A 72089-nucleotide genomic window follows, 5' to 3' on the forward strand; every position below is an offset into this window, starting at 1 on the left:
TTCAGTGAGTGCAGTTTCTGATTTACACTCCTTGCATTAAGCAGCATAACCTTCAGTTTTTCTGTAGTGGATTCTTTTACATTGGAACTTTAGTTGTTCTGACAGTGTCTAAAGAGGCCACTATGGGGGAGGCAAGCACCTTCAGACAGTACAGTGAGGTACTTCACAGTGTTGTAACATTACTAGTTGTTGAGAGACTTGAGTATATGCATGATCTGATGGACCCTGGCACATGATAGGCAGCTGACTGTGACCTTCTCCTTGTCCAGCCTGGCAAGGGGGACATTTGTGTGTCTTACTATGGAATCACTTATGAGCAAGACATTTGGTTTTAAGGTGTTTTTCCTGAGGGGCTTATTGGCTGAGACACTGATGTGTGTATTATTATGTGTAGTGAATTCATTTGGGTCTGCACTGTATACAGTTGGTTTGCACTTGGGAGGTCTCTGATCTTTAGTTAGGTTTCTAGTGAGTGCCTCCATGTATTTAGGTTTATGTGCTGTGAGCTTGTGTGCAAAATGTGAATTGTCTGTGCTGACAACATTCTTGATATCTGTTTTGTTATGTGACAGAACTAATTCCAAAGTCATAGTATAGCTACAGCTCTCCCATGTTGCATTAGTTTGTTTTAGCAGTAACCGGTTGTCAGTATACGTGAGATGATTGCTCTGTTGCTTCAGGATGCCCATGTAAATCAGGCTGCCTGGAGAACTGGTGGGAAACTGTCTGTCCATTATGGAAGGTATATACTGTAGTAAGCAATGCGGAGTGGGCTAGATGGGCCAAGTTTTGGTGTAAGACTAACAAAATGTGTCAATTCTGTGGAGGGCTATGGTTACAAAAATGTGTCAATGTTTCACAATGCATAACTGTGTTGATTGCAGGGCAGCAGTGCAAGCTCTGAGCAGCTACAGTAGACTGAATGCAAACACCCCAAAACACAATGCTGGAATACAAGTGAAGTTAAATTATTTTAAACAAGCAAACAAAGGGAAAGGCCAACAGTGAGCCTTATTCCAGCAATCCCCAACTCAGATGGGTTCTTGGTTGCACAGTTCTGCCACAAGGGTGCAGGGGGGGCTTCTTAATGCAAGAGGACTGGTTTTGGTGCTCCAGTGATACCAAACAGTCTAGATTAAGCAAGCCTGAATCAAGCCTATGCTATAAAATGCAGAACTACTAGAAATCCAACGTGCAGAAAAATCACAATCACAGCAGAAGAACAAACAGTTTAAATAAAGCAAAGAAATCAGTAGAATACTCCAAGAGTGTAGACAACAAACCTTCCTAGTGTGAAATAAATGGTCTGGAACCCAAATGCTTAAACCAGAACTAAGACACTTTCAGAATAACAGACACAATAAGCCTTCAAACATATATTTCCAGCTTAGAATGGTGTAGGCTATCCTCCCCTGCCACAAGAGTCTACACCACAAGCCTTCCTAATGTAAAATAACTGATTTGGAGGCCAAATGCTTAAACCATAACAAAGAGTCTTAGGACAGCAGCCACAATAAGCATTCAACCAGCAATTGCCAAGATCAGAAGGGCAGAGGCTACACTCTCCTCCCACCAGGTGTAGACTACAAACCTCCTCAATGTAAAACAACTGGCCAGATGCTCAAGTGCTTAAACCAAATGGAATAGGCTTAGAATAATAGTTACAATGTAATGCAATACCACAGAGATGTCAGTGATGTCTTTTAATCTAGCCACATACATCCTGTCATGGTTAGTAGGCCCTGTGTTATCATGATAAGAAAGCCCTGTGGTCTGGCCAGCTGCTGCATGTGTCTGGTGAGGTTCCTGCAAAAGAAAATATTATACTGTATTACTGTTCTGATGAGTCTGACTACAGTGCTGTCATACAGTCCTGAAATCTGAATGTGATGGTTTGTCTTATGATGTGAACGATACGCAAGTAATAGAAAACATTAAAGAGAAAGGTTATAAAGTAATGAAACACATTGCAGTTCCTGACTTCACAACCCTTACAAGAGAATACACTAGAAGGTATTGTCATGATGATGCCACAGTATCATTCGGCAAGGCAAATATAACTAGCAGGTTCAATTATCAGTTCAACACCACAAATGCAGATATACTAGGCACTAATGGAGATATGCACCCTGTGCATCAGATACAAAGCTTTTGTATCCCTGAATCAAAAAGAGAAAAAACAGGGATATGAAACAGTTATCATCACTTGCACAGGGTGCTGGGGGGGGGGGGGCAGGAGGCCTATGCTGACACAAAAGGTCGGTGAGTGTGTGTGAGGGACAAAGGGAAGCAGGCAGGCTATGTGGATAACTGTAGGGTTCCTCCATGTGAATGTGGTGTGTGAGTCTGCTTGAACACAGCCAAGCTCAGTGCTTGCTCTATGTCTTGGTATGTTGGACGGGTGTGAGCTGTGCAAGGTAGAGGTGGCAGTTCATCGTTATCACCCCCAACCACGAGAACTGGCTCTACCCAGAGTTGTACTGGCACCTCCACACCCAAGGTCAGATGGAGTGCTGCTACCTGAGCATGACTGATGTCTGCTGGACTTGCACCCTTCACGGGAGTGCCCAGGACCACAACCCAATGGCTTGCCAGATATGGGTATGGACAGCACACTCACTGATGGACCAGCAGAAGTACTGCTACTACAGAAGCATGATTGGGAAAGACCACATTGTTTATCAGCAAATGTTGTGGATGACCTACACCCATGAGGATGCCGTTTCCCTCCCAGCAGACGTACCATCACAAAGACTGCTCATTCCATGACAGACACGACACCCCTTGGTCCATCACAAACTATCCTCATTCTGTGTCATTCATCTGATCCAGGGAATCGGCAACATAGTGACACATACAGTATCATCCCCCTCCACCTGCCCTATATCTGTGGGCTCAGTGGACTGGGTAGATGTAGGCCTACTGGCTGTATCTGGGGAAAAAATAGGGGGTGGCTGGATGTCAACCTCTGTGTTAGATTTAACCTCTGCACTCCCCGACTGAGCCTCAGTTTTGCCACCATCATCATTAGTGTCTGATGAGACAGTGACATCAGGTGGCACAGAGTCCACACTCCTACTGCCATGATCTCCTGTGATAAAAAGGGAGAAACACAGGCATACATTAATACCAGCACTACTATGGTGCAATATATGCTAAATAACTAACAGTGTTACCACTATTAGAAACAGTACAGCAATACACACAACAGGCCTAAAAGGGCACATTATTTTTTATTTATTTATTTATTTATTACATTTGTTAAGTGGGTAGTGTCCGACTGGGTTAAAAGCCTGCTTTCAGCGGAGACCCGGGGAGAAAAGCTCCAGATATTAAAAAAAAATGCAAACATACCAGATATAAAAAAAAATACAAACATACTATGAGTAAACACAAAACAGCTGAAAAATAGAGCTAGCAAGTAGTTGAATACAGCATGATAGAGAAAATGTATTACAGATGATATGGTATTATCTTCAGGGCCCCAGAGGTACAGCAATATCATAGATTCAAATGCAACAGGTTCATAATTACATAGCAACTAATCATTCAAATCATGCAAGCATGGTACAGCATAAAAATTACAAACAGAATCCTGTTGCTTGTGCTTTGCAATTTTGTTTGCTGTGCTGCTGTGATTTAGCTTGCTGTGGATTGTTTTTGTGCTTGTTCATTAAAGCAGTTGTCCGTTTTGCTGAGCTCCGTGTGTGCCTTACTTCAGGTTTACCAGTTTTTATCTTGGCACTCAGACCACTGGTTTGGTTTAAGCTGTAGATAGACTATGTAAGGATTGGACAAACAGTTTCTGAGAAGATACAGAGATTACATGTGGTTACCAGTATGCGGGAGAGCATACAGTTGTAAGCAAAATTTTGTGAGGGCACTGCTCCCTTCCAAGCCATCGGGTTTTGTCTTAGTAAGTGTGATGACTGACATAAGAGGTAGGAATAGGGGAGGGGGCAGTTGAGGGATTTTTTGAATGATATTAACCTGGATTATGGCAGGTGTAAACCCAGTGATTTGCTAGGTGGCATTTTAGGAGTTTTTTGTTTTTTTTTGTGATTGATTGAGGAAGTGTGTTCCATAGCTTGGTAATTTTGCAAGAGTAGAGGGAGTTCCCGTGAAGGTTGCGAGAGCAGGTGATATTTAGCATTAGTTTTTCAGATGTTCTGAGGGGTCTGGGATTACAGTTATGTTGAAATAGGTTAGCCAGTGCAGGTAGATCTTTAGGATGGTGGATGATTTTGTGGACTATGGTAAGTTGGTTGAGGGATTAAAGGTTAGGGAGTTCGAGACAGTTTAGTTGAGAGAGGGCTGTGCAGTGGTGGGTTGTATGAGGATGACTGGTTGCAAATTTTGTAATTCTGTTGTAACAGGCTTCAGGATTATTGAGGCCCTTCTTACACAGATTGGTGAAAATGTCAGAGCCATAGAGGACAGTTGAGAGCAGGTGAGACTGGGCAGTGGCCAACCTGGCGTTGTTGGTTAGAAATGGTTTTGCTCTATGGAGTGCTCCTAATTTGGTATGCACTTTTTTGATAGACAGTGAAATATGTTTATCAAATTTTAGATGAAAGTAGATTGTTACACCTAGAAGTTTAGTTTGGTCAGTTGGAAGTAACTTGGTTCCATTGGAGGAGATGATGGAGTGCGGAGGTTGGCAATGTGTTGATTTCTTATTTGTGAAGACTATTATCTTAGTTTTATTTGGGTTTAAAATAAGTTGATGGTTGGCTAGATGTTTTCTATATCTTGAAAGGAAGACTGCATTTTTGCCTGAAGTTCGTGGGGAGATGAGGCTGAACAGATAAGGGGGAATCATCAGCATATTGTACAATACAGGCATGATTAGTAGCAGAACTGAAGTAATTTGTAAATATACTAAAGAGTAGTGGGCCCAGTATGGAGCCTTGGGCTACACCAACTGAGATGGGTAGAAGGGTGGAAAGACTATTTTCCCATTTCGTAGCTTGCTGACAATTAGTGAGATAGCTATGGAACCAGTTTAGGGAGGTGGGCTGAAGACCAAGGGAAGAAAGTTTGTTTAGTAGTAGCTGATGGGAGATGGTGTCAAAAGCTTTGGACATATCGAGGAAGATAGAGGAGACAAGTTGGCCTTCATTTAGTAGGTGATGTATGGAGTTGGTGAATGATAAAAGGGCAGTGCTGGTACTATGTTTGGATCTGAAGCTGTGCTGGCAGTTGGTTAATAGGTTGTGGGTCAAGAGGTGGTGGAGGAGTTGATTGTGTATACATTTTTCTAGTATTTTTGCAAGGGGTGACAGAATGGCTATGGGGCGATAGTTTGTAAGCTCTTTGGATGTCCCACCCTTATGGAGGGGAATTATATGGGATAGTTTCCAAAGAGTTGGGACATACTGTTCAGAAATGGATCGGTTGATCAGGATTGATATGGGGTAGGCTATAGATGGAGCAGCAGTTTTTAGGAATTCATTTGGAAGTAGGTCAGCAGCGACACAGCAGGGTTGGTTAGGAGAGTTTTAATGTAGTTAGTTTGGATGGGGGAAAAATGAGAGGGGTGGGGATGATTTCTAGTTGTAGAGGGGAGAGTAGGATGTTTGCTGGGATGGTCACCTAGCAGAGAGGTAATAGTATTAATAAAATGAGCATTGAATTATGTAGAAATTGACTCAGAGTTGTCTGAGGAGGTAGGAACAGGTGTTGAGGAGTGGTCAGAATTGAGGAGACAGTTGATGCTTTGCCAGAATTTTTGGGGGTTGGATTGGTAATACTGTTGACAGGACAGGAAGTAGTCTTGTTTGTCTTTCCTGATGTGTTTTTTTGTTAGATTTCTAAGCTGCTGATAGTTAGTGAGACAGATTTATCTCTAGTAGAGTAGTAGGTGGCCCATGCTTCGTCCCTGTGTTTTATTAATAACTTGGTATTTGTGGTTAGCCAGGGTAGGGGGGCTGGATTTTGATCTAACCTTCCTAGTTGGAGCAAGATTATTAAGTATATCAAGGAAGATTTTGTTGAAATATTGTACTGCCATATCTAGTTGGAGGTTTTTAAGTGGAGCCCAGTCACAAAGTTGCAGCAGGTGATTGAATAGTGTAGGGGAGAATTTGTTCTTTTTATGGAAGTATTTGTAGGTTATGTTGCTGTGGGTATGGACTCATTTTCTATGTAAGAAGGTTGGGGTATGGTCACTGAGGGAGTCAGGGAGGCACCCTGCTAAGTAACCAAGATCGGGCTTGTTTGTTAAAATCCAATCTAAGTTTGATTGTTTCTTGGTGTGCTTATCTATGCGGGTTGGGCAGGTTATGGTTTGGGTGAAGTTAAATAGATTCAGAAATTTGGTGGGGGTGTTGGATGAGCAGGAGTGCCAGTCCAGGTTGAAGTCTCCTAGAATGATAGTTTCATGGTTAAAATTTCTAGATGGCCAGGCAAGCAGGCTTTCTATGGTGGGTAGGTTATTACCAGGAGGAAGATAGGTGGCTATGATGATTATTCATTTGTTTGGGTTGATGTCTAGGTGGGCAGTTATGATGTCTGATTTTCACAGGTCAGGAGGGGTGCAATTTAGCTGAACGACCTTAAGGGCCTTATATTTCTAGAAACTGATCTGCAGTACTGAAATAACATGATTTGGCTTACCATCTGCAGGAGGCCTACATTGCTGGATTCCTGATGGTCCTGAAATAAGTTAAGCAATAGGTAAGGCCAACATCATCACATTTACCAGTAACACAAGAGGTACTACATGTACTCCTGTCAAGCAGCATGACATGTTACTTCAACAAGAATGTGGGTGACAACTCAAAACTGAGCTTATCACTATACTAATATTCAATCTGCCCCCCCCAAAAAAAACAGATGTGACACAGAACTTTTATTTCAATTGTTTTACTATACAACAGTAATGAATTGGTCATATAACAAAGCCTACCTGGAAGCTCTTCCTAGGACTGAGAAGGAAGTGGACCCACATCAATGACATATTGTCAGCCACTCTGCTGAGAATTGTCCTGTTGCAGAAGATTCACCAGAAATTCCTCATTGGGGTGAGAGGTGGTTCTCCAGCAGAACAGACCCCCTCTGGTCTTGGGCAACAGCAGCTGCATGCCTCCGTGCAGTGAGCATGTCAATTACCTTGTACTACACCTGCTCATGAGTACAGCTGTGGCCGCCCACAACAATATGTTATGTTAGCAACAATTTGCTGCCATATTCTCTGCCTCTCTGAAATATTGGGATGACCCCTTCCAAGAAGAAAAGTGCCATGTTGACAGTGCGCACCTACTATGACTGAGTTTTCTGCCTCAGTGAAGTGGGGTCCACACCCCAATGAAATTTTCAGGCCTGAAACACAACAGAATAATAATACACATAATTATCACTTAACTACAAAGTAAATGTGACTAAATAAAACAGTTTAGGTAGGCAGTCAGTAATTCCCACTGGAAAAACATAACACATATGACATATGTAAAATACTAACAAAAGGCTAGATGCAAAACAAGGAGAGTAGCAAGGGCAACATATCCTTGTATGTGCCATAGTAGTAACTCAACTTTTCCCCCAAAAGAACAGTCCATTCTAGTTTGCAACATAACAGTAACTTCTCTTTGCTCCCCCACCCACTAAAGAACAGGCACATGAACCATTTTGTTAATAAAATACATTTAAAATGCTAAGATGCATTAAAAGGACCTGTCCCTGAAACATTTCTACATATGTATCACACAACTTACTATTTTCATGTATTGTCAATCATCTGTACTTCTGAAATTCCTTGACAAACATGGCCATGCCATCAGTACACTTCTAACTAATGCATACAGATAACAGTGAAAAAGGCTTTGCTTCACATTATCCATTAATATCTTCCAGCATAGGCATTATGTAGGAAAAAAATGAGAGCATACCTGCTGGAGTTCAATACTCCTCTGTAATGATAGCTTGGGAAATATGCCTGTGGCAGTTCGTCAAAGGTGTGGCTCCCAGAGGGAGGTACAGGCCTATCCTCTGGGGCAGAACTACCTAAAGGGCCAGGTAGTGTAGGGGTGGCAGAGGAGGTTACCAGGTTTCACACCAGATGTGCTGGGCTGCAGTGCTATAGCCATTGGAGTGGGCCAGGTGGATCCTGTTGGACAATCCTACCCCACTGTGCTGTGGGAAAAACACAAAATAATAAAATAAACAAATAAATAAATAAAAAATTAAAAGAGAGAGACAGAGATAGAGAGAGAAAAGGGTTGGGGTGAGAGAGAAAAAAGGGAGAATATTAGAGACTTCATATGTGACATACAAAGCATTGATACAAGTATTTGACTCTAATATATTACCTTTGCTTTTAACAGTATCAACTTCTAACAAATACCTTTGTTTACTGTTAAGACTACACAGCTCCCAAGAGACACACAATATATTACAGATTGCAGTAAGCAATCTTTAATGTGTGCATATATTGCATGTATGGAGGAACTGCTCTCCATCGTTGTATTAAATAACAAGGTGACACAGACATCAGACACTGCAGCCATGGTACAGTGAGATGACAGTGATGACAGTCAACTGGGTGAGGACTTGATTCTCACTGTCATCCAACTTGATGTCCATAGCTTCACAATATCCCCACCATCACCCCAACCATGGTGTTCACCCACATCATGTGTCCTTCACCTTCCCTGTCTCCTGTCTTGTATGTCTCATCTGTCTGCAATTGCTTCCTCACCTGTCCAACTTAACACACCCAGACAGTGCAACAGCCCTTCCCCAACATTCTTCTCTCCCTCTCAAAAAAAAGGCACCTGTTCCAGAAAAAAAATATCGACCCATACATAGCTCTCCATTTCACACACGTGTCTTCATGACACACCTGATTTGGTCCAATTCCCTATACAACAAATTGTATTGTTGTTACCCTCTCTCTGGAGGTGACAACCCACATTCAGACAAATTTATGCATATATGTTCATGTGTTATTGTTGAAAAATAGCTATGGTACATTCCTACATCCTTCCCACACATTCCTGCCTTGCTTTCACTTTTTTCATCCCCTGCTTGCTCCCCATTTCACTACTTTCCTGTCTTCCCTATTTTTTTTATTTAAAGAATTATTGCCTGAACACGCGGCTATGGGAAAACCAGTTCTAAGTACTATATAGTTGGATTGGAAACCAGTACCATCTATCCATATTTTAGACACTCCATACCAACTATCACACTTCAAAATTTGGATTTATACATAAAATTATTTGACATTGCTAACATACACCTGGATTCAAACCAAGTACCATCTGAACAAAAAAAAAAAGTATCATCTTATTAACAGGTGATCCTGCAGACTCAGTTGATTAGCAGGTGTATTTCAGAGACTGACTTAACTGTTGTTGTATAGACCTGCTAGTTAACTGAATCTCTGGTTCCAGGAATTAATGCACTTACTGCAGTCATAACTTCCTTTTTGGGGTAAATGATTTAGCTATAGGTAATACATTAAAGTATTTTGGTAGTAGCATTGCTCATCGATGCTGCACAATATGCAGCATCACACAACATCGCCCACTACTGCTGGACAAAACTAAATGAGTATCGTGCAATAATGCATTATAAAACATTACAGGGGATCATGCAATGCTGCTTCATAGAAACCTAATGAAGAAGGTATAACATTAGTGATATGAGGAGCAAGCACTGGGATGTACAAAGGGAAATCTTTCCTAAACTGTGTCACTTATTATTGAATGTATTAAATACATGTGCTAGTTAACTGACTCTGTGGCAGCAAGTGTTAATGCATTGTTGTTAGAGACAGATGATATTGTGTTCAAATATAGGTGGAAATAATAATTTTACAAGCGTGTATGATACTTTAACTATATCTATTTATATTGCTGCTTTTTACCACTGCTTCATTTTGCTACTCACTGCACACCATTGCACAATAATTCTTTAAGGAAAAGAAATGGGGAAGACAGAAAAGTAGTGAAATGGGGAGCAAGCAGGGGTATGAATAAAGTGAAAGCAAGGCAGGAATGTGCAGGAAGGATGTAGGAAAGAACCATAGTTATCCATTTCTTCAAGAATAAAACATGAACATATACGAACAAATTTGGCTGAATTTGGACTGTGACCTCCAGAGAGAGGGGTGACCACAACACAACAAAATCTGTTGCAAAAAATTGGGAAGGATCATGTGTGTCATGAAGATGTGTGCGAAATGGAGAGCTATGTATGGCACAATTTTTTGTTTTGTGTGTGTGTGAGAGAGAGAGAGAGAGGAATGTTTTGGAATTGCTGTAGGAATGTCTGGGTGAGGTAAGTTGAGCAGGTGTGGAAGCAATCGCAGATAGACAAGACAAACAATACAAGAGACAAGGATGGTGAAGAACACATGAGATGGGTGAATACCATGGATGGGGAGAGGGTGAAAACATTCACATCGAGATTGTTGACAGTGAGAATCTAGTCCTCATCCAGTGGATGGTCATCACTGTCACCTCACTGCTCCTCCGGCTGCAGTGCCTGATGTCTGTGCTTCCTAAAGGTGCTCTGCATGAGGATGGAGAGCAGGTGTTTCATCAGGCATAGGCATGCACCAACAGTGTGGCACACCATCCTACGCACCATCCCTCATAGTTCATCAGGGGTAATAAACTCACCCTCTCCACCACTGCTCCCAGAGGGAGCCACAGACCTATCCTCCAGGACAGAACTACCTGAGGGGCTGGGTAGTGCAGGGGCAGAAGATGGGGTGCTACTAGTTCCTGCACTAGATGTGATGGGTAGCAATGCTGTAGCCAGTGAAGTGGGGGCAAGTGGATCCTGTGGAACAGTTCTACTCCATTGTGCTGTGGGAAAAAGAAAAAATAAAACAAATAAAAAAAGAAAGAGAGAAAAGGGTTGGGGTGAGTGGAAAAAAGAGAGAGAGAATATTAGTAACATTATATGTGGCATAGAAAGCACTGATACAATTATTTGACTCTATTCTGTTACCTTTACTTTTAACACTACAAACTCTGAGCATGTTTCTTCCTTACTTTTAAGACTACACAGTTTACAACAAAGGCACAGTACAGTACAAATTTTAACCACCATTCCTTGATGTGTGCATATATTGCACATATGAGTGTTCTAATTATACTCATTACAGTTTACAGAAGGTCATTGGTGACACTGGTATAGAGGTATGAATTTACATTCCAATAATGATGAAAACCTAACAGTACATTATATTTGGAAAGTGTGGTTTTTGAAACCACAACCTATGACTATGCTAAAATACTGTACTGTTGTTTTGTCCCACAGACTGTTGAATGCATACTTTCCTTTTCAGTTTAGAAATGTATGCTCACTGTTATTTCAGAATATGGCACCATTGCTTTGTGCTACAGACTAAGGCATGCATAGTTTATTTTACAGTTGGGATCATACCGTTCAGCTTCTTAGATCAAGAAATCTGGACAAAGCTAAAAATAATTGGGGGGGGGGGCAAATGCCCAAAAATAGGGACAGTTTTAAATACTGCTGTTGCAAACTTAAAAAGTTGATAGAATAACAGAGTTTGCATTAGCATGAATTTTCTGAAGGTTATAAAATCTGAATCTCAAATGTCTGTCATTATTTTCTGAAGTCAATCCTAAAAGATTTGCCATGATTTGTTAATCGTAGCTCAACATTACTTACTGTAGTAGCGAGATGCAATATATTACTAATTGAATCCATTTAGTTCATATGTGTGGCTGTCTGGGTGCTATCTACAACCTGGGTGGTCCATTCCTCCAGTCTGTGTACTGCTGTGCGTCACACAAACCAGTTGAGCATAGCTAAACATGTTTATATACCAAGTGGTGCATCTTGCAAATACTGACAAGAAAAAAAAAAAGAAGAAAAAATAAATAAATTAAAACACAAAAGGCAGACTGTCAAGAGTTTTGCAGAATATCCAGATATGTGCATCATATTTTTGGCCTGTTCTTGCAAAATGTGTGGTTTATTGTGAAATTACTGAAGACTGCAATCAGTATATAATGACATACATTTCTGTTCCATATTTGATATCCTTCAGAAAATGCATGCTTGCCCTTTGTCCCCTCATTAGTTTAGTATATGACCACATTACTGCCACTAAAACGTTGTGTGGAATGATCCGCATTCAGTATATGAGTTTTACGACCGATAACACCAGGGCGAGCCGCAAAAAAAGAAGGTATGTACTCAGCATATCATTCCATGTTTGTAGTCCATCTCGCCCTTCATTCTTACATATGGGTTCGTAGCCGATCCTCGGCTCCGATTCAGCTGATTACAAAGCTTGAAGTCTCTAAGTAAGCTTGTGGCAAGGTAGGTATCCCACAACGCACTAGTAACAATCCCCAGATCTTGTTTGCTGCTGTCTATAATAGTGAAAGAAAAGCATTTCCATAAGAAAAAACAAAGATGAAAGGTCTCGGCCTCTAAGGAAGATAGACAGTATCTTGTCTCCAGATCCTCCAAGGATACATTGACAGGGGTAGGTGGGTGGGTTCGTAAGAATGAAGGGCGAGATGGACTACAAACATGGAACATTATGGCGAGTACATAGTTTCTTTATGTTCTGTAGTCCTATCTCGCATTCATTCTTACATATGGGACAGCGTCCCTAGCACCTTTTTTCTCGGGTGGTTCACGGGAATATACTCCTAAGAACCATGGAACCAAAGAAGGCTCTACCTCTGAAGGCCAAGTCCAATTTGTAATGAGGAATAAAGGCATGAGGGGTAGCCCAAGTTACTGCTGCACATATACTGTCCATTGGAATTTTGGCTTGAAAAGCGGCAGATGTGGATATAGATCTGGTGGAATGAGCTTTAATTTTAAATGGGAGTTTTTTGCCATTAGAAGAGTAAATAAAAGATATGCAATTTGAAATCCAGTTTGATAACGTTATCTTGGAGACTGGCATTCGTTTTCTCATCTCCAAAAAAGATATAAATAATTGGTCTGATCTCCTAAACTCTTTGGTTCTATGTAGATAGAACCTTAACTGTCTGTGTACACATCAATCAAGTTGATGAAACTTATATTCCGCTTTGTTTGTATGATTTGGAAAAAAGACTGGCAGTTTAATAGTTTGATTAATATTTGACTGTGAACAAATCTTGGGGATGAAGGAAGGGTTAGTGTGAAGGAAAACTCTGTCTCTATGGAATATCAAGTAAGGAGGTTTGACAGAGTACTTGCAGCTCTGATACTCTTCTGGCGGACATAACGGCTACCAGAAAAATGGTCTTCCATGAAAGGAACTTTAAATCACATGTATGTGAAGGTTCAAAAGGCATTGAGGTAAGTTTTGAAAAAACAAAATTTAAATCCCAGGGAGCTGTAGGTTGTTGAAAAGAAGGTCTTAGTAAGGTAGTGCCTTTTAAAAATGATTTACACAATCTGTGAGCCATAAGATTAGGTTCATGTTGCCCCAAATGAAAACTGGAGATAGCTGCTAATTGAACTTTGATTGTAGAGGCAGCTGACCCCTGATGAAAAAGTTTGGTTAGAAATTCTAATACTAAAGGAATGGAGGCTGTGTATGGATCTATGTTCCTAGCCTGTGCCCAAAGAGAAAATCTTTTAAATTTGCTAGCATAGAATTTTCTTGTAGAAGGTTTATGAGATGACGTCAGGATATGTGTAACCGCAGGGGAGAAATCATGAAGCCTGACTAGGGATGGAAGTGGAGTAGCCACAGTCAAGTTGAGAGTGTGGAGACAGGTATGGAATGTGCCTGACATATGTGTCAGGAGGTCTGGTACTGGGTCCAGAGTCCATGAATCATCCAGAAGGTGAGGCCCAAGAAAGGGGAACTAAATCTGATGAGGCCAGTAAGGAGTGATGAGAATCATTCTGCTTCCCAAAGTCTTTGCTTTCTGGATAACTTTCAATATTAACAGAAAGGGAGGAAAAGCATAAAGAAGTCCCGAGGGCCAATTCTGTACAAGTGAGTCTCTCGATTTCTCCCCGGGGAGGATAAGGGTGAAGTAGCTGCTGCATTTGGTTTTCATTGGGATGGCAAACAGATCGCAGCAAGGCTGTCCACATTTGCGGAAAATCTGTTCCGTGACTTTCTGATTCAGAGACCACTCTTGAGGCATCAAGATTGCCCTTCTGAGCTTGTCAGCTATCACGTTTGTTCTCCCCAGGATATGCGTTGCAACTAGAAAGCATTGGGAAGATATCGCCCACTGCCAAACACATAGAGCATCTCGACATTGGGTGTAGGATCTGGTTCCCACTTGCTTGTTTATATACCATACCCCTGACATATTGTCCAATTGGATTGCTATTGTCCCTAGAGGAAGAAAGTCATGAAGTGCTTGCAATGCTAGTAGCACTGCTCTCATCTCTAGAACATTGATATGCAAGTGAGCCTCATGTTCTTGCCATGTGCCTTGGACTGTCCTTCCTAGATAATGCCCCCACCCTATCTGGGAGGCATCCGTGGTCACAGTAGCAATAGGTTGGTGAGGAATGAATGGTCTCCCTATCGTTAGTTCACTGGACTGGATCCACCAATGAAGGTCCTTCTTGCAAGATTCTGTTATTAAAATGGGATGAGACAGAGGCAGTTGCTGAAGAGACCACTGGGAAAAGAGTAGCCATTGTAGAATTTTCATATGTAGTCTGGCTAACAGAACTAGAGTTATAGTAGATGCCATGGTTCCGAGTAGTTTTAGTACTGTCTTCACTTTGACTTTGTGTTGGGGAAGCAGGCTGTATATTTGTTGTCTTAGATTTTGCACTCTGTCTGAAGGAAGGCAAGCCATCATTGTGACTGTGTCTATTTCTGCGCCTATAAAAGTCACATATAGAGAGGGCAACAAGACATACCTTTCCCAATTTATAGTGATGCCTAGCTGAGTACAGACTCGGATGGTTGAATCCCTGGCTTGTAGAAGTAGGTGCCTGGTGGTGGCAGTAAGGAGCCAGTCATCCAGGTACGGAAACACTTGGAATCCAAGACATCTTAAGTGAGCCATTACTACCGCCATGTATTTGGTGAACACCTTGGGGGTTGTGGTGAAACCAAAGGGCAGAGCACGAAATTGGTAATGACTGTCTCCCAGCCAGAAAAGTAAATTACTCCTTGATGCTCTGTCCATTTTTATGTGGTAGTACGCATCTTGGAGGTCTATGGAGCACATCCAATTGTCTTTCCCTAACAGAGGGAGTATAGACTGCAGTGTGACCATTTGGAACTTGGACTTCTTCACTGATTCATTTAACTTGCTGAGATCCAAGATGGGCCTCCAGTCCCCTGTTCATTTTGGCACTAAAAAGAATCTGGACTAAGTTCCGAATCCTATCTGGTCTGCAGGGATGGCTTGGATGACTCTCTTTTGGAGCAATATTTGGACTTCTATAGTTGCTTGATCCCTGTGATTGGGTGGAACATCTGGGATTCTCTTGGTTAGATGAGGTGGAAAAGGGAAGGGTATGAAGTATCATCTGGAAATTATTCTTTGTGCCCACTTGTCTTGTGTGATGTCGTGCCAGGCTTCTGGGTACAAAGAAAAGTGACCCCCGACTGACTCCAGAGAAGTGCAGCTGGCCCTCACTTCAGGAGTGCTGATAGGGATGTCCACAAAAAGAATCACGGTCACTCTGGTTTTGCGAACCCCCCCCCCCACCTCTAGGGTGACGTCTACCACTATTTCCTTCTCCTCTGCCTCTGGAGAAGGAATCACCTTGTGCATCTGGGGAAAATCTCTGAGATTTCTTGAACCACATTTTCCCCCTTTCTGACCTTTAGGGTATGGTCTAGAAGGGACAGAAAAATGTACTCCCACGGCAGAGACAGTCTTCCCTTCCTGCTCGCATCTAGTGAGTGTGTCTTTTACCTTTGGCCCGAACAGAGAGGAAACATCAAAGGGGGCATTGGTAAATGTAGATTTGAAGGGCTCTGCAAAGTTACACAAGCGCATCAAGGAGTGTCTCCTAAGGGAAATTCTTGAACCCGCTGCCCTGCTCGCTCCATCTGCTGCGTAAGATATCAGCCTCATGGAGGAGTTAACAATAGAGTTTAAGGTGGACAACTGAGCAGTAACCTTCTCAGGGACTCTTTCAGTTAAAGTACCTTGGAGACTATCTCCCAGCTCTTTTAGGAGATTTCTTTGAAATGGGTGAGGTAATTCAAAGATCTGAGTGTAAAAGCCACTGAAGAAAAAATATGCTTCCCATATCTGTCCATCGTTTGAGACTCTTTGTTCGGTAGGTGGACAGATGAGGAAGTCTCTGCTAGTTCCTTCTTTGTGGCTGCTGCCACCACCATGGCATCTACAGGCACACCTTTGGTCAGAAACTCTTTTTCCTTAGGAGCTGAAATTAATTTGTTCGGCCTTCTAAGGACTGGTTCCACAGTGTCTGAGTTTCCCACACCTTTCGACTCACCAAATCTAACAGCTCATTGAAAGGTGGCAACACCCAAGAGGCTGACGGTTGAGACCCAAAAGCCTTCAGGTACATTGACTCCTCATCAGAAGGGGTGACAGTGGGCCAGCCGCCTCTGTGTTTCAGGATCTCTAGGATATCTACAAAGGAGATATCATCAGAGGACGACCTAGGGGACCCTTCTGACTCCTCGAGGTCAGAGGTGATGGACTCATCAGGGGAGTCTACGTGCTTCCTCTTGCAAGTTCTCTTCCAAGGATGTTCCTCAGAAGGGTATTCTAGGGAGGTCTCGGAAGACTGGGGGCCACCCAAGGGGGGCTCCTGAGGCTGCGGGTCTCTGCTGTCATGAGAGAGGGATGGTGCTGAGACAGACGTCGGAGCTTGAGGGGGAAGAACATCGGTACCCTTGTGTAGAGCTGAAGATCTAGACAGTACACTCCTCATCATCTCGAAAGCAGATCCCCTCTGCTCTGAGGACATCACCAGTTCTGAAGAAGTGGAAGTAGCTCCCAGCTCCAGAGCAATCAGCTCCGAGACAGATGTAGGATCCAAGCTCAGCCGAGCCGACGCACAGAGAGGTAGGCTCAGAACTGAAGAAGTTTGGGTCCAAGCGTCCCCATTGGGGCTGACTGGTGAGCTTTGGCTCCTAAAAACCAAGGACCATACCGAAGGTGTTGGAGTGGAACACGGCTCCGAGAAAGCCACTTGGGGTGCTGGATCTGATGGTTCCACAGCAAATGGCACCGATAGATCTGGCTCCAAAATACTGGCATGGCTTGGAGGAACAGATGCAGCTAATATGACCTTAGACAGCTCCGGAACTGATTGGGTCGGAGCCAACAACAAATTTGCTCGCGCCGACAACTTCAAAAGTCTAAGCACCACCCTCTTGACATCCTCCTTAGAAAGACTTCTGGAGGATCTGGAAGACAAGATAGGGGATCGAGATCTCTGCAAAATTGGAGATCTAAGTGTCGGGGATACTGGTAGTAAGTCTCTTGACCGGCTCCGAGGTATGGATCCAGTTATCGGCTCCAAAAAACTTGGGGCCAAAACTGGAAGATCTATATCAATAACCTCAACCAGCTCTGAAGGCAGAGGAGCCGAAGAGGTAGAGGGTTTGTCAACTCTGGCAACTTTCTCTGGAGGTCCTGATTTGTGAGTCGGTGTAGGAGACTGTCTTTTCACTGATTTAATCTTCTCTTTTTTTGAAGAGGGAGAACTGGAATGAGAAGAGGAAGAACTTGCTAAATCCTCTTCAAAGGAAGGTTTAAGGAGACCTTTCAAAATCATTTTGTTCTTCCTTTCCTGGAGAACCCTGGAACTAAAAGAATGGCAAAAAGTACATGTCTCCTGTAGATGTATGGCTTCCAAACAATACACACAAATAATATGCCCGTCAGTCAAGGACATTTTTTGTGAACATTTTAGGCATTTCTTAAAACCTGAAGGTTTATAGTCTTTAGTTTTCTTAGACATAACTACAGCAGACTATAATAGTAAACAGACAATAAGAGGAGAGGACAAGGTCCTCTAACCTAAATGGGCCTATCCCTGCTCAAGAAACAACACACAAGGGAGAAAGGCAAAAGAGGACTAGGACTTCTAACTTAAACGGGCCTAGCCCTGCTGAAGAAATAACACACAAGGGAGAATGTAATAGAGGACTAGGTCCTCTAACTTAACCGGGCCTAGCCATGAGCAGAGGGGTAGGCGAGATAGAGAATAAACAAGCAACAGAAAAGGCAAAGGTAGGTCCTAACTAAAAAAATGGACTTATACCTGAGAAGATTAACAATAACTAGCACAACAGAAATGAGGGATACCACTAAGGAAGGCCTGCAGAAGCGGCAGCCAACAATTAGCAACAACACTTTGCAATAAAACTCTAGAAACACACTAACTATTCGCAAGTTAACAACAGTAAGCTATTAATACTAAACTAACTTTACAGTCAAAAAAGAACACTATAAATTTTAGAAGAAAAAAATATTCTAACTTAGTCACAGCCAAGAAAGAGAACACTTCTGAACTCGTAGAGCGGCAAACGAGATCTGGGGATTGTTACTAGTGCATTGTGGGATACCTACCTTGCCACGAGCCAACTTAGAGACTTCGAGCTTTGTAATCGGTCGGGTCAGAGCCGAGGATCGGCTCGAACCCATATGTAAGAATGAAGGCAAGATAGGACTATAGAACATCCTTGCTTACATGCGCTGTATATTATTAATATTCATGGCCAGATGTTGCACGATGCAGCACAATAAGCCGTATCATGTACGTGAATACACTCCATGTAGGCTCTGTGCGGAACCTACATGGAGTTTATTGAATCCCAGGGAATATATTTTTTCTAACAGGGATACACAGAAATTGCTGGACAGTGAAGCAAATAGAGTGGCAGCTGTAAATGATTACACTGAAGGGTTAGGACTGTAGCTACCAGGTATGATAATACTCAATGTCTATGCAACACAGCCGTGATATATTTTACAAAATAAAGACATTACTTTATAAAGTACATACCCTAACATTATGCCTAATGCTGGGATTCAGAAATACAGTGGGCACAATGGTGGGCAGCCTACTGCTGTTTACTTTGTTTGCGTTAAAAGGCTTGGAGCTCATTAACAATTTACAGTGGGGAAGATCAGTGCAAGATGAGGAACTCATTAAGTATCCTTCTCAAAGGTGCAGCAGTGTCTGTGAGAAGAACACATAACAGTGAGTCATGGCTACAGGGTAATATGAGGAATATCAGTGAATTTTGATAGTGCACATGCCTCAAAGATGCTGTGCATGATCATGCCAGCAAAGATGCAGCACAATGTCATGTAGAAGCAATAAATAGTCATTTTACTAGTGTTCTCCTCTATTTTATCCAAATTAAAGGGTAAAAATGGGAATACAGGAAAACAATGAAAAAGACTGAAGCAAGCAGAGGGTAGGACAAAATAAAAATGTAACGAACAAGCAGGATGGAGGTTAGGAAAATGGGGTAAAGTATTTTCTGTGGGTCAGATGCCAATTTATTTAATGTATATACACAAACACACACACACACACACACACACACACACACACACACACACATATATATATATATATATATATATATATATATATATATATATATATATATATATATGAGAAAATAGGTGGAGGAAGTAAGTGAGGGGAAATTACAGGAAGGTAAGAGAGTTGGGGTAGGTAGCAGAAGCATACCAACAAACATAGAAAGCTAATAAGACTGACACAGTTAGGGAGAGGAACACAATGGAGAGACACTCATCAGACAAATGAAAGGTAGACTGTGGTATTTGGGAAGACTAGACAACAATCAAAGGTGAGCATGTACACAATACAAGGGTAACACCATGACAGGGGATAGGAAGGAGATGCACAGCAACATACATGCCAGAAGTGAACCAGTGGGAGCTTAAACATCACCACGGGCTCCCTCACCACTGGGCCCTGGCTCATAAGTAGGAGCCAGTGTAGGGCAGGGACATAAGTCAATGAGCTACTGGATGAGATCCTCAAGATGACTGATGCAGGCATCTGGCCACTAGTCAATCAAACTTCGAAGCAATGTTGGTCAGCTGCCAGTGTGTCACAAAGGTTTAGCCCCCACTACCACTTCTACTGGTGGGAAAAAATGCCCCAACCTCCAGTGTAGGGCTGCATGCTATGCCCCCTGCAGTTGAAATACGAGGTGGTGAGGATACCCTGGTAGGTCGGTCTGTAGACATGGTGGATGGTAGTGCTACATGTGGGGGGCTGTCAGCCCTTACTGGACTGATGGGTACATGTGTGGATGCTGTTGCATATAACTGTAAACTAAAAGAAAAAGAAATATAAAAGAAATGTATATAATACAGTATATAGGGTGAAAGAGGATGGGGAGAGAAAGTACAGGTGCAGGGAAAAATGCAGCTTATACATATGCATCCTCTTATAAAATTACAGGTATTGTACTTGAAATTATAACAAACATGCACTCCAAATTACCAATGATGGCATGATACAGAAGTGAGGGGAAAATCAAACCCACATACATCAGCACATTCAATCGGAAAAGCAGTGCCTTAACATGTTGAGCTATTTCATCAATCCCACAGAAGACTGCATGCAAACACATGGTAATTCCATCAAACATTCAGGCTGCTATCATTAAATTATAGAATGCAGCACAGAACTGGCAGTACAGGATAAAAATGCCACAGCATTCTAAGCCTCAGTTTTATATTGGGAGCCTTCATACCCCTCCTGTAGCTGGCACTGGTGATGGTTAATGTGGAGTATATGGATGAAGATTTTATTTTCCTCCATGGATCACCATTGAACCCTGCAAGATGGATTTCCCTCACCTTCATTACACATACTCATTGTCAAAGAAACACCAGAATAATATGGCTGCCATCTCATATCCACACATATAATCCACTTTATTAACTGTTACATAATGTAGGGTAACTCAGTTGCATGACTTGTGACGGGACTATGAAATATGCATAATATGTTCCAGTATTTCCACACTGGATTGTAAGGTGTGAATCATGGCAGCACTATCTCTGCTTAGAAGTCACAAATACAGAATGCAGTACAGTGACTCCACTTCCATTAGGTAAAATGTGTAATTACATATACCCTGCCCCAAGCCATAGGATGAAGCAAGCATGAGTGATGTTGCTTGGAGGTGCCTAGGCATGCACACAGCATTGTGTAGAAGTTCATAGGTTTATAGGTTGATACTAGGCTATCTGCCCTAGGGCATTTATAAGTCTAGCCAGAGTATGTTTGGCTTTCACCTCCCTTTTAGATTAGTTAATTGTGCCTCTGTATAGTAGATCACAGAAGATAGCCCTTTTAAGGTTAGTTTACTGTGCCTTTGTCTAGCAGGGACATAGAGGAAATCCCAGGGGTAAACTTACGATCTCCCATACACTCGTCAAGATTTCTCTTGAAAAGGGTCAGTGAGGGGCTCTGCCTAACATGGATTGGGATTTTGTTCCAGAGTGAGGGGAGTCTCTGGGATATGAATCTGTCCCTCCAGCATGTCCTATTTATTGCTGTGCTGAGGTTTAAGTCCCTGGAGCGTGTAGTTCTAAGGGATTTGGATTTCCTCAGGTGGAGCATGTCCATTAATTCTGGGTTGGACATGGCTTTGTACGTCAGGCATAGATCGCCTCTGAGTAGGCGGTAAATAACTGAGTAGAGCTGGAGTTTCTTTAGCCGAGCTGCATAGGGCATGTGTTTGAGGCCCTTGATCCTCCTGGTGAGGTACTGTTGGGGTCTCTCCAGTTGCTGCAAGTGTCGGGTAAGGTACATCCCAAATGGGGCATTGTATTCAATTATGGGCCTGATGAGTGATGAGTAGAGGGGCACAATGACCTCTCTTGATCTAGAGGTGAACCCTTTCGTGATAAGGTGGGCTATATAGAAGGCCTTTCTAACCACTTTGGCAACGTGATTGCCAAAGGGGAGATTACTATCTACTTGGGTCCCCAAATCCCTAATTACTTCTTCCGTACTTAATGGATTACCACCTATGTGGCAATTTGTGGGCACTTTGTTTTTCCAGAGGGGATGACTATGCACTTTTTGGCATTTAGCTTGAGGCCATGGCTCTGGCACCAGTTATCCCTCTCTGTGAGACCCTTTTGGAGGATGCTTGTGTCAGCCGGAGAGTCGAGTATGGCTCCCAGTTTGCAGTCATCTGCGAACTTGGTCAGCCATAGTCCTCCAGTGTTAGCCTGTACCTCAGAGAAGTATATACCAAACAAGAGGTCCCAGGACTGAGCCTTGTGGGACGCCACTTGTAATTGGTTTAGTCTGATATGGCACCTGCAATTCTGACCATGTGGGTTCTATCCCTGAGCCAGTTTGCAACCCATCTTGTGACATAGGGGTTGATATTTAAGCTGGTGAGTTTATTTATGATGCCCGAATGGGGTATTGTGTCAAAGGTTTTTGCAAGGTCCAGGTAGGCTGTGTGGACTACCTTCCCTTCATCTATGGCCTTGGTAACTGTTTCAAAGAAGTCAACTAGGTTTAAGAGGCAAGATCTGCCTTTAACAAAGCCGAATTGGATAGGATCCAGTGTCTGGAGGTTCCCAATGTCTTTGTTTATGAGTTCCATGATGATACGCTCCATAGCTTTGCAGACCAGACTAGTCATGCTTATAGGGCGATAGTTTTCGGGGTCCATTGTGGCACCACCTTTGTGGAGCGAGACCACTGTTGCTGTACGCCATTCTTTGGGTACGTATCCTGTAGTAAGGATGAGATTGAACAGTGACTTTATGTGAGGGTTCAGTTCTTCTTGGAGCTCGTGTAAGACGCAGCCTGGGACACCGTCCAGTCCCATTGATGCTGTGATTTTTGCTTTGGAGAGGGCAGCTTTCACCTGTGCATCTGTGATGTCAGGGAGGCTACATTCTGTTGGGATAGACATTTGCTCTTTTGGGAGGGAAGGGGGGAGAAGTTTGCACTGAATCTGTCTGCCAGGATGTTGGCAATGTCTGTGGGTTCAGTGTATTCTTTGTCATTTTGCACTAACTCAGAGCATATCTGGGAGTTGCCACCCAGATTCCTGACATAACTAAAGAAGGCCTTGTGATTATCTTTAGCGTCTTGTGCAATTTTTCTTTTGAAGCTGGCCTTAGATGATTTTATGAGGGAATCGTAGTTTCTTGCAAGTACTGATTAGAGATGCCTTCCTTTTTTGGGATTTTGCTCTATCATGTAGTAGCTTCCTCCTTCTGTTGTATAGCTTATTTATGGCCAGGGTCCACCAGACAGGTCTCCTGCCTTTGGAGGAGTGAGTCTTGGTTTTGGGATAGCACAATCCATGCATTCCTGTAGGTGTCCATAGAATGCGTTTGTAAAGGATTCTGCGGTTTGGGCAGTATTTTCCACTGGCCCGGGGGCTTTGAAGGACTCCACCTCAGTTTTGAGAAGGGTGAAGTTTGCTTTTGAGAAATTTTTCACCGTGGTTTCCTTGGTTGGAGGTGGGGATGGGATATGGATGTCCAGTGAGATTAATTTATGGTCTGATCTTACTAATGAGGGGTTTACCTCTGGTGTGGGACATAGAGTCCCCATGTTGGTGATGACCAGGTCCAATATGTTGTCCCCTCTTGTGGGAGTGGTGACCAGTTGTTCCATAGCATTTGAGTTTATAAATTCTAGGAACCGTTGGGCGAGGGTGTTGGGGCTTGAGTAGTTTTCCCAGTCAATGTTTGGGTAGTTGAAGTCACCCAATATTATGATGTTTGGAGAGACCTTCATATTCTCCAGTGTTCTCAGGAAAGCTGAATGGGGTTCCTGAGTTTGGGAGGGTGGTCTGTAGCAGGCTACAAACTGAAAGGCAGTTTTGCCCACTGTTAGTTGCACATGGATGGTCTCCGATGCTTCGTGCAGTGCCACTAACCTGGAGGTGTGGGTATCTTTGATAAATATGGATACTCTCCCTCCTTTTGTGATTCGGTCCGAGTTTTGGGGCCAAAAAGCATGGTATGAGGTATAACCTGGTAGTGCTGGGGTAGTTTTGGTAGTAAGCTCAATGTGTAAAATAAGCAATTCAGAGAGAATTACCAGAGGCCTCATTTGCAAAATCTCTGCACCTAAATACTCAAACTTGCATAACATAAGTGTAGGGGAATGCAGTGGGCATCATTGCATTATATAAGAGTTCATACAGCAGCAGGGTGAGAATACACTACAGATGATTCTACTACTTGATTATTAGAGATGCTGGATCACAGCTAGCATAAGTGAAGTGCTATGTTTGCAACTTCACTCTTAAAAGTAAAGCTACATTTCTCTATTATCTTAAATAATTACACAATTCATTAGTGGTGACATTAGTTTTATGTGTTTATGAATTGGAAAAAAAGAGTAGTACTAGAGGGCTGTGGCAATCATAATTCTGAAAGACTGTTAATCCTAATGGTAAACACACCCAGCCGCAAGTACTCAGAGCACATGAGCAGACATTCATACCTGCCTTGTAGTTGGGGGTTGTTGCAAACCATTCCCTGACGTAGAGCCCATATCTCACACACATATTTAAGTGTTGTTACTTATAAGAGGAAATACTCCTGTCATTGTGTTGACTACAAATCTTAAGGATTGGGGGGGTGAGGGGGTGGGTGTTGAGTTATAATGCTATGGACCTGCCAATGTATACACTGTCTTGACAGAGAAGTATGGCAACCAGACATCCTTAGCATGATATGTTAACAAGAGGGAACACAGGGAATGTGACAGGGGTTGCCTGAGTCTGTCATTACAAATACTACTATTTACCATGCACACAGAACAATGCCTGAGAAGGATAAGAGGGAGTATACCAGTGACTGCTGAGAAAGCCACATGGACAACTAAGTTCCCATATACAGAAAATGAGGTGCTCCTCTGGTTCCTTTGTCTCTATGGCTGATGTCTCTTTGGACTAGATGCTGTCAACTTTGCCTACTGAGACCATGCCTGGAAAGAGCTTATGTCAGAGAGTAATGCTGTATGTGGCCAGTACCATAGCTATAAAATTATCTGCCACAGGACCACTAAGATTACATGTGTTGTGGAGAAAAAAATCTGTCTATCTGGCATGGGAAGCTAGGTTGGCAAGAGGTGGGCTATTGATCAAGTTGCCTTGATGGAGACACAGGTGCTTCTGGCTACTGTCAAAGGCAGTGATACATTGTTATAGTCCCACAGTGTGGTGCTGGACATTGGAACTGAGCTTCATCTTGCACCAAAATTATCCACTAGAGATTCCCCAGGTACAGAGCAGTAGCCCTGTATCACAGTATACCCAAGATCCCTTACCTGTACACACAGTGACCAACTTAGTAAATCTGCCTGTTTTGGGTTATACAGAAACATCTCACCTGCATGGCCATCTGCATGAGTTAGGTTTTTCAAATTATTTGTTTGCAAACACTAGCAATACTACATCTAACTGTGAGATATTTTTCAGGTGATGGGTTATACTTACACAATGTGGTGTGTTTTGATGTGTTGGCAGGTGATTCTCTAACCAGCACCACCACTGTGGAACTGCCCCCAACCTGATCTTGAACGATCTTCAACCTCCATTGATGATGGTAAGAATGAACTGGTATGGGCAAAGAGTACAGTGCATGCATGTTGGATACAGGGAATGTGACCACTGGAATCGCCTCTACAGAGCACAGGCACAGTCTCTGTGCTTACCGGCACCCATGAAACAAACAGCACACAAAGGGAACAGGTTACTGGGGACAGGACAGTGTGATATCCTGACAGGACAATTGCCAAAGTCTGTCACAAGCTCCATAGGGTAGGAGAACACATTGGGTTGGTGTCATACCTCTCAGCCTCTTAGAGCAAGAAATCTGGACAAAATCATAAATATTAGAGGGACAAAGGCCCAAAAATATGGACAATTTTTAAATATTGCTCTTACAGACTTAGAAAGTTGATAGAATAACATGTTTTGCATAAGGATAATTTTAATACAGTTTGGAAGCTTGATGTGGTTTAGCCTTTTCTAAACAGGCCTTAATATTCATGCCAAATCCACCATTAAAATAAAAATGCGGTTTAACTCACACAAGATTACAACACCATCTTGTACATTTCCAGTTCACACCCATACCGCCTTATGGCAGACCTATTTTAAGGCATGGGTTTTTTAATCAAGTGACTTGTCAGCTAATAATAGACAGTATTAATAAAACGACACTAAGATTGTTAATCTAGGATGTCCTATAGTAAAGGAATTTATCAATTAATTTGTGATTTATTATTCATATTTTGTTAAGTTTGTATTTTCATAGCTACCTGTTATTGAGGAGCATGATGTAAGATGCTATTGTGGGAGGCAGGAAAATTCATGGCCAATGTCCATTTATATCATAAATTATGAAAATAAGCAATATTTCCATATGTACTTAATATTTCAAAAACAAGTGACTTACAAACTGTTCCATGTTATCAGGTAAAACCTTAGTTATTTTTGAAGAAAAACATCTTTGATATTTGCACTGTATGTTGCACATCTTTAGTTATATTTAGTGTTATTTATATTACCAATTATACAATTATGCTTCAGATTTCATATTTCTATAAATATCTCAATAAACATGCAGTCATACAGGAATTTCTTGCTGTCATCTGAAAGCTTATCTCTGGTTAACAAAAATGTTCTAACAATATGTATCTAGGTAGCACAATTTCCAAGCTATGAGAATTTGTGAACATTTAATAAAATATATAATTTGGGGTATCTGTGCATTATAATATAGCATTAATGGAAACACTATGAATGCACTGACTATTATCACTGCAAAGGATATTTCTTTCTGGTAACATTGTAGTTTGTACACTTTTAATAGCTTTCATTGTGAACAAAATATTTACATTTGTTTATCTAATGCTTTTTAAGTTTATTTTTCAGAAAATGCTCTGGAAAGCAAGATGTGTGTAGTCTGCTAGATGTGTGACATTCCATACCACATAGGTGTTAATGAGTTAACACAGCTTACTGGAAAGACCATCAAACTGATCTAAACCTTGCCATTGCTTAGATATAAAATTTCTAATTTATTTATTGTCACTGGAAAATGGCCAACACATAGCCTTGAAATAAACAATACCATTGTTTTGTACTAAGTTATCACTGATGCATTGGGGCTTCCACAAAATAGGGACAAAGCTATAATTCATTTCAAATAAAACCTTATCTGTAACATCAGAAAAAATCTCCAGGGGATATGACATGTTAATAAATAACTGTTTAAAAATAATTTAGTGTAAAAAAACAAGGTCTATATTAGATCACCGAATGCTTAAAAAAGCGAACGGTGATTAATCGACCCTATGTAAGGGAAAGCTTACAATGTCGAACTGTCAAAACAGCGATTCTTTTGCAAGGGAAAAAAAACGCTGTTCCAACAAAAAAAATTAAATAAATAAAACACTTTAAACATTACATTAAGTGGGGGGCTTCACCCCCCAACCCCTACTTAAATATACCAACTCTGAGACCGCACTACAGTGCTGAAAACAGCAAAGTAACAAAGTGTCCAAGCAAATTCTTTCCCAGGGAAAGAATATGCTTAAAAGCCATTTCGATATTTTGCAGTTTCAGTCTTTTGAGTTCAATCAAGACACATTTGAAAGAATGCGTCTTCGGTCTTCTAATAGGGAACCCAAAAACAAGTCCTGAGAAACTAATCAAGACAAATGTACTAACTGCTATTTGAAAATATTTTAACCAGTGAAGTTACCCTACATTCTACTTCCCACCAGACAGTTTTGTAGTTCGCAAGCCTTCTTTCCAGTTCCCTGGTGGTGGGCTTTATTTCAATATGAATGTAGTCTTTAGTCCCAGTACCACAGGGAAATAGATTATATCATAACAGTTCTGCATGATAGTGCAACAAAAAAAAAACGTTGAAGCAAAAATATATATTACAGATATTTATAGTCATATGTATTACTATATTTGCTATTGCTGTAAAAATATATATTACAGATATTTATAATCACATGTAATACTACATTTGTTATTGTTGTTAATTCCATTCTGTGTGCTAATGGATGTTATTTGCACAGTGTCATTGTCACTATGTACCATACCTCTCAACTGTCCAGAATGTCCATATTTTGGCCTTGTATGTTCCTCATACAAGTTATGGTATGCTGGCAAATAATTGAGGACTGAAGTCACTACACAGTAACAGACATTTGATTTTCATATTTCATATCTCAAAAAATGCATGCTAATTTAACCCTATTTTTGTGCCTTTTCCCCCATTACTTGTAGCTTTGTTCAGATTTCTCATGTGAAGAGGTTGAAAGGTATACTGTGTATTGACTACATTTATTAATCCTGCCTTCATATATTGTTGTATATTAATCTTATTAATTCATCTATCCATCCATCCTCAACACCCTTTTTTTCATTTCTACTCATAGTGTGAGGAGTCACACCAACAATGACCATCATCTAAAGCCAAGGTTCACAAAGCTGGGTGGCTAGCTATACCAAAGTTATTCTTTCATACTACACACACACACACACACACACACACACACACACACACACACACACACACACACACACACACACACACACACACACACACAGAAGCACTCACAGTTACAGTCAATTTAGAGTGCCCTATCCACCTACTACTTGTCTTTTGAATGTGAGGGGAAACTGGAGGACTCAGAGGAAAATCACATAAACACAGGACATCTAGATTCTGCACAGAAGATGCTCCAGATGAGAATCAAACCATAGAATCTCTTGCTGCAAAGCAACAATGGTACATGATGTGCCACCCTCCACAAAAGGCAAAAGGCAAAAACAAATAAATTCCTGCCAAGCAGGGATGGGCCATTATTAATAAATAAGATTGCCCCTGTGGGCTATCAAACAGAAGTAAGAGGAAGAGGAAAAGCACTGGTGAAGTTTTAGTTATGTAAGTTCACATTAATCAGCTATGTCCTTTTCATGAATATAGAACAGTTCTATCTAACCTAAAAGATAAACAGAACAAGCATTGAAGATGTAAAAGCAGACTGAACAATTGACAAGTATAGTTTAGTATAGAATTGCTAAGTGCCTAAAGGAGATAAACTGTAATTTTCTTCCTCCTTCCAATTTTGCTAATGAAAACAGACATACTGTTATGGACATCTATATTCAATAAGTGTGGGCATGTAAAATAAAACTTGGATGGAAAGAAAAAAAATATATTACTGATATTAATAGACATGGTTATTAGCATTATTTGTGTTACTATATTTGCTGTTCCTGTTAATGCCATTTTTGTATTATGTAGTTCCACGCTGCCAGTGTCACTGTGTATTGATTGCACTTATTAATACCGCCTTCACATAGTGCTGTGCATTACTCTTGGTAATCTCCTGATAGATAATGTGTCAGTGTGTAGCAGAGACACTGAAAAGCAATCTGTTTCCTGGTCATCTGCTTAACACCTGTTTTTAGCTCAAGTAACAGGCATAGAGATCCCCTTTGCATGGAATGGACTTCAAAACTACACATAGAGACTGGATACTATCCTGTTCTTTTGACATGTCAAGAGGTTAGAAAGTGTGATAAAACTCATAGTATGTGAATGAAAGCTTAATGTTTGCAGAGCCCAATACTCCATCTTATCTCCAAACACATACTTTTTCACAGAGAAATATACACTGGGGAGAGAAAAACAAACTGTTCCAATGGCTGACACTGGGAAAAGAATTATGTGGCAACAGTTGGAATCAATTAAGAGAGATACAGAACAGAGAACATTCCAAAGCCTTCCCTCCTTCTGACAAGAGTTATATACTAGAGATGTACAGATTCAGATATTTATTCATGCATCTTTCTCCAGTATAATTGGACATCTGAGTTGCCTAGATAACGCTGATTGAACATTGCTGAAGGACACCTATACTGCTATATACTCTTAAAAAAGAAGCCAACAACTGTGATACATCTGTTAATTCATGACCTGGCCAACATATAAAGGCAAATCTATTAGCAATGAGGGGCAGGAGTTTGACAGAAATCTATTCAGCCAAGTGTCTCAGCAAATTGGACTTTTGCATTCAGAGGGGCTAACACTGATGTACAAGGAATTATCTTCAGCTTTCTCGATTTCGCAGATAGAGTGGATACAGAATGCAGGACTATTTTCCATTGCTCATCAGGGGCCAAAGTTCCTTAAACAAGGATAATCTGCTAACAAAAAGATTATTGATAAAAATAAAAAGAACTCTTTGTTTTGTTTGGCCTTACCAGTGTTAGGTTGCATATCACACTATGTTAACTAGAACTGATATGTGACTTTTCTGACCTCTTACTACTTGTACAGTAATTTAATTTTTATTGACTAATGCCTACTCTCCATTGGGGTCTATGGTAAATCATCGAACGCTTAAAAAAGTGAACGATGATTTATCAAACCCATGTAAGCAGACGCAGAAAACTGGAACTAGAGTGGTAAAACAGTGATTTATTCAGGCAAAGCAGGACAACTTGTAAAATAAACGCTCCACAAAACAAACTCATGCGTTTTCATCCGAGCACCTCCCAGACTTCATCAGATAAAGACAGGTGCCATAGCAACCCTTATATATAAAATTAAACAATCAGTTAGCCAATCAAAATGTTAATACATCAAATTACTCATAATTAAAAGAAAAGTATCTTAAACACAATAACTTAAATAAATCACATAACCAGATATCAATGTTACATATCACAAAGAATACTAACAAAAATTAAAACACCATGTTTAAAACAGTTAATATAAAAATAATTAATTTAATATATGTTTTATATATTTTATATATGCCTATTGATCTATTTAATGTTAAAAACTTATAATACTAAAACAATTAAAAAATATTAAATGGTTAAAAAAATTGTTAAATCATCATAATTTAGCTGATCTCAACTTTAAAAGTGGGACCAGGGAGATATGTTCATTTAAACCTGGGACCCTATTAGCCTCCAGGGTTACCTGCCAAAACATCTCTCTGTACTCAAGCTTAGTTTCCCATGCTCCAGCTCTAGCCTCCTTGAATACTGAATCAATAACAAAAAATCTAAACTTAGCTGCAGCACAATCTAGGGTATGTCTGAACATAGCATTTTTTGAGTTCTTATTCCTCACGTCGTTCATGTGCTCATAAATTTTACGTTTCAATGGTCTTTCAGTTTTGTCAACGTAGAATCCTTCACAGGAAAAGTAAGCAAAAGCTTAAAATCTCGAACGCTTAGAACAGCAATTTTTTTCCAAGGGAAAAAAATCGCTGTTCCACAAAAAAAAAAAAAAATGTAAACATTACATAAAGTGGGGCCCAACTACTTAAATATACCAACTCCGAGATCGCACTACAGTCACGAAAATGGCAAAGTAACGAAAGCGACCAAGCAATTTCTTTCCCAGGGAAAAAATGTGCTTATATGCCATTTTGCTATTTTGCCTTTTCATGCTTTCAAGTTCAATCAAGACGTATTTGAAAGAATGCGTCTTTGATAATTTAATAGGAACCCTCTACATCGTGCCCTTTACACATTTTTAAATCACTCTGGCATCTTGATTTGCCTCATTTGCACACACATCACCAGAGATTTTTAAACTGTTGCTCATTACCATCTGATTATACAGCCATTAAAGCATGCAGCAGCCATCTCTGCTGCTATTTCTACACCACTCACAGAATGTGCGTCTCTGAATTGCACACACACTTTCTGTGGGCTATTCAACGTGTAAAATCACTTACCACAATATAGCTATGTTTTCTGAACCCCAGTCTATGCACACATAGACAGAAATAATACAAAAAATCACTGGGTGAGATCCATAACCAGCTCCAGAAACATGTACGTATATAATGAAATAAAAGAACACTGTATAAGGTACATAGCATACATTTAGAACCATGTACATATACAATCAAATAAACACAATAGTGGATTTTTTTCAGAGCATAAAATAGAACTATGTACAATGTAATAAAATAAAAACAGCACTGGATAGGAGAGAGCGCACAATTTTAGGAACAAGCATAAATACAACGGAATATCAAATATTTATTGTACAAGTTTAACTTAATCAGATCACCAGTGTTTGTTTTGCTTGGTGAGTGATTGCTATACTTTTATTAAAAGTTGTAATACATACCTTTCAACTGTCCAGATTTTTGCAGAATATCCAGATTTTTGACTCATATTTTTGGTCCGTTTCTCATAAAATTAGTGTTTTTCCGGCAAATCACTGGCAAATCATTGAGGAATAAAGTCAGAAAATAATGGCAGACATTTGATTTTCAGACTTTATATCCTTCAGAAAATTCATGTTAATGCAAAACTTTTTATTCTATCAACTTTATAAGTTTATAAGAGCGATATTTTAAAAAGTGCCCCTATTTTGGGCTTTTGTCCCCCCATTATTTGTGACTTTGTCCAGATTTCTTGCTCTAAGAGGTTGAGAGGTATGTAATAGTAGGGGAGCCATCTCCAATGAATGCCCTGAGCTCATCTAGTCTAAAACTGGTCATAGCAAAGTAATATATTAGTGCAACACCACTGAATCTTCAACATTTCATGTACCTGATTACACTGAAACAAAAATGTGTCCATTTGATTTACGGGCACTGTTTGGACTACATCCATGTAATTTCAGTCCTCAAAATGTAGTCTTATAAACTGGGCAGTATGGGCACAAGGCCAAATTTTGTGTCATATCTATCACTCTAACATGTGAGCCATGACACCTAACTTTTATATATATATATATATATATATATATATATACACACACACACACACACACACACACACACACACACACACACACATACACACACACACACACACAACTTTGACTACTACTATATGTGAATTTACAGTCAGACAGACATTGTTAGCCAGAAAAATGACATTCCTGCTACTTACACAAGTGTTACATTTTTTATTCAAACAATTAATTGAAATCTTTATAAAGTATTACAGATGATACCTGCATTCTTAGAAGTTAACACATATTAAAAAGATAAGCAATACACTTTAGAAACTATTTAAAGTATATACAACATGCCTGAAATATTTATTTAATATTCATGCATATTATGAAGTGTACTAAATAAGCTATCACTTATAAGAGAATAAACAAAACGCTTAAAGTTTTGATATAACTAGTATGTAATTTTTATTTTGTGGTGATAACAATATTCTGACATATATCAATAAGTGACAAAACTTTTGTCTAAGGATTCTTGCCCTAGTATACATTCTGCTTTTCTTTATTCTGATCTCTTTGATGGCTGCTTCTTTTAGCAATGACAAAAATTCTTCAAATGGAGATGATATAGACTTTTTCCATTTCTTTGTTATGTTTTTTTTTGCCACAGTCAAGGCTATCCATTCATTGTCATTAATAAGTAATGACTTTCATTGCCCATTTTAGTTGTACCAGTTATGTTGAATAAAACTAATATGTTTGTTAAGGAAAAAGAGCCAAACCATGAGGCTTTCAAGAAATCTTCTATATCCCTCAATAGGGCTTACAACATCCCCACCATGGGCCAGTAATCAAGGAGTCTGAATCCTCACCACTTACACTGGCGAGGGATGTGCACTTGGAATACAAATGGATACACTCAGTATTTCCAGATGCAGACCTCTGCACTAAGTACAATTTCCCTTAAGAGCACGCAGGGAATGCAGTCAGCCCAGGGTCTGGATTTCTTTATATCTGTCTCCCTCCAGAGCCCCAATAAGACTCTCCAGTGGTACAGCTGTAGGGTTAGGTCCTCAGCTGAGTGTCCAAGCCAAGTCCTCCAGTATCCTATCTGTGAACCCAGTACTTCGTGTCCCTGCTCCAAGTAGTTGACACACCTACAGTGTAAGATTTGATTTTTCACACACACACACACACACACACACACACACACACACACACACACACACACACACACACACACACACACACACACACACACACACACACACACACACACACACACACACACACACACACACCTTTGAAAGGCTGGCACATATTTACCTGCTGTGCCCCCTTCTACCAAGAGTATAAGGTAGTTATTACCACCACCAGACACTCCAAAATCAGCTACTCAAAAGCACTTAACAAAGGGTGTCCAATTATACTGTAATGTTAATACTAATCCAAATGGTAGTAGTTTACCAAGACAGCTAGGCCTTCTGGAGTGGCCCACACAGTGTCACTAAATAAATATAAGCACTCTCAAAGGTTAAATACTTTCTACAAGGATCAGCCACAATAAAAGTTTTTGTGTCTATCTGCTGATTTCTGAAGTATCTGCACTTAAAAGTAGCATTTTGGTCGACTCTAGTCGATTAATACTGTTTTTTTGTTAATTTAACTGCTGAGGCTGCCCACTAAAGTGTGCTAGCCTGTGTAAATCGATTTTACTGTTTGCTTAATTGCATTTCTGTGTGCTTTCCTGAAAAAACAAAAAACAAAAAAAAAATACTCCTTGTTTTCCCGCCTTTGCTCAACTAGTTAAGACCAGTATACAGGCTTTGCTGTATTCTGGGCTGTGTGTAGTTCCTGTGTTGGCCATTGCCTTACTTGGATAGAAGGAAGTTTCTGAGCTCACCAGTGGGAGTGGGGAGCCTTGAGCAGCCTATCTGTCCCTGGGGGAAGTGACCTCAGCACTTGAGCTGTAAATCATTGGTTGCTTTGGACCATTTCTAGCTCTTTTCAAGTTCCCTGTATAAAAATCCGCCTCAGGGTGTTTTGTGCGGTTGGGCGCATAGCGCAGCAGCGGTTATACAGGTTTAAACTATTTCTGGCTCCGCCAAGTCTGCTCTTCAATTTTTCCCTTAGAAGCTCTACTCAGTCTATTTAGCTGTATATATTAGCACTTGTTTTGAACTTCTATCCTTAGCAAGCACTCATAATAAAATAAGCACTCTTATCCTAAAGTAAGCACTACAGGCATCCACTACCCCCTGTGAATACCCACTTCCCTTAAAGGCACAGCACTCATTATAATATTCTAGTATGTCGAGTGGTAGACCACTAGCATCCTCTCTTGTTCAGCTGGTTAATCTGGGAATCTTAAGACAATGTTACAATTGTCTCATGTACACAGACAACCCTCTCCTCCTTCCTACTAACACATATACTTGTGAGAGATGCAACTATATAGCCAGACTGGAGGCTGAACTCTCTCAACTCAGGACTGGCAAGACCAGACAGGAGGAGAAGGTACCCACACCAAGCAAAACCGGTCACACATAAAACCACCACTACTACAAACCAAACACATAAGAACACAAAGACATATTCGGAGGCTCTTATAAAAAACTTACCAAAACAACAGAGGCCTCCAAAGCAGACACCCAGAAATACACCTCCACAAAACGCAACACCTACAACACATACCTCAAGCAACAGGTGTGTCACACAATCACAGCCCCTAAGGCAAAACACTATGCCAGAGACATTAGTAATAGGCGACTCTATAGTCAGACACACCGACGTTCCACTTACCAGGCTGAATAAGGAGAGGGTAACGGTGAGCTGCCTATCGGGAGCAAGGATCCGCCACATTACACACGCACTCAGGTCACTCCAAAGCAAGTACAAGTATGATGCAGTCATTGTCCACGCTGCTGTGAATGACCTGAGACGTACCTCCCTGGACTACATGAAAAGAGACATTGAGGAGCTCTCCGATTATGTAGCCCAGACTGGTATGACCCTGACCCTGAGCAGCATCCTGCCTTCACCAAGAATGATGCCTCAATACAAAGACAAAATGATCAGTTTTAACAATTGGCTTAATCACTGGTGTCATTCTAGGGGGATCCAATGTCTGTCAGCCTGGGATGACATGCTGGATAGGCCACGTTGCTTCGCAAGGGATGGCTTGCACCTGTCACCACTGGGCTTCCGGATACTGGCCAAGGCTCTTGCCACCCCCATAGTGCCTTTTTTAGGCAATGCTCAAAAGACAAATCAACCTCCATAAAAAACAAAAATGGAAAAAAATTAAGGGTAATGCTGCTCAACGCCAGAAGTCTAAATCTCAAGATGCAGGCACTCGAAGCACTTCTCAGTATGGAGAACATCGATGTCTGTGCAGTAACTGAAACCTGGTTCAGGGCTCCTGAGAGCACTCCAGCGCTGCCAGGCTATACCTCATATCATGCATTTCGGCCACAAGTTCCAGGCCAAACCACAAAGGGAGGGGGAGTGTCCATTTTCATAAAGGACACCTACACCTCTCGATTGGTGGCTACCCATGAAGCATCAGAAACCATACAAGTTTTACTCACCTTAGGCAAAACTGCCATACAACTGGTCGCATGTTATAGAACACCCTCCCAATCCCAGGAATCCCATCAAGCATTCCTGAAAACACTGGAGGATATGAATGTCACACCAAACACCATCATATTGGGTGACTTCAACTACCCCAACATAGACTGGGCCCACTATTCTAGCCCTAACATCCTAGCCCAAAGATTCCTGGAATTCATTAACTCAAATGCTATGGAGCAACTGGTCACTTCTCCTACGAGGAGAGATAATATACTTGACCTGATTATCACAAACATGGGGCCCAAATGCTCCGCACCAGATATAAACCCCTCACTAGTAAGATCTGATCATAAACTGATCACGTTGGATGTACATATCCCACCCCCACCCCCAGAACAAAGGACTACAGTGAAAAACTTTTCAAAAGCTGACTTTGCGCTCCTTAAGTCAGAAATGATATCCTTTAAGCCTACTGGGTTAATGGAAACCACATCCCAAAATGCTGAATCCTTCACAAAAGCCTTCTACGGACATCTCCAAGAATGCATGGATCAAGCAATCCCAACTAAAACCAAGACCCTCTCCACAAAGGGAAAACGCCCGGTTTGGTGGACCCGGCTATAAACAAACTGTACAACAAAGAAGGAAGCTACTGCAGGACAAAGCCAAATCCCACAAAGGAAAGGCTTCCTGATCAGCACAAGTAAAAACTACGTTCTCTCATAAAACATCTAAAGCAAACTTTGAGAAAAAGATTGCCAAGGATACCAAAGACAATCACAAGGCCTTCTTCAATTATGTCAGAACCTTGGGAGGAAATTCTCAGATATGCTCTGAGTTAGTACACAACGACAAAAATTCACTGACCCTACCGACATTGCCAATATTCTGGCAGATAGGTTCAGTGCAAATTTCTCCCTCCCTCACCCCTAAAGATGAAGTAATTATCCCTGCTGAATGTAACCTACCTGTCATCACAGACATACAGGTGAAATCAGCACTCAACAAAGCAAAAAACACAGCATCTATGGGACCCGATGGTATACCCGGTTGCGTGTTACGTGAACTTCAAGATGAACTAAACCCGCACCTAAGAACGCTATTCAATCTTAGCCTCACTACAGGATATGTACCTGAACACTGGCGCACAGCAACAGTGGTCCCACTCCACAAAGGGGGAAATTCTACTGACCCTGGTAACTACCGCCCCATAAGTCTGACCAGCCTGGTCTGTAAGGCTATGGAAAGAATCATCATGGAACTCATAAATGGCGACATTGGGGATCTGCAGACCCTTGATCCCACCCAGTTCGGTTTTGTAAAAGGCAGATCCTGCCTCTTAAACCTGGTTGACTTCTTCGAGACAGTCACTAGTGCCATCGACGAGGGCAAGGCTGTCCACACTGCCTACTTGGACTTGGCTAAAGCCTTTGACACGATACCACACTCTGGCATCATAGACAAGCTCAGCAGCCTAAATGTAAATCCATATGTCACAAGATGGGTAGCAAACTGGCTAAAAAACAGAACCCATAAGGTCAAAATTGCTGGAGCCATGTCAGACTCAAAACCAGTCACGAGTGGTGTCCCACAGGGCTCAGTCTTGGGACCACTCTTATTCGGCATTTTCTTCTCACATGTGAAAGCAAATATGGAAGGATTATGGCTGACAAAGTTTGCAGATGACTGCAAACTGGGTGCCATAGTTGATTCACCTGCTGACACACACATCCTACAGAAAGGTCTCACTGAAACGGACAACTGGTGCCGGAATCATGGCCTCAAACTTAACGCCAAAAAATGTATAGTCATCCCCTTTGGGAAAAACAAAGTACCCACAAATTATCACGTAGACAATAACCCACTGAATACGGAAGAAGTAATCAGAGACCTGGGGACTCAAGTCGATAGTGACCTCTCCTTTGACAACCATGTTGCCAAAGTGGTCAGAAAGACATTCTACCTTGCCCATCTCATCATGAAGGGATTCTCATCCAGATCAAAGGAGGTCATTGTACCTCTATATTCCTCCCTTGTCAGGCCCATGATTGAGTATAATGCTCCATTTGGGATGTATCTCACCCGGCACATGCAACAACTGGAAAGACCCCAGAAGTACCTCACCAAGAGGATCATAGGTCTCAAACATGTGCCTTATCCAGCTAGATTAAAGAAACTCCAGCTCTATTTAGTAGCATACCGCCTGCTCAGAGGTGATTTGTGCCTAACATATAGGGCCATGTCCAACCAAGAACTGATGGACATGCTCCATCTCAAAAAATCCAAATCCACCAGAACCACGCGAGCTAAAGATTTCAGCCTCTGCACAAATATGAATAGGACATGCTGGAGGGATAGATTCATAACACAGAGGTTACCCATACTCTGGAACAAAATCCCAGTTCATGTGAAACAGAGCCCTTCATTGGCACTGTTCAAGAAAAATCTCGATGCATGGATGGGAGATCGCAAGTTTACCCTGGGAGTCACCTCAGTGTCACTACTAGACAGAGGTATAGTTTACTAAATAATGGGGTCCCACATGTGTCACTACTAGAGAGGCGCAACTATATAATACGGGGTGGCGGAAGCCACATCACTGTTGGCTAGGCTTATAAATGCCCCTGGGCAGATAGCCTAGTACACTACTATGAAACTATGAAACTATGAAATATATTTAATAATAAATAATAGAAGAGCATGAAAATACTGAATATATATTCACAGTAAACCAGAGAGTGTTCGAATAACAAAAAATATTGAAAATAACATTGATGGACCGACTCATACAAATAAAGAAAAACAATCTCTAAACTAAGCTTCATTATATTACTGACTGAATCTAGGAAAATTAGTATTGTATAATAACAAATGTGATTGCTCACATATTTCATTGTGCCTTGTTCTGTCTTTCTAGTCAGGTTCTCCAAAACAGAATGCTCAATACTCAGAGATTACACCCTGTATAATGTAATATCTGACATGACTTGCAGAATGGCCTCATCTGGTCACCTGACTCTAGGTTCTCACAGTATCCCCTTTTGAAGCTGAGACAGGAATTTAGCATAGACGGTTACAATACACGTCTAAATGTTTATGGCAGTGCCTGAAGCTTCCCCTCTTTTTACTCAGCTAATGAACAAAGACTTTTTCCAGACCCACTGTCTCTGGTCCTATTCAACACTATGGGGTGCTATTTTAATGGTTTAAAAGCTCATTTACATTTCCCTTATTTTTCTTAAAATAAGCAAGCCCGTTAACCTCTGCTGTCTCAGTATCCTCTATTAAAACCTATACATTTAATTCAGTTACAATAATACATGTACATCTCTTTTCATTCCAGCAGCATGCACTATTGATACATTTTAACTAAAGCAAACCTCACAAATAATTTCAGCACAAGCATATGTACAAATCAGTTTGATATACAAATTACATATAATTATTTACAAAATTCCAGCTAGCTGTGCTGGCACAAGTCATACATCTACTGCCTTACTTCTCCTAGCATGGCTGGTAGCACGTCCTATTGTCACAGGGCTTTATATGTGAACAATCATAAAAATATGGGACCAATCTTCATTACAAGATTTCAGACATAGTCAACATTCTGTATTCTTGCTGTAAGTAAATGTGGCCATTCCATTAGGAGTTAACAAAGATTTATATAGAGACTTCCAAGTGGAAACACTCCAGTATTGTGACCATGATGTATTTTATAGATTTGAGTAACTGACTTTTATTTTCTGCAGTTAGAGTTGTACAATGGCCTAGGGTAATGTGTTTCCAAAATTTGTCATTAGTGTTAATATTATATGTCATAAGAACTCTGTAAAGTTTAGATATTATACTCTCTATTTGTGTTCATTATATGTAATTTCATAAATAAGTTGAAATAAAATTGGCTTATCTTTATATTGAGACTGTGTTAATATGAGATATTTCTCCTGAGCATATGTTTTAACACTATGTAAATAAATCCAATCTTGTGGATCTAGGTTATATTCATTTATAAGGTGCTGTGCTTCTTTAATTTTTAAGTTGATAAACCATTGTTGCCAACATGTACTTTTTCCCCAATTTTTAATTCTAGTTGTATTAGTTTTGTAAAACAATTTTGTATTATTCTTATAGGCAATAAGACAAAACAACATACCCAACAAACTAGTCATAGGTGACCCTATAGTCAGGCACACTGATGTCCCACTCACCAAGCTGAACAAGGAGAAGGTTACTGTCAGCTGCCTGTCGGGTGCCAGGATCTGCCACATAACCCACACACTCAGGTCACTCCACAACAAGTACAAATATGACTCTATCATTGTCCATGTTGGTGTGAATGACCTGATATGTACCTCCCTGGACTACATGAAAAGAGACATGGAAGAGCTCTCCAATCTTGTAGCCCAGGCAGGTATAACTTTAGCCCTGAGTAGCATCCTGCCATCACCCAGAATGATACCACAGTACAAGGACAAAATGATTGACTTCAACAATTGTCTAAGCTTCTGGTGTCATTCTAAGGGGATCCAGTATCTGTCTGGCTGGGATGATATGGTCGACAGACCATGATGCTTTGCCAGAGATGGCCTGCACCTATCACCCCTGGGATTTCGGATACTGGCTAAGACTCTTGCTGCCCCTATAGTGCCTTTTTTAGGCAAGGTTCAAATGACAAATTCACCACCATAACAGGAACAGGCAAGCAAAAACTACTCAATGCTAGAAGTCTAAATTTCAAAATGCAGTCACTCGAGGCACTCCTTAAAATGGAGAACATCGATATCTGTGCAGTGACTAAGACCCGGTTCAATGCTCCAGAAAGCACCCCTGCATTACCAGGCTATAACTCATACCACACTTTTTGGCCACCTAACCTGGATCGGAACACCAAAGGCGGAGGTATATCCATATTCATTAAGGATATCCACACCTCCAGGCTAGTTGCTCAGCATAATGCATCCAAGGTCATCCAAGTGCAACTAACTCTGGGCAAACCTGCAATACAAATTGTAGCTTGCTACAGATCCCCCACCATGCCCCAGGATTCCCACTCCTCTTTTCTTGATATACTGGAAAATATTAGGGTTCATCCAAACACCCTAATAATGGATGATTTCAACTACCCCACCATTAACTGGGAAAACTACTCATGTACCAACTCCTTCCTTTAATGCTTTCTGGAATTCATAAATTCCAATGCCCTGGATCAACTTATCCACACCCCCACCAGGGGCAACAATATCCTAGACTTAGTCATTACCAACATGAGTGACCGGTGTTCCATACCTGAAGTCAACTCCTCATTGGTCAGATCCGACCATAAGCTAATCACCCTAGATATTCACATCCCGCCTCCACCCCCCCATTAATGAAACTATGGAAAAAGATTTCTCCAAAGCCAACTTCATGCTTCTTAAGACAGAAGTGGCGAACTTCATGACAGCCATGCAGATGGACAATACAGTTATGACTGCTGAATCCTACACAGATGCACTCTATAAGCACTTACAAGAGTGCATGGATTGTGCTATCCCAAACAGAACCAAGATGCTATCTTCCAAAAAAAGGAAGCCAATCTGGTGGTCCCCTGCCATAAACAAACTCTACAACAGAAGTATGAAACTGTTGCAAAAGAGAGCAAAATCACATGAGTGGAGGAGTTCCCTGGTCAGCCTCAGTAAGAAGCTGAGATCCCTTATAAGATCCTCCAGAGCTAGCTACGAAAACAAAATCATCACTGATTCTAGGGAGAACCACAAAAGCATTCTATAGCTATGTCAAGAATCTCAATGGCAACGCCCAGATCTGCTCTGAGTTACAGCACAACGGCACAAAAAGTACAGAACAAACTGATATTGCCAACATCCTGGCAGACAGGTTCAGTGTTAACTTTACCCCCCTCTCACCCCCTAAAGGGCCCATATCTAAAAAGGAAGAATGGAGAGTCCCTGTAATCACAGCTATGCAGGTAAAAGCTGCACTGTCTAAAGCCAAAAACACAGCATCTATGGGACCGGACAACATCCTAGGCTGTGTTGTACACGAACTTCAGAATGAACTGGCTCCCCACCTAAGCACCATGTTCAATCATAGTCTCACATCAGGCTTTGGGCCCACTGAATGGTGCACAGCAACAGTTTTCCCACTCCACAAAGGGGGAGCCACCACTGATCCCAGGAACTATCGCCCTATTAGCCTGACGAGCATGGGCTGTAAGGCCATGGACAGTATCATCATGGACCTCATAAACAAAGACATTGGTAACCTCCAAACTCTGGACTCCTCCCAGTTCATGTTTGTGAAAGGCAGATCATGCCTCCTGAACCTGATTGACTTCTTTGAGGCAGTCACCAAAGCCATACACGAGGGTAAGGTGGTTCACACAGCCTATCTTGACCTCGCCAAGGCTTTTGACACCATCCCCCATTCTGGAATTATAGCTAAAGTCACTAAACTAGGTATAAATCCCTATATCACAAGATGGGTTACTAATTGGCTCACTGACAGAACCCACACTGTGAAAGTCCCAAACAAACAAGTTTATAAACAAGCATGTAAATAGAAAAAGTACCACATTAAACCATGTTTGGGTAAAAGTTTTTATCTCTTATATTTAAGAGAGATACATTTGAATGCTAAGACAGTTAAAAATTACTCTGCATTATATTATAAAATGCTAGCTACATTTGTATAGTGAAATTATTAAAACATATACTATGGCAACAGATGAAAGTAAGTTTATGTTAGTTCTAAAAAGAAGTTATGTACTTACCATAACGTTCCATGTGAGTTGTTCATCTCGCCTTCATTCTTTACTGATGGGTTCGGAGCTGATCCCTGGGCTCCGAGTCGGGACCTACTGCAAAGCTCGAGGATTTCAAGTAGCTCGAGGCATAATCCCTATCCCATGATGCACCCTGAGTTACCTCAGATCTTGTTTGCTGCGTAAAATAATACCATATGTCATTCTATAACTCCATAAGAGAGAAAGTATAGAAGGGTTGAGTGACCAGGAAGGATCTAGAAAATCGGTCTTCTGAAAGCCCAGGCTCCGAACCCATCAGTAAAGAATGAAGGCGAGATGAACAACTCACATGGAATGTTATGGTAAGTACATAACTTCTTTATGTGAAGTTGTTCTATCTCGCCATTCATTCTTTACTGATGGGTAGAGTCCCAATCACCATCAACCTCGGGTGGCTCACGGGAGGATATTTCTCAGGACCAATAAATCCAAAGGAGGCCCTGTCAACTTTGTAATGAGTGATAAAGGTATGAGGTTTTGACCAAGTGGCTGCTGCACAAATGTTATCAATAGGAAGTCTGGCAGAAAAAGCAGATGATGTAGAAACTGCTCTGGTTGAGCAAACTTTAATTTTATGCTGCAAGGACATATTGGCAGCTGAATAAGCAAAGGTGATACAATCAGATAACTATTTAGACAGAGTTGTTTTAGCCTCTGGCATACCTTTCCTGGAATCTGAGAATGAAACAAAGAGCTGGTCTGATTTTCTGAAATCTTTTGTTCTATCCAAATAAAATCTGAGATGTCTGTGAACATCAAGTTTGTGCAGCATGTACTCTAAATTGTTGGAATGGTTGGGGAAGAAAACTGGCAAATCAATAATTTGGATGAGATTAGTTTCAGTGCAAACTTTGGGTAAGAAAGAGGAGTTTGTTCGAAGTGAGACTCTGTCAGCATGGAAAATCAAATAAGGAGGCTTAATGGATAAGGCCAGAAGATCTGACACTGTGCGGGCAGAAGTAATAGTCACTAAAAAGATGGTTTTCCATGACAAAATGTTGAGGTCACATGAGGACGCTGGTTCAAATGGTGGAAGAATTATGTGGGAAAGCATAACATTTAGATTCCATGGAGAATAGGGAGATTTCACAGGTGGTCTAATATGAAAGATCCCTTTGAGAAGGGCTTTGGATAATTTGTGTGACATAATATTCAATCCTTCAAATCCCAGATGAAAGCTAGAAATGGCAGCAAGTTGAACATGGACTGTTGCTGCTGCAGCTCCTTTATTGAATATCATGGTTAAGAAATCTAGAATAGAGGCCACAGGGGCTTGGTAAGGATCAGTATTGTTTTTAGAGGCCCATATAGAATTTTTTTTCCATTTGCTGAGGTACAGCTTCCTCGCAGAGGATTTATGAGATGATAGGAGAATTTGAGTTCTGCTATGGCGACCCCTAACTGGGAAAAGCCGAAAGACACAACAACAACAACAACAAGGAGAATTTGCTTCATCTCATTGGAAAGGTTATGGAACCTGGCTATGATGGGAATTGGAGCAGCCAAGCTGTCATCTTCAGGGACTGCAGAGAGGGATGGAGTTCTCCCGACGAGTACGTCAGAAGGTCTGAAACTGGGTCCAGAATCCAGGGGTCCTCCCAAAGATGAAGTCAAAGGAAGGGGAACCAAATCTGATTAGGCCAATAGGGAGCTACTAAAATGATGGTCCTTTCCAGGGCATTGGCTTTCTGTAATACCTTAGGTATCAATGGGATTGGGGGGAATGTAAAGAGGAGATCCGGGGGCCAATTGTGAACAAGTGCATCCCTTGGGGCTTCTCCCAGAGGGGGAATCAGGGCAAAGTAGTTTCTGCATTTGGTGTTCATGTGACTGGAAAAAGGTCATAGCAAGTCTGGCCCCACCTGCGGAATATCCTGTCCGCTATTTCCGTCTTGAGGGACAACTCGTGGGGCAACAAAATTTCTCTGCTCAACTTGTCTGCTATCACATTGGATTTCCCCAAAGAAAAAGAAAGTACTGGGTGGAAATAGCTCACTGCCATACTCTGAGGGCCTCGCGACAAAGAGAGTATGATCTGGTTCCTCCTTGTTTGTTCAAATACCAGACCACTGACATGTTGTCCATCTGAATTGCAATCGCACCTATTGGAAGAGAGTCCTGGAAGTACTGCAAAGCCAAAAGTACTGCTCACATCTGCTCTTTGACATTGATATGCAGATGTGTCTCTTGATCGGTCCATGTGCCTTGGGCTGTCTTTCCCTAAAAATGCCTCCCCCACCCTATCAGGGAAGTGTCTGTGGTCACTGTGGCCACTGGAGGGGGTAGCACAAATGGGCATCCTATCGTAACATGGAGTGAGGTCAACCACCACTGAAGATCCTTTTTGCAGGAATTTGTAATCATTATCATGTGAGACATGGGGAGTTCTTGGTAAGATCACTGAGTGAACAAGAGCCATTGTAGTATCCGCATGTGCATACGACCCAGTGGTATGGCTGGAATGCATGGTGCATTGTTTTTGGATATTAGAATGTGGACATGGTGACGGAGAAGTAAGACTCTTTCTACTGGAAGTCTTAGCGTGGTGGTGGTGGTGTCCAGTTCTGCTCCGATAAAGACGATATGCTGTGATGGTGACAAGGCAGATTTTCCTGAGTTTACTGTAATGTCCAGCTGATTGCAGAGTGACAGAGTGGACTCCCTGTCCTGAATGAGTTGATGCCTAGTGGAGGCAGTAAGGAGCCAATCGTCTATGTACTGAAACTCCTGGAATCCTAAACATCTCAGGTGAGCCGTGACCATTGCCATGCATTTGGTGAACACTCTGGGGGCTGTAGCGACACCAAAGGGCAGGGCTTGAAACTGGTAATGATTGGCTCCCAGCCAGAAGCACAGATGATCCCTGGATGGCCTGGCCAGTTTTATGTGGTAGTATGCATCCTGGAGATCTATCGAGCACATCCAATTGTCTTTCTCTAAAAAGGGAATTATTGACTGAAGCATGACCATCTAAAACTTCTCTTTCTTTACAGATCTGTTTAGTCTGCTGAGATCCAATATAGGTCTCCAGTCCCCTGTCTTTTTTGGAACTAAAAAGAATCTTGAATAAGTTCAGGATCCTGTCTGGTCTGCTAGGACTGGTTGGATGACTCTTTTTTTAGCAAAGTCTGGAAGTCTACTGTTGCTTGTTCCCTGTAACTGGGTGAAACATCCGGGATTTTCCTTGTCAGTGGAGGGGGTGTGGAGAAAGGGATGAAGTATCCTCTGGAAATGATACTTTGTACCCAGTTGTCATTTGTTATTTTGAGCCAGGTGGCTGGGTACAAAGATAAGGGACTCCCGACTGCCTCCAGAGCAGGACAGTCAGGCCTCCTTTCAGGACTGCTGGTAGGGCTTCCCAAAGAAGGGATCTCTGTCACCCTGGTTTTGTGGAGCCCTCTGCCGCTAGGGCAGTGTCTTCCGTTATTTCCTCCTCCTCTGCCCCTGGAGGGGGGTTCACCACATGTGTCCTGAAAGGCTCCTTGGGCTTTTCAGAACCACATTTTCCCTCCCATTTGATCCTTGGGGTAGGGTCTGGAAGGGATGGAAAAATGGACCCCGAAGGCAGACAGAGTCTTTCCATCCTGCTCAAACCTGGTTAAGGTTTCCTTGACGTTAGGCCCGAAAAGGGATGGGCCATCAAAGGGGTATTCACAAAGGATGACTTGAAGGGCTCCACGAAGGAACACAAGCGCATCCAGGAGTGTCTCCTAAGAGCAACTCCTGTACCCGCTGCCCTACTCGTTCCATCAGATGCATATGAAATGAGGTGCATGGACGAGTTCACTATAGAATTGAGGGTAGCAAGCTGGGCAGCAACTTTGTCTGTAGCTCCTTCAGCTACTGTACCCTGAAGAATATCTGCCAGCTCTTTAAGGAGATCTCTTTGTAGTCTAGTAAAATGGGTTAAATAGTTAAGCAAATGAAGAGCAATACTTGCTGAACTAAACATGCGCTTCCCATGGCATCAACTGGCACACCTTTTGTCAAGAAAGATTTATCTAGGGGGCAGAAATGAACTTATTAGGCCTCCTAGGGACAGGCTCCATAGTATCCGGAGATTCCCACGCCCTTCGTGAGACCAGCTGCATCAGCTCATTGAAGGGCAAGACACCCAAGAGGTGGAGGGCTGAGACCCGAAAGCCTTCAGGAGGACCAACTCATCCTCAGTAGGGTTGGTGGACTGCCAGTCACCCCTCTGCCTAAGGCTTTCCAGTATCTCAGCAAATGAGATATCCTCAGAGGGGGACCATGGGGACCCTTCTGATTCATCCAAATCAGTGTCGGATGTTAATGACTCCTGTGAGGAGTCCAAGTGTTTCCTCTTACACACACTATTCCTGGGAACCTCATCAGTGGGAGCTTCTGGGGATGTCTCGGAAGAGCATGGGCCACCCAGTGGGGCTTCCTGAGGCTCTGGGTCTCTGTGCTTAACAAGGATCTGTGAGGCAGAAGCAGATACAGGCACTTTAGGAGATGAAGAATCCTGACCCAGTGTTGATGATGTCTTGGGAGACATAACTCTCCTCATGGCTTCGAAGGCACCTCTACTCCAATGCAAAGGGACCAACGGATCCAAGGAAACTGTCAATACTCCTGGCACCGGGACAGTGGGCTTTGAGCCCGAGGTAGGAGCCAAGCTCATCTGAGCCGAAGCCCCGAAAGGCAAAGTCGGAACCGACAAGTCAGTTTGACTATCCTCCCTGAACCTGACCAGAGAGTGTTGGCTCCTAGAGTCCTCGATCGGTGCCGCAGACATCAGAGTGAATGAAGCCAAAGACACTAGAGCAGGCGTCGGCTCCAAAGGCTCCACAATCAGCAGATCTGACTCCTCCGGCTCCGAAGGACCAGTATAGCTTGGAGGAGGAATAGATAAAGCTAGCATAAGGGTCTTCAGCTCCAAAGCCACCTGGGTCAGAGCCGAGAACAATTTGGCAAAGGCCAGTGCTTGTAAAAGCTTCTGCACCACCTGATCCACATCCAAATCAGATAGACTCACAGAAGATCGAGATGATCGGACTGATGGTACCGACTGCAGAATAGGCAATTTAGGAACTTCGGATACCTGTTCCAAGACCGGGGACTGGCTCCAAAAAGAGAAGACAGTCAGCTCTGAGATCTGTGGAGCCGATGTCACAGACTCTTTCGATTTTTTTTGATTCTCCAGAAGTCTTGGAGGACTTTAAGGACTTACTAGACCCATCCTGGTCACTCAAAGCCTACTGAAAGGAAGGTTTCAACAAACCCCTATCAATAATCTTCCTTTTTCTCTCTTGGAGAACTCTAGAGGAAAAGAAATGACATATAAACACATGTCTTTTGTAAGTGCAAGGCACCCAAGCAGCATACACAATTCACATGGCAGTCTGCAACCAACATTTTCTGCCCACATTTAGAGCATTTTTTTAAAACCTGACTTAGGGTGTCTGTCCTTATCATCAGCCATGACAGAAGTGGACACACCCAACAACAGCAAGAAAAATTTAGTCTTCTAATAAAAAAACGGGCTAACTATCAGCACACACACACACAGAGAAGCCTTTAAACTAAAGCTAACTAACTATTCAAAAGCCTTCTAATAAAAAACAGGCTAAAGATAAGCACACAAGCCTAAAATTAAGGCTAACAAGCAAACACACACAATATAATTTTAACAGCTATTAAACTATGCAGTAGAAGAAATGTGACAAAGGGTCACTGACTAAACAATTACTATTCACTAAATAATCACACTATACTATGTTAATAAGAAAAAAGACAAAAGGTCACTGAAAAAGTAATATTTTTGTCAGAAATTTTAAATAGGCCTATCAGAAAAATGAGGCCAGGTATAAAGCTAAGAAACAGCACACAGGGAAGGAAACGCTATAGAAAAGTTTTAAGAGCTTATCTAACCTAAAAATCTATCTACTATAGTGAAAAAAACTAACAACAATATTTGAAAAATAGTAAAATATTTTAAGTTTACTGGCCCGAGCTATCAGGAACCGCTGATCAGTTGCCGCAGCAAACTAGATCTGAGGTAACTCAGGGTGCATCATGGGATAGGGACTTGGCCTCGAGCTACTTAAAATCCTTGAGCTTTGCAGTAGGTGCCGACTCAGAGCCGAGGGATCGGCTCTGAACCCATCAGTAAAGAATGAACAGCGAGATAGGACAACTTCACATCAGTATTTACCTGTATACTTGCTTCTGTGTCTGATGCTTTTTTGTAATACTTACTCTTTTAATTTTTTTTTGCTATTATTATATTAATGTACAGTCACAGATGAAGTCACAATATTCAGTTAACTTTATATGCAAGGTCTTTGACAATTTTGAGATAGAATTTGTGGTTCAGTTTTTTTTAATTTTTTCTAGTTTTCATATCAGTCCATAATTTTTTTCTGAAGATCTTTTCAAGGTAGGAAAAGACCAACCCATGTCTTTTGTAGTGGGTATCAGACTGTTACTCCTTACAAAGGAACTTGCTTCTTTGACGGAGTTGAATATTCTGGTTCCATAGGATAAGGGCATTCTTATTCTTGCCAGCAAAGATTTAATTCCATTTTGCTTGAGCAGTTTCAAAAATGGCAAGAATTTTTTCCTTAACCCAGTGTTTTTTGTTGAATAATCATTGAAAAAACTTGTGCTGTACTGACCAAATTTCAAGGGATTTTTTATCCATGCTGTTTTAAGAACAAATTCCTTGTCTATAAATAATAGAAATGATACTATGACAGATCTAGGAAGACATGTAGCAGTGATTACAGGCTTACCTATGATATCTGCTCTTTCTATATCATATGAAAGTCCTTCCAGACTGTAGATTTTGCAATCCAGGTATCCAAGTAGTTAAACAGCTATTATGTCTTTTCCTTCTGCTTTTTCAGGTAAGCCAAATATTATGTTACATCTGCTTTCTCTGTTTTCAAGGTAATCTAACTTGTTTAGCAGCCATGTTTTTTTGTTTCAGCGCATATTCAGTTTGTATCTCTTTTCCTTTAGTCTTCCTTCCACATAATTTAAAACAGTTTCCATATCGTTTTAGTTTGATTTAGTTGTGTCATTTCCTTGAGAGTGTCTGTTTGTTTTAAGCTGTTTTCTCTCAAATTCTCTAAGTTGTTCTGAAGTCCATCTATTTTCAATGTTAGTTCCTGAAGTGTGGAGGTTATCTGATGTACATCATTTTTTAATGAAGAGTCTGTATAAGAATGCTTTGAGTTGCTGATTTTTCTATGAGCAGGCAAGTCTCCACAGTATTTTGATAGGACATTTTTGAAGAAACTTCAGTAATAGTGTAGAAAAAGCTTTTATGAAGAAGTCTGTGAAGATTTTTTATATAATTATTTTTTCGTGAGTATTTTTAGAATTACTGCAGTGCTCTGAGAGTGCTGCTTTCCCTTAGCGATCCAGGCTCTGCCCCTGTAGCCCTCATATTTTTACCGTATATGTCCAATGTGTTATGGTGTATGAAGTAAAAAGCTGCAAAAAGTGTTCCTCAACAAATAAAGCCTTGTGCATTATATAGCCTGCATGTGTGCTGGTAGAATGCATGGGACACAAGAATTATTACCCTAACACTGAAACATCTCAATGCGATCTCAAATATTCACAGCAAACTTGGTGATCTCATAACAGTCATTCAGAATGCTGTTGCAGGTCAAAATCTTAATGCCCACAATATGTACATTGTGCTACTCACGAACAACAGCTGTAAATTTAAAGTTAGACTCCAAATGATAAACTAAACAGCTGCATCTCAATTTAGTCCATTTCTAACAAAGAAAAATTCTCAACATCAGGAAAATACTCATAGTAACCTAAGATTCTGCCAGATAGATTGAACTGATTCTCAACTTCAGTAAGACACATTGTGCTTCAACAAAGAAATGAGATATTCAGATTGAAATTATAAAAGTTATTCAAACACCATTGTTACAAACCTTGAATTTAATGGCAGTAACTGGACATCGCAAAACATGGAACTAGAAGGTGTCACAGCACTGATACAAACATTGGTGATAAATGTGACACATTAGTGCATAACTCTGATAGGCAGTCCCAGAATCATTCAAATGGAAAGTCAAAAAAGTCCTTGAAAAAGAATGTCATGGAGGCAGGGTGTGATTCATATAGACTTACTCTTAGCTAAAGTGATTTACTTTACTCAAAATTAACCCACTTACATTGAAACTAAGCCTTTACAAGTACCACTCTAATACCATGCTAAAAGTATGAAACATGGTTTTAGCAAAAATGTGTTCAAATGCAGCTTTCAAGCACTATATCATCTCCCCAAAAAAATTATATCCTGATTTAGCCAATGAAAATATCCTGCTATTAGATCTTCACAGTAATTCTCTGAAGAAAATGTCTAAATTCCATGTGTTTAAATAGTGTCTGTGTAAATTTGAAATTAATACCTAAACTTTAGATGTGTTTCCTGAATAGTTTTACCTCTTGTGGCAGATAATTTATTGTTTACAACAGATAATTATACATTGTGACTCATAAATTATTCATCATGAGAGATACATAACTGACTGTGATGGGAATTTATTAAGTATAATTAATATACATGAAATAATGCTAGCTTATACGTCATGGTCGATAATGTACTGCTAGTATTAAATGATTTTTATCTACTGGCAGATACATTATCGTCCATGCTCCATGTTTAACCGGTGAGCAATAAATTCAAATGAATGGAGAACCTCAAAGAAGTTTATAGCTTAAATTTTCAGTGACAATTTGTATTTTTGTCTTGGTGCTTCTGAGTTTGAATATCATTATAGAAAAATCTTTCTGGTGCTCAAGTATTTCCCATAAAAGTTTTACTATGATGTACCTTTGCTTTTTTGCATGATTTGATTTTATGATAGTGCTGGAAAATCATCTGGCATTTTTATTTAAAATTTTCTGGACCTATAAGGTGAAGGACCAGATGGACGTTATGATAATTTACAGATGAAATGCCATTTTGAATCAGTTATGATAATATATAAACCTTGCTGGAAATGTCTTTGTCAAGTTGACATGCATCTATCATGCTTTTAAATGGTCAAATGGGAAGCTGTGATACTCTAAAGTAAGTTTTGTATTATAAACTTACTGAGTGTTGCACTTAGGTTCTATGGGGAATGTTTTGATAGCTATGATTCTAATTATTGCATACTGAGATGGTTTTCATAATACCATATTCTTATTTTTATATTGCAGATTGATATCCCAAAGCCTTAATTTATTTATTTTATTTTATTTATTTATTTATTGGCATTTGATTAATGGGAAAGTCCATCTGGGTAGATGCACATTTTTCAGCAGAGGCCCAGGGAGAAAAGCTCCAAAGTATAACAAAAACATTTTAAGAAAAATAATTTTACAATTTTCAAAAGTAATACAAAAGCATCTACAATTTAAATAATTATACCAAATTAGACATAATGTGAAAACATTGGTTAAGAACAGATACAACTTATATGACAATATTTAGAGGAATTTTAGCTAGTTTAAAGATAAATTAAAGCTAAATTAGTATAACAGAAACAAGAGATACAATATGAAATGAGAGAAAAAAAATAGACTTATGGCATATATAGAAAAAGAGTTGGGAGAGAAATTGATTGAAGTAAGGAAATGAATGAAAAAGGGAGAGTAAGGAGGTATAATGCATGAATAGGTACTTGTTCATATCTAGGGATATAGTTTATCTCAGGGTTGAGCAAGAACATGGGCAGAATTTGGCTAGGAAATGGAGGGACTGCATTGACCTGATCAATGTAGGTAAGGAAATGCAGGTCATAGAAAGATACACATACACACCATGCCCAGTAAATTTGATAAGTTTGTAGATAGACAGAAGTGTTTGGTCACTGGAACCTAATGACTAATTGGGAACATAGCTGTGTAGAACGGTATTTAGTGCTGAACAGGAGAATGGATGCTGGATAATTTTGTAGATGATAAGCTGTGTATGTGTTAGTTGATAGAATAGTTCTAACCAACTTAGGATTTTCCATGCTATACAGTGCTGGGTTCTAAAAGGGGTATTTGCTGCAAATTTAGCTACTTTATCATAGTGTTGCTCAAGTTTTGATTTTTGTGATGCCTGGAGATTAGTAAGGATGAGAATGCCATAAGGTAGTGAGGGAAGAGATAAGCAGTGGGAAGAGTAGTTTTATTTGCACTAATGAGAAATTTTTGGCTCTGTAAAGCATCCTTAGATTTTGGTGAGGTTTTTTTGTATGCAGCTTTGAATGTGAAGGTCAAATTTAAGATTACCATTTATTATCACCCTAATAATTTGCTATGAGAAGCAACTTTAATGAGAGAGTATTTAAATTTTTGTTTTTTTTTCATGAGAGAGGGATTTGGGGAAAAAAGTACTTTTTTTTGGGGGGGGTGTAGAACATGATCTGTGAGTTACAAAAGAATGTCTCAGTGTCTGTTAAAGCTTCTTTAGTATTTTTGGGATGTGCCAGGTTGTCAGATGTGCATAAGTGCTTGGAGTCATCTGTGTATTGTATTAGGGAGGTCTGTTGTGTGGATGTGTGGAGGGTATTGGTAAGAATGTTAAAGAGGAGGAGACCAAGGACAGAGCATTGTGGTACTCCAGTGATGACTGGAGGTATGGAGAGATGGTGGGGAATAAGTACAGTTGTATAAGTTGAACTTACCATAATAGCAGATGTTCGAATGATCATTGCTGAATTAGCCTTAGCTGTTATATCCTGCCAAGGATTTAACAGCCAGCCAGGTACCAAAGTTTCAGGGTACCTTCCACATTCCCAAACTGGCAAGCAGCTCGAGATGAGCTGACTAAAAGACAAATTTGGGCATGAAGCCCTTCAGAGCAATCTTGTTAACAGAGTAAGGGAGACTGAGCCCTGAAAAGACATTGCTAGGAATAACAAAAAATAAATGTCCACACTCTGGCATAAAAAACACACCAAAATATATGGGAGATGGAGGGAGGGAGTGGTTACTGCAGCAGTGATCATTCAAACATCTATTGTTATGGTAAGTTTACTTACACATCTGTACTATGTTTTTCATATTGATTGCCTTAGTTATATGGTCAGATTACCACTATAATTGGGAGGGGGAAGGAGAAGGGTCCAGTTTCAGCTGCAGAATGGTACTAGCAAAACGTGATCTAGACCTAGAGAAAGAATGAAGCATATAGTGCTTTGTGAAAATATGTACAGATGACAAAGTGGCAGCTTCTAGAATACTTATAGAATTAAAACCTTTCCAAAGAGCCACAGATGAAGCCAAGGCCCTGGTAGAGTGGGCCTTGACCCTGTCTAGAATAGATTTGTCATGGTGAGTATAACAAAATATAATAACTTTAAACAACCATTTGGAAATAGTCAGTGTTGACACAAGTTGTCCCTGCTTCTTACTTTCACAATAAATGATTTAGTTCTGTAAAGATAGTACCCGAGTTGTCTGTGAACATCCAAGGTATAGAGTGTCCTTTCTCCCTCATTTTTAGATTCAGGAAAGAAAATAGGGAGATGAATAGTTTGGCTTAAAGTAAACGTGGATACCACTTTAGGTATAAAAGAAGGATTAGTTCTCAAGGAAACTCAGTCTCTGTGGAAAATGAGATAAGGCTGACTTACTATAAAAGCTTGCAACTCAGATACCCTTATTGCAGAGGTTAGAGCAATCAGTAAAATTAGAAGTTATGTACTCACCATAACGTTCCATCTGAGTAGGTGTATTCATTTGTCTGCAACCTGTGGGTTATGGATCCGATATCGGATCCGAACCGGCATGGTTTTCCAGCTATGGATCCAAGCTCTCAGCTCCTCCCCTCACCCATAATGCCCTGCTCTACCCTCATGACCTCAGATCGAGTTTGCCAAAGCAACAATACCCTCAAAAGGGTAACAAGGAATATGCAGGAAACTGAAAGGCCAGGGGGATAGGAGGGCGGGATGGTTGCAGACAAATGAATACACCTACTCAGATGGAACGTTATGGTGAGTACATAACTTCTAAATCTGAAGTAGGATATTCATTTGTCTGCAACCTGTGGGACAGAGTCCCCAGCTACCTGAATCTTGGGCCATCATGGAAGGATATTCCGAGCACCGCTGAGCCAAAGGATGCTCTACCCTAGATGCAAGATCCAACTTATAGTGAGAAATAAATGTATGAGATGAAGCCCACGTGGCTGCTGCACAAATATCATCTAGAGGAATCCTAGCCTTGAAGGCTGCCGAGGTAGATACTGACCGGGTTGAATGGGCATGAACACCCCCCGGCGCGGGCCTTCCTGACGCTTGATAAGCCAATAAAATGCACTGTGAAATCCAGCGGGACAGAGAAACTTTAGAAATTGGCTTGCCCAAATTGAATTTTGCAAAGGAAATAAACAGCTGGTCGGATTGCCTATGACCAGCTGTCCTGTTGAGATAAAATCTAAGTTGCCTGTGAACATCAAGTGAGTGTAGCTTATATTCACCTTTGTTTTCATACTTAGGGAAGAAAACAGGGAGGTTAATGGATTGATTGATGTTTGCTTCAGAAGCGATTTTAGGAAGGAAGGACGGGTTGGTCCTGAGGGAGACACGGTCCGGATGAAATACCAAGTAAGGAGGTTTAGCTGATAAAGCTTGAAGTTCAGAAACTCTCTTGGCTGATGTAATGGCTACCAAAAGGCTGTCTTGTAGGACAAGAATTTGAGATCCACCGTAGCTGGCTCGAAGGGGAGCGGTCAAGGCCTGTAGGACCAAAGAAAGGTCCCAAGGAGGAACTGCTTGCTTTATAGGGGCCTGAGAAGGAAAGTACCTTTAAGAAATGTTTTGCACAATTTGGCTGACATAAGAGGATTAGACTCTTGACCAATGTGATAGTGAGAAATTGCCGCCAGTTGAACTTTGACTGTGGAACTGCTGGCACCATCATTAAAGAGAGAGGTTAGAAAATCAAGCACTACAGGGAGAGGAACCGTGAAGGGATTTAGGCCTTGCCGCTCCCACACAGAGAAAGCGTTTCCATTTGCTTGGTAAACCTTTCTAGTGGATGGTTTATGAGCCGCCACCAAAATAGCCTTTACCGGTGAAGAAATACCGGGAGTCCTTATCAAGAGTGGAACTGGAGCAGCCAAGCGGTCAGCTTCAGGTTGTCCAGATTCGGAGGAGGAATGCAGGATGGATGGGATATCAGATCCGGATGGGATCTAGAATCCAAGGAGGATTCACCGAGTGAGACCTTAGGAAGGGGAACCAGATCTGTCGAGGCCAGAATGGAGCAATGAGAATCATTCTGCAACCCACCCGAGAGGCTTTCTGAAGAACTTGCAGCATCAGAGGCAAGGGTGGATAGGCATACAGAAGACCGGGTGGCCAAGCATGCACCAGAGCGTCTCTTGGGGTACCTCCGGGAGGAGGTATTAGAGCGAAAAACTGTCGCACTTGGTGTTTGAGGGAGAAGCAAAAGATCGCATGAAGGGTTCCCCACCGTGCGAATATGCGTTCCGCTACTTGACAATTGAGAAACCACTCGTAAGGGGTCAGAATGGTGCGACTGAGCTTGTCCGCTAGGATGTTGGACCGACCGGAATGTGCGTTGCTATGAAAGCGATTGGTGGAGATTGCCCATTCCCAAACTCTCATGGCCTCTCGACAAAGAGGGTAAGACCTTGTTCCCTTGCTTGTTGATGTACCAGACAACAGACATATTGTCGATTGAATCGCAATTGTTCCCAAGGGAAGAAAGTCCTGAAGTGCTAGCAACGCTAAGAGCACTGCTCTCATCTCTAGAACATTGATATGCAGTAAGGTCTCTGAATCGCTCCACGTGCCTTGGACTGTCCGGCCAAAGTGCCCCCACCCGAGGCGGGAGGCGTCCGTGGTCACCGTGGCGAGAGGGGAGAAGCACAAAATGGGCGACCCTCGTGGAGATCCGGGAGTGGAGCCACCACAAGAGGGACCGCTTGCAAGCCTTGCTGATCGCTATGGGATGATGCATGGGGAGAGCAAGGTATGACCACTGTACTAAGAGCGTCCACTGCAGAATGCGCATATTGAGCCTGGCAAGAGGAAGAAGTGCTATCGAAGCCATGGACCCCAGAGCCCTCAGGACCAACTCCGCTGGAACAGAACATGAATGGAGAATGGCCCGCACCTGGAGCTGCAGATTTAGAACTCTGTCCGCAGTGAGGAAGGCTCGTAAACTCCTTGTGTCTAGTCTGGCCCCTATGAAATCTAAGAGCTGAGTGGGCGCCAGGTTGGACTTGTTTGTATTTATTGTGATGCCCAGAAATGGAGCAAGATGGAGAAAGGAGTCTCGCGCCGAGAGAAGTAGATGCCTTGTTGGGGCGGTAAGGAGCCAGTCGTCCAGGTAGGGAAAGACCTGCACCCCCTGAAGCCTCAGGTGGGCCGCTACCACTGCTAGTACTTTGGTAAACACCCTGGGGCTGTGGTGAGACCAAAGGGAAGGACCCGAACTGGTAGTGACTGGCTCCCAGCCGGAAGCGGAGAAACCTCCTGGAGCGCCTGTCCATTAGGATGTGGTAGTACGCATCCTTGAGATCTATCGAGCACATCCAGTGGCCTTCTCCCAGAAGGGGGAGAATAGATTGTAGAGTGACCATTCGGAATTTTTCTTTGGGGACTGCCAGATTCAAGAGAGAGAGGTCTAGGATTGGTCTTAGTTCCCCGTCTTTTTGGCACTAAAAGAATCTGGAGTAGAACCCTGATCCGATCTGGTCTGGGGGAACGGGCTGGATGGCTCTTTTCTCTAGCAGATGGCCAATTTCTGCCAAAGCGGCCTCCCTTTGACCGGGTGGTACGTCTGGGAGGGACTTCATCTTTGGAAGGTGAAGGAAAGGAATGCGATATCCCTGGATATGATTTGGAGAACCCAGCGGTCCGATGTTATGGACTCCCATGCCGCTAGGTGCCCAGCGTCCCCGACTGCCTCCAGAGTAGAGCAGTCGGGCAACCCTCAGGGTTGCTGCGCGGGCCGTTCAGAGAAAGGTTCCCTGGACCCGAAGTTTCTGGGAGCCCCTCTGCCTCTAGGGCGGCGTCCTCCCTGTCCTCCTCTGCCACGGAAGGACTGGTTGTCCGAGCAGGCTGGGACTGCTGCGACTTCGGAACCACATCTTCTTCTGACCCTTTTGGTTCCTAGAATAGGGCCTCTGGGGTGCAGAGAAGCGGATTCGACGGCAGACAGCGTCTTCCGTCCTTCTCGCTCTGGGTCAACGTCTCGCGAACGGTCTTGCCAAACAGAGCAGAACCATCAAAGGGGCGTTCAAGCGCCTTGAAGGGCTCAGAAAAATGCAGTGGCGGAGCCAGGCCTGGCGTCTCGTGACCAGTCCTGTCCCGCAGCTCTAGCGGCGCCCTCCGTAGCATGGGAGAGTAGCCGCATAGAAGTATTTGTGACTGACCTAAGAGTGGCCATTTTGGTGGAGTGCAGAACTCTGTCCTCCTCGAAATGGACTCAGGGGATGCAGCGTACTTTAATAAGGTCTCGCTGCATCCGAATAACATGTGCCAAATAGTTCAGCGCCCTTACCGAGAAGGTCGCCGAACTGAACATCCGCTTACCCAAGCGGTCCATCATCCGAGACTCCTTGCTCGGTGGGTGGACTGAGGACTCTCCTGAGCCAGTTCCCTCTTTGTGGCCGCCGCCATCAACATGGCATCTACAGGAGGCCCCTTACTCCAATGGGTCCTGTCGGAAGGGGGCTAAGGATCCTATCAGGTCTTTTGGGAATTGGCTCCACGGTGTCCGGTTCCTTCCACGCCCTGGTGGTAATAAGGTCCACCAGGGGTCGGCAGGGGACACCCAAGAGGTAGACGGGCCCGTTCAATGCCTCCAAGAACACGGACTCGTCCGAGGAAGACTTGGGGCAGACCACCCCTAATACGGAGCATTTCCATGATGTCTCCGGGAGACATCCTCGGGGTGACCGTGGGGAGCCTTCCCTTCCTCCAAGTCCGTGTCTTCAGTGAGAGACTCAGGGAGTCAATGTGCCTCCTTTTGCGTATGCTTGCGAGGAGCCTCCTCTGGGGGCTGTCAGAGGAGTCCTCAGCAGCAATTTGCTCCATGGGAGCAACTTGGGGCACAGAAGCGGGCTGTCCCAGGGGCCGGATGGTGGAAGCCTGGCCCAGTGCAGAGGGAGCGGACGGAGCCGAAGCAAGTGCCGGGGTCCGGAGACCCTCAACAGAGCCCTCTCCACTACATCAAAAGCCGAAGGAGCCGACCTCGACCAAAGGATCCGACAATCGGCTCCCCTCGGATCGAAGAGTGGATCGAGCGGCGCCGCACTCGGATCCGAAGGACAGTGCGCTCCGACACAGACGGCGCCGAAGGAGCACTGATCCCCGGATCCGGCTCGGATCCAGGCTCCGAGATCGGGTCCGGCACTCGAGGCAGGGTCGGATCCAGTACCAAGTACTATCGGCTCCGACCTCCCCGGCTCCAGCTGCTCGGCTCCAGTTGCTCGAACCCGGTAGCGGGTCGGAGAAGGAGCAATAGGCTTAAAAGGGTGTTGAGCTCCCCGGAGGGGAGGCAAGAGCACCCCCATCTGCATCTGGGCCTGGATGACCCTTCTCATCACCCGGTCCAGATCAGCATCGAGGCTATGGGTAGATCTCGGCGAGGCTACCGAGGTAGGCCTGGAATGCCTCCTCGATAGCCTCGGCGATCGGGTCTCCTCCTCCTCGGGACCCGGTGAGAAGCAAACAGGGGACCGGAGCCGAGAAGGAGGAGACCGAACCGACCGGAGCCGGGAGAAGCCAGCTTAGCTGGCGGGGGCGAAACAGAGGTCTCGGCCCGCGCTTGTGGTGCTTCTCCCTCCGGTCCTTTCTAGATGCATCCCTCTCCTCTCCAGAAGCGGGAGTTTGAGTCCCCGGAGCAGGAGGGGTGCAACAGGGGAACAACTGCAGCCGCAGGAGTCCCGAAGGAGCGGAGGTCGGAGCCGAGTCCGGCGGTAAAGACCCGCCAAGACCAGCTTGGACCTCCGCTCCTCAGTGCCCTGGGGTTGAACCCTGCACAAATGGTACAACCAGATGTGAGGTGTTCAACCCCAAGACACTAACACCGAGTGTGGCCATCAGCCGGAGAGCTTATGGCCACACTCGGAGCATTTTGAAAATATAGACTTAGGCTGTTCAGCCATAATCTATAAAAACCCAAAGTTACTGAAAAGTAACTTAAACAACAAAAGAAAGCACACAGGCCTACACACACACTCTACAGCGAGGGGAGGGAATAAAAATTACTGTAACTTAAAATACACTTAAAACAGTCTATATAAACGGGAAACCTACTACTTTCACACAAAAAATATTAAAGAAAGAAAAAATTCTCTATTTTTCAACAAGAAAAAGTCTACTTAGCTGAGAGCTACGTATCCACATCTAGTTACCAGCGCGGCAAACAAGATCTGAGGTCATGAGGGTAGAGCAGGGCATTATGGGTGAGGGGAGGAGCTGAGAGCTTGGATCCATAGCTGGAAAACCATGCCGGTTCGGATCCGATATCGGATCCATAACCCACAGGTTGCAGACAAATGAATATCCTACTTCAGATCTGTTGTTCTTGTTAAGGATCTCAGGTCAGCCAGATCAGCTAGTTCAAATGGAGCGGGTGTTAGCTTCCCTAACACAAAATTAAGATCCCAAGGAGGGGCCACCAGTTTACCTGGTGGCCTGTTATGCAAAATTCCTTTCAAGATAATTTTGTAATGAGACTGCTTTGAAAGAGGAGAATACATGGGCAGACATGCTGAAATGCCAATAAATGAACCTTGACAGAGGAATAAGAAAGCTCATGGGATAGTAACTCACACAAATACCATAAAACCAGAGAACAACAAGCCCTGAATGAGTGCTGGTTATGCTACTGGCACCAACCAGAAAACCTTTTTCATTTGCTAATATATGATTTTTAGTAGCAGGTTTTCTTGCCTCCATTAGTACCTGCTGCAGGTCCTCAAAAAAGGTGCATAAAAGGAATTAAGACCCTATCATCCAGGCAGTCAATTGAAGATGATTGATGTCAGTGTGTATCATTGTTCTTGGGTGAGTAGAGCCATTCTACAGGAAATCTTGTGGTAATTGCCCCTAGCCATTTCCAAAAGAAGGGAGAACAAAAGTTGCCTGGGTCATAAGGGAGTCATCACAGTAATCTTGAGGGATTCCTTCTGAATCTTCAGAAGTATGCTGGATATTAGTGGAAAGGGTAGAAAGGCATACAGGAACATTCCTGTCTGAAGTAAAGAAAATGTATCTGTCTTCCAGGCCTTCTTGCATAGAGTCCTGGAACAGAATTTTGCTATTTGATTGTTCAAAGAGGAGGCAAACAGGTCTATTTGAGGAACTCCCCACAGATGCATCAAATCCTGGAGGACCCTCTGATCTAGTTTCCATTTATAAGGGTCTACGTGTTCCAGATCAGATTGTCTGCCACACAGATTTACTCTGACAGTATGTAGGATACCTATAGAGTGAGATTGTGCTGTGAAGCTAGATCCCAAGCTAATGTGGCTAGTCTGCAAATGGGGTATGACCTGGTTCCCCCTTGCTTGTTGGCATACCACGTCACTGTGGCATTGTCTGCAACTACTTGAAGAGGTCCTGGGACCCAAAGATGCTTCAGAGAATTGAGTGCCTTGATCAGGTTCAACATCTCCTTGACATTTATGTGCTTGCATCTGTCCTTGGTGTCCCACACCTGATGTACTTTTATCCCTTCCAAAAATGCTCCTCAAGCTAAGTGTGAAGCATCTGTGGTGACTGATTGCTTTGAAGCATGGATGGCGAAGGGGAGACCTGAATTTCAGGATATCTGTTGTCTCCACCAAAACATTTCTCTTCTGATAAAGACCAGTACTGGTATCTGAAAAGATAAAGGGTGTTGATGCTGACACCAAAGAGATTTCAGATACAAACCTCTCAACCATACTGAATTCCTCAGTATTTACTGGTTTTGATGGGCACAATAATGGGGTGCCATGAATTCCCAAGTGGCCTCTTCAATTCCCAGTTTGTTTGTTTTTTTCGATTTTTGTTTTATTTATTTACAAGTAGAAGTTGTGGCTTTTGTCATCACACATCGCCAGTGTATCCCGCAACATCATCAACATGCAGGGGCATGTGTGATAATATCAGCTTCATGAGGCAGACTGAAATAGCATTAGCAGCACTCAGCAGCAGCGTAGCACAGCAGCAATTGGAGATGCAGAGCTGTTCAGACAGTGACAGTGTTCACAATTTATTTTACTTATGTTCTGCCAAAGCCAAATTACTTCAAGTTCTGCAGTGCAGTGTGTGTGCAGTGTCTGTCCGGTCCATCCAGCACCCACCCGTGTTCTGCACACACCCAGTCCCAGCCAGGATGCTCCAGGTAAGTAAAAAAGCATACAAAAAAAAGAAGTTATGTACTTACCATAATGTTCCATGTGAGTTGTTCATCTCACCTTCATTCTTTACTGATGGGTTCGGAGCTGATCCCTTGGCTCTGAGTCGGCCAATTGCAAAGCTCGAGGCCTTAAAATAGCTCGAGGCCAAGTCCCTATCCCATGATGCACCTGGAGTTACCTCAGATCTTGTTTGCTGCATAAAATAATATCATATGTCATTCTTTCACTCCCAAGAAAGGGTATAGAAGGACTGAGCAACCAGGATGGATCCAGCATCTCGGTCATCTAACAGCCAGGAGGGGGTTAGAGGGAGGGACATAAGAATGAAGGCGAGATGAACAACTCACATGGAACATTATGGTAAGTATATACCTTCTTTATGTGAAGGTGTTCTATCTCGCCGTTCATTCTTTACTGATGGGTAGCGTCCCAAGTACCATCAACCTTGGGTGACTCACGGGAGTATATTTCTCAGGACTGTGGATCCAAAGGAGGCCCTGTCCCTGGAGGCCTTGTCAACTTTGTAATGAGTGATAAAGGTACGAAGTTTTGACCAAGTGGCTGCTACACAAAAGTTATTAATGGGAAGTCTGGCAGAAAAGGCAGATGATGTAGAAACTGCTCTGGTGGAGTGAGCTTTAATCTTATTCTGCAAAGGCATATTGGCAGCCAAATAGGCAAAGGTGATACAATCAGATAACCATTTAGACAGAGTTGGTTTAGTCACTGGTCTACCCTTCCTGGAGTGCAAGAATGAAACAAAAAGCTGATCTGATTTTCTGAAATCTTTTGTTCCTTCAAAATAAAATCTTAGCTGTCTGTGAACATCAAGTTTGTGCAGCATATACTCTAAATTGTTCGAATGGTTGGGGAAGAAGACTGGCAAATCAATAATTTGGTTGAGATTGGTTTCAGTGCAAACTTTGGGCAAGAATGAGGGTGTTGTTATAAGTGAGACTCTGTCAGCATGGAATATCAAATAGGGAGGTTTGATGGATAAAGCCTGAAGCTCTGGCACTCTGCAGGCAGAAGCAATAGCTACCAGAAAGATGGTCTTCCATGACAAAAACTTGAGGTCAGAAGAGGAAGCTGGTTCAAATGGCAGAAGAATTATGTGGGAAAGCATAACATTTAGATTCCGTGGAGAATAGGGAGATTTCACAGGTGGTCTAATATGAAAAGTCCATTTGAGAAAGGCTTTGGATAACTTGTGAGACATGATATTCAATCCTTCAAATCCAAGCTGAAAATTAGAAATAGCAGTCAGCTTAACTCGAACCATTGGTGCTGCAGCTCCTTGGTAAAAAGTCATAGTCAAGAACTCTAAAATGGAGGCCATAGGGGCTTGGTAAGGGTCAATATTATTTTTAGAGGCCCATATAGAAAATTATTTCCATTTGCTAAGTTCTAGCTTCCTAGTAGAAGATTTATGAGAAGATAAAAGGATCTGTTTTGTCTCACTGGAGAGGTTATGGAACCTGGCTATGATGGGAATTGCAGCAGCCAAGCTGTCAGCTTCAGGGACTACAGAGAGGGATGAAGTTCCCCCAATGAGTGTGTCAGAAGGTCTGGAACTGGGTCCAGAATCCAAGGGTGTTCCAAAAGATGAAGTTGAAGGAAGGGGAACCAAATCTGACGAGGCCAATGAGGGGCTATTACAATGATGGTCCTTCCCAGGGAGTTTGCTTTCTGTAGAACCTTGAGTATTAACGGGAATGGTGGAAATGCATAGAGGAGACCCGGAGGCCAAACATGTACAAGTGCATCCCTTGGGGCTTCTCCCGGAGGGGGAATCAGAGCAAAGTAGCTTCTTCATTTCGTGTTCATGTGACTGGCAAAAGGTCGCAACAAGGCTGGCCCCACCTGCGGAATATCCTGTCCGCTGTTTCTTTCTTGAGGGACCACTTGTGGGGTAACAAGATTGCCCTGCTCAGCTTGTCTGCTATCATGTTGGATTTCCCTGGGATGTGCATTGCCAACAGAAAGTACTAGGTGGAAACAGCCCACTATAAGCCAAAAGTCCAGTTCAACCATGGTTTAAATTTCTACTATTCCTTATGTCACTGGCGTCAAAAAAAGAACGAATAGAACAGAAAACGCTCTCTATTAGTAAAACAACAAAGTTTTCGGGAATACCTCTTCTTCAGTGTCTGATTAATACAATTAAAAATAATCTCATATATATGCAATGACTCACAAACCACCTGACACAGCCCTCCAATAAAAACACAGAACAATACACAAATTTAGCATAGTTAATAAGTTGTCATTAAAACACAATTACATAAAAAATATATAATATATCTATATATCCTTAGAGATGTTTATAAAACTCATGAATTTTATACACACCTCTATGTGTTAGGTGGTTTGTGATTCATTGCATATATATGAGATTATTTTTAATTGTATTAATCAAACACTGAAGAAGGGGTATTCCCGAAAGCATTGTTGTTTTACTAATAAAGAGAGCGGTTTGTGTTCTATTCATTCTTTTTTTGGAAACAGCCCACTGTCATACTCTGAGAGCCTCACGACAAAGGGGGTAAGACCTGGTTCCTCCTTGTTTGTTCAAATACCAGACCACCGACATGTTGTCTGTCTGAATTACAATCGTACCCAGAGGAATAGAGTCCTGAAAGTATTGCAACTCCAAAAGTACTGCTCTCATCTCCAGGACATTGATATGCAGATGTGTCTCTTGATCAGTCCATGTGCCTTGGGCTGTCCTTCCCTAAAATGCCCCCCACCCACCCTATCAGGGAAGCATCCATGGTCGCTCTGGCCGCTGGAGGAGGTAGCACAAAAGGATGACTTATCGTGACATGAAGAGAGGTCAACTACCACTGAAGAAACTTTTTGCATGTGTTCATGATCATTATAAGATGAGACATTGGGAGCTCTTGGTAAGACCATTGAGTGAACAGCCATCGCAGAATCCGCATGTGCATGCGACCCAGCAGTATGGCTAATACTGAAGCTGCCATCATGCCTAAAGATTTTTTTACTTCTGATGCTGGAGCCTTGTTTTTGGATATCATATTGCGGACCTGCTGACAGAGTAATAAGACTCTTTCTGATGGAAGTCTCAGCATGGTGGTGGTGGTGTCCAGTTCTGCTCCAATAAAAATGGTATGTTGCGATGGTGACAAGGCAGATGTTCCTGAGTTTATTGTAATGCCCAGCTGACTGCAGAGTGAAAGAGTGATGTCCCTTGCTTGAATGAGTTGATGCCTGGTGGTGGCAGTGAGGAGCCACTTGTCTAGGTACGGAAACACCTGGAATCCTAAATGTCTCAGGTGAGCTGTGACCACTGCCATGCATTTGGTGAACACTCTTGGGGCTGTAGTGAGACCAAACGGCAGGGCTCGAAACTGGTAATGATTGACTCCCAGCCGGAAGCACAGATGATCCCTGGATAGTCTGGCCATTTTTTTGTGGTACTACGCATCCTGGAGATCTATCGAGCACATCCAATTGTCTTTCCCTAAAAAGGGAAATATTGACTGAAGCGTGACTATCCGAAAAACGAAGTTATGTCTTACCATAACACTCCATCTGTGTTGCTGATCTTCGTTCATTCATTACTGATGGGTTATCAGTTCTGTCCTTGGAACCGAGCCAGCCAATATCAAGCTCACGTCAGCCAAATGCTCTAGAGCCAAGGTCCTACCCAGAATGCTTTACTCACTGTTACCTCAGATCAAGTTTGTAAGTTGATAGATAAAAGTAGAGGCTACCTCTGCTCATAACAGACCTACCAGAAAGGAGTACATGAGATCAACCAAGAACCTCCGGATAGGGGATAGAGGGTGGGAAGTAATGAATGAACGAAGATCAACAACACAGATGGAACATTATGGTAAGACATAACTTCTTTATCTGATGTTGTTAATCTTCGTTCATTCCTTACTGATGGGACAGAGTCCCCAGCTACCGGTATTCCTGGATGGCCCTCTTGGAAGAACATTCCTGAGCACCATAGAACCAAAGAAAGCTCTACCTCTGCAGGCCAAGTCCAATTTCTAATGAAGAATAAATGTATGAGGTTTAGCCCAAGTTGCAGCTGAGCAAATATTATTGAGGGAAGCCATAGCATGGAAGGCTGCTGAAGTTGCCATAGATCTTGTAGAATGTGCTTTGACTCTATGAGGCAAGGTGAGATTGTTTTTGTTGTAGATAAAGGTGATACAATTTCTCAACCATGAAGCCAATGTAACTTTTGATACAGGATGACCCTGTCTAGGTCCAGAAAAAGCCAGAAACAGTTGGTCTGATTTACGGATAGATTTTGTTCTGTCCAGATAAAATCATATTTGCCTATGAACATCCAAGGAGTGCAAGCAATACTCTCCCTTTGTTAGAATGGTTAGGAAAGAACACTGGGAGATCAATAGACTGGTTGACAGATTGCTCTGATACCACTTTTGGTAAAAAGGTAGAATTGGTTCTCAGTGATACCCTATCCTTATGGAAGATAAGATAAGGAGGTTTGATGCATAAGGCCTGAAGTTCTGACAATCGTCTGGCTGATGTGATTGCAATCAGAAACAAAGTTTTCCAAGAGAGATATTTTACATCACAAGAGGACGCAGGTTCAAAGGGTGGAGCTGTTAAAGCTTGCAGAACCAAAGCCAAATCCCAAGGTTGTACGGGTTTTCTGAAGGGAGGTTTTATGTGGATAATCCCTTTTAGAAAAAGTCTTACAGAGTCTGTGTGACATAAGTGAAGAATCTTGAAAACCAATATGAAAATTTGAGATGGCAGCTAAATGTACATGGATAGTAGAGGCAGACACCCCAGAGTGGAAAAGATGTGACAAGTAATCTAATACCACCAAGACCGGGGCTGACAAGGGGTCTATTTGCTTATCTGCTGCCCATAGAGAGGATCTCTTCCATTTGTTAAGATAGATTAGTATGGTGGATGATTTATGAGATGCAATAAGAATATTGCACATAGGGGACGAAAGGTTTTCATGCCTGGCAATCATAGGAAGTGGAGAAACCAACCTGTCAGTTTCAGGGTTGTTAGATTGGGGTGAATCAGACCCTGCGGATGGGAGATCAACACTGGTGATGGATTGAGGATCCATGGTTGATCTAGCAGGTGAGGCCAGAGGAAGGGAAACCAGGCTTGTCGCGGCCAATATGGAGCAATGAGGATCACTTTGCTCTTCAACTGTCGTGCTTTCTTTAGAAATCGGGAGATGAGGGGAAGAGGTGGATAGGCATAAAGAAGAACCGAGGGCCAAGCGTGGACTAGAGCATCCCTTGGTGACTGTCTCTGAGGGGGAATCAGGGCAAAGTAGTTGCTGCACTTGTAATTGGTTGGGAAGGCAAATAGGTCGCAGCAAGGCTGGCCCCAGTGGAGGAAGATTGTTGCCACTATCAGAGGATTGAGGGACCACTTGTGAGGCTGTAGAATGCACCTGCTCAATTTGTCCGCTATCACGTTGGAGCTCCTGGGAATGTGCATTGCAATCAGAAAGCGGTTGTGTGCTATCACCCATTGCCATATTCTCAAGGCCTCTTGGCATAACAGGTAAGATCTGGTGCCCCCTTGTTTGTTGATGTACCAGACCACTGATATGTTGTTTGATTGGATCGCAATAGTCCCTGACGGAAGGATGGGGTGAAATACTTGCAGTGCTAGAAGCACCGCTCTCAGTTCCAGGACATTGATATGCAAAAGGGCCTCTGTCTCCAACCAGGTGCCTTGGACTGAGTTTCCCTAACATAGCCCTCCCACCCCATTAGGGAGGAATCCACGGTCACCGTGGCTATCAGTAGATGTGGAATGAAAGGGCAAGACCATTGTTGGGGATTTTTAGAGGTCCACCAGAGTAAATCTTGTTTGCATCTCTGAATCACACTTATTTGAAAAGGCAAAGGATGTTGTAAAGGGTACCACTGAGTGAGAAGAAACCATTGAAGAAGTCTCATGTAGAATCTGGCTAGGGGAACAATGGTGATTGAAGCTGTCATTGACCCCAATAGCTGAAGTACAGATTGAGCTGGGGATTTGTGGTGACAGAGCAATGGTTGAACTTCTTGTCTTATTCTTTGAAGTCTGTGTTCTGGAAGAGATGCAGTGCAATTTCTTGCATCCAACAGTACCCCTAGGAATTCCAAAGACTGAGTTGGGGTTGCGTTGGATTTCTCCCAGTTTATAGTGATTCCCAGGCTTCAAGCTGTTAAGAGAGTATACTGCAGGGCTTCTTCCAGTAGATGCTTGGTGGGGGCGGTAAGGAGCCAGTCGTCTAGATATGGAAACACCTGGAATCCTTGAAGTCGCAAGTGAGCGATAACCACTGCCATGCATTTTGTGAACACTCTGGGGCTGTAGAGAGACCAAACGGTAGGGCTTGAAACTGGTAGTGACTGGCTCCTATACAGAAGTGGAGGTATCTTCTTCAGCATTTGCCCATCTTTATGGTAATACACATCATGAAGATCTACAGAGCACATCCAATCATCTTCTTACAGAAGAGGAAGGTAGACTGAACTGTGACCATCCAGAATTTCTCTGTTTTTACAAATTTGTTTAGTGTACTGAGATCCAGAATTGGTCTCCAGTCCTATGTCTTTTTTGACACTAAAAAGAACCTTGAGTAAAATCCGGATCCTATCTAGTCTGGGGAGACCATCTAGATGATGATTTTTTGTAGCAGCTTTTTGATTTCATGTGCTGCTGTTTCCCTTTTACTGGGTGGAACACTGGGTAACACTCTTGATGATACTGGGCAAAGATGGAAGGGGATGAGATAGCCTCTGGATATAATCCACTGTACCCAAGAGTCTGTTGTTATCTTTTGCCAGGCAGCAGGGTACAAGGAGAAATTACCCCTGACCACTTCCAGAGGTGAGCAGTCGGGCAATGCTTCAGGAGCGCTGATAGGGTTGGCCAGAGAAAGAATCTCTGGAACCCTGGTTTTGCAGACCTCCTCTGCCCCGAAAGGGGTGTCTTTCATTGGAGTTTCCTCCTCTGCCTCTAGGGGAAAACTTGGCACATGTATCCCGGAAAGAACCCTGTGATTTCTTGTGCCAGATCGTTCCGCTCCTCTGATTTCTGGAATAGAATCACTGAGGAGTGGAGTGTCTGACACCAATGGCAAACAAGGTCTTGCCATCTTGTTCACACTGTGCCAGCATATCCTTGACTTTAGGGCCAAACACAGAAGTGACCTCTATAGAAGCATTCATGAAGGAAGCCTTAAATGAGTCCGCAAAGTCACAAAGGCACATCCAAGCATGTCGTCTGGTGACTATACCTGTGCCTGCCACTCTAGCTGCCCATTCCATTGCGTGAGAAATAAGATGCATGGAAAAGTTGGAAATGGACTCTAGGGTGGCTAACTGAGAAGCCACATTATCACGGACTTCATCAGAAACAGCTCCTGCCAAGGTTTCAGAGATCTGGTTAATAAGATCTTGCTGAAGCCTGGTAAAATGTGCCAAATAATTCAAAGACCTTACGGTGAAGGTTGATGAAGGAAACAAATGTTTCCCTAATCTGCCAATCACCTGGGACTCCTTGTTGGGTGGATGGACAGTTTGCCTCTCTTCTGCCAAATCCTTCTTAGTAGCAGCTGCCACCACCATAGGGTCTACTGGGAGACCACGTGATCAGTGGGTGTGCTCCGCGGGGGGTGATAATATCTTGTCTGGCCTCTTAGGTATCACTTCCATGGTATCAGGAGCCTTCCATGCGAGTATGCAAGCTGCATGATGAGCTAGACAAGCTCATCAGCAGACGGGGTGACCCAGGAGGTAGGGGACTGGGCACGAAAAGTTGCAGGAATACGGATTTCTCAGAGGAAGGATTAGAGGGCTTCCACTCACCCCTCTGTCTAAGGATCTCAAGGATGTCACCAAAGGATACCTCATCAGAGGGTGACCATGGGGACTCTTCCCCATCATCAAAATCCATATCTTCAATCAATGACTCCTCAGTGGAGTCTATGTGCTTCCCCTTGCATGGTGCTTTGCGGGGTGCTTCCTCAGTGGGAGGTTCTGGGGAAGACTGCACAGAGGGGGGGGTCTCCTGAGGAGGAGAGACCTGAAGCTCTTGTGTCGGGTGTCCAGGAGTTGAAGTTTGTGGTAGTTGCAGCACAGAGGGGGAGAGGACTCCGACAAATGAACTTTGCCGGCAGAGGCAAGCCACCTCACCATGGCCTGGAAGGCTGCCCTGCCCAAGGAGGGATGGGAGCCTGGAACTGAGCATGACAACCTCAGAACCGGGGTTACACCTTGCCCCAATGCACCTGCCCCCAGACCAGGAGTATCAAGGGGACCGTGAACCATAAGAGAAAGAGCATCCCTGGAAGGTGCCATAGAAAAAAAATCGGCGTGGAGCCAGGAATGCCCTCCCCAATGACACAGACACTGGCCTGAGAAGAGCCTGATGTCCAGTGCACCAAGTGCCACGAGGACTACTCTGGTTCCAAAATGAGATCCACTATTGGAGTTGGATGGAGGGAAGCTGCTGTTAGAGTAATAGGCTTCGAGACTTGAGTAGAAGTCAAAGGAGTATACACTGGGGTTTGAGACAAAATACGCTCACCTGAATGAGGGAACATGGACTTTCATGGTTGAGAGAGACCTCTGACCACAAGCAACTGGTCAACAAGACGCAACACATCCTGCTCAGAAAGTCTCTTGGTTGACCTCATGGAGAAGGCTGATGGCGATTCTGGCCTTTCCAGGAAAGGACTATACTGACTGCTTGCAAAAGGATCCAATGAAGGGGAATATTTGGCCCTTGCTAGTTCAATAGGTGCACAGCTTGGAGCAGAGGAAATCTGCACTGAAGAAAACGGTGCCGAAAAAGTCTGCGCCGAAGATGTTGGCGCCATGGTACTTGAAGGTGTCTGCACCATAAACGCAAAGGTCTGCCCCAAAGGGTACAGTGCAGTAGTAGAAAATGTCTGCATCAGCAATAAGGATGGTGCCGAGAAGGACTGCACCGAAGTACATGTTGGTGCCGAAAAAGTCTGCGCTGTGGAGTACAGAAGAGCCATACTTGGAGCTGAGGGTGACTGTGCCAACTGTGCAGAAGGGGACTGAACCTGTACTGATGGTGCCATTAGGGGTTGTGACAGAACTGTTGGAACCATAGTTCTCTGCACTGGAAACTCCAGTGCTGATATCAATAAAAGAGACATGGCTGTAGCCAGGATCATTAGGGGCAGTGCCGAGCCTGGAGCTGACAGGGTCACAGGTGGCAGTGCCAGAGGAGTAATCAATTTCACCTTCTTGTGAGTCGACTCCCTAAGATCTCCAGAGGGAGAAGAAGGGAGTGACTTCGATGAAGAAGAGGAAGAATGCCTCTTGCAGGGTTTACCAGGAGGGGAAGAGCCCTCTGACCCAGAAATAACCTCAGAGAAACAAGACTTGATGAGACCTTTGAAATTTAAGTTATTCTTCCTCTCACTGAGAGTCCTATTAGAGAAGCTTTTACAGATCCCACACGGAGGATCGACAGTCAATTGGGAGACATTAAGACAGTAGACACATAAGTCATGGCCATCTGAAAGTGGTGACTTACAGTTGCAATCCTTGCACTGCTTGAAATCATCAGAACATTTCTTATCTGACATAGCTGTTGTGGAGAAGAAGCACAGTAGCAAAAGGAAGAATAACGGCTACCTAAGAAAAGGGTAAAAAGAGAAAAGGAAAGATTGCCAATGATG

This window comes from Protopterus annectens, chromosome 3.part0 (assembly GCF_019279795.1).
Source record: "Protopterus annectens isolate FY-2018-M chromosome 3.part0, PAN1.0, whole genome shotgun sequence".
NCBI lineage: Eukaryota > Metazoa > Chordata > Ceratodontiformes > Protopteridae > Protopterus > Protopterus annectens.